General features: G+C 45.6%; 3 protein-coding genes across 3 annotated transcripts; 2 read left to right on the plus strand and 1 right to left on the minus strand.

Annotated features, from left to right (window-relative positions):
* The first annotated feature begins 5295 nt into the window (after positions 1-5295).
* Positions 5296-10607, plus strand: LOC123413528 (glycosyltransferase BC10-like). The gene is made up of 11 exons (XM_045106466.1): positions 5296-5492; positions 6293-6780; positions 7231-7329; positions 7973-8073; positions 8156-8227; positions 8418-8508; positions 8890-8970; positions 9477-9533; positions 9622-9744; positions 9855-9893; positions 10071-10607. The coding sequence occupies exons 2-11, from the start codon at positions 6436-6438 to the stop codon at positions 10197-10199; spliced, it is 1137 nt and encodes a 378-aa protein (XP_044962401.1). The 5' UTR covers positions 5296-5492; positions 6293-6435; the 3' UTR covers positions 10200-10607.
* Positions 10608-14230: 3623 nt separating this feature from the next.
* On the plus strand, positions 14231-17522 carry LOC123413527 (cryptochrome DASH, chloroplastic/mitochondrial). Its single transcript, XM_045106465.1, has 12 exons — positions 14231-14692; positions 14802-14941; positions 15081-15293; positions 15383-15523; positions 15646-15837; positions 15918-15964; positions 16071-16147; positions 16262-16337; positions 16421-16490; positions 16600-16723; positions 16833-16882; positions 17139-17522. The coding sequence occupies exons 1-12, from the start codon at positions 14248-14250 to the stop codon at positions 17340-17342; spliced, it is 1779 nt and encodes a 592-aa protein (XP_044962400.1). The 5' UTR covers positions 14231-14247; the 3' UTR covers positions 17343-17522.
* A 155-nt stretch (positions 17523-17677) lies between these two features.
* LOC123413531 lies at positions 17678-19978 on the minus strand. Its single transcript, XM_045106467.1, has 5 exons — positions 19796-19978; positions 18942-19024; positions 18703-18862; positions 18298-18358; positions 17678-18122 (listed from the first exon to the last, which is right to left on the minus strand). Exons 2-5 carry the CDS (start codon positions 18982-18984, stop codon positions 17943-17945), a joined length of 444 nt encoding a protein of 147 aa, XP_044962402.1. The 5' UTR covers positions 18985-19024; positions 19796-19978; the 3' UTR covers positions 17678-17942.
* Between the last annotated feature and the right edge of the window lie 52111 nt (positions 19979-72089).

Genomic DNA, 72089 nt, shown 5'->3' on the forward strand with positions numbered 1-72089 from the left:
TAAGGTAAACAATCCTTGCAACCATGGTCACAAGCAACGTTGTTTTCTCCCTGGTAGAAACAACACATGCCGTAGTCTCATGTTTCTGTCACTCAAGCTAGACATCAGGGGGCATGAACCCACAATCATGCATAACGCTCCCTCTTGGAGTTACAATCTACTACTCGGCTAAAGCAATAAAGAGCAACAGAGAACATGCATGAATCACTAATGGACATAATATAAAAGGATAATCAAATATATAACTCATAACAATCTGAACATAATCTCATAATCCATCGGATCCCAACAAACCGAGCATAGAGGAGGAAAATTACATAGATGCATTGATCATGCAGGGCAGCTCACAAGGGCTAATCATTGAAGCACAAGATTGGAGAGAAGACATCACATAGTTACTGGTCATGAACTCATGGTCCAAGGAGGAGTACTCACGGCACGTCCGGGAAGCGTCCATGGCGGTGGAGAAGCTCCCGGAGGTCAATCCTCCCTCCGGCAGGGTGCCGGGAAGAGGTCTCCTGACGCTCCTGATCTCGGAAGCTCTGCGGCGGTGGAACGATGGATAAATTCGCGATTCTGGATGTGATGGAAGGGTTTTCTCGCGGAGAAGTAAATATAGGCCAAAGGAGGGCGTCAGAAGAGGTGGGACCCACCCAGGCGGCCTGTGGGCGCGACCAGGGGCCAGGCCACGCCGGGAGGTTGCCTGGGCAGGCCCTGGCCCTTCTTTGGCCCATCTTCGGTGATCCGAAAGCTTCCGCTGCGCTGATTTTTATATATTTTTCTTGGGATTTTTGGGGCTTCGGAAAATTGGGTAAAAGCCGCTGCAAAAAAGACATCAGCAGACAAAAACTGGCACTGGATGCACTGAGTTAGTAGGTTTGTCCAAATATGTGTAAAAAGATATAAAAGTGCAGCAAAACATATAACAATGTCATCCAAAAGATCATGAAACAAGCAGAAATTATAGATACGTTTGGGACGTATCAACGACCTGATGGGACGGGGCAGTCCGTCTGGCTGGCGACCGGCCAGCCGGCCGGCCGTACCGCGCCTGACCGTTGGAGAGGTGCTGGTGGAAGGGGCCGGCTACCGCCAGCCGTCCATGCATATGACTCGATGGGGCCGGCTATCGCCAAACCGGTCGTACCAGATGGGTCGGCTATCGCCAGCCGGCCTGGGGGCCAGTAGGCCCCCCAATCGTCTTGGAGAAGGGTAATCTCCGCCTTTGGTATACCCCGGGGTAGTATCCCCGTCAGTAGCCCCCGAAACCATTGGGGTTCGGAGGTTGCAGGCGAGGGGGCCAGCGGTTTCATCCCCCCGACCTGAAGGAACTTCTCAAACTAGCCGGCCGCGCCGTGCAGGCGGCCTCTAACCTTCGTCCGGCCCGGGCAATGTTTGTCCGTGAGGTAGCCGGCCCAAGCCACAGCCGGCCGGGTTGCGGCCGACCCTGACGCCTCGGCTTCTGCGCCGGTCTGTCGGGTCACATGGTGGCCTGGAGCGAGCGGCAGTCCCGCCACTACCCGCACGACGGGACAGCGCCCCAGGCCCAGCCTAGCGTGCCTCGGCCGATGCGCGGATTTACTGCGGCCGTTTTCGTCCGTTGGGATCATGTGCGCATTTAATGCACGTAGATTGAGGGGGGGAGTGGAGGAGATCGTGGCGCAGTCGATTCACTCGCCCCTGGTCTTCCTCGAGCTTTAAAAGGGGGTGAGGGGGAGGCAGTTGCGGCCATTGCCTCGCCCGCTCCCCCATCTCCCTCGAGCTCTCCTCCTTGTTCCTCTTCGCGCCCGAAGCACTTCTCCGCCTCTGACCTCCCTCCGCGCGCCCGCAACTCTCTCCTTCCTCTGCTCCGTTGGCCCGTCACCGGCGCCGCTGGAGATGCCGGACCTACCGCCCGGCTCGTGGGAGCGCTCGCTCATTACCCCGAGCCACATCGAGTACCTCCGCCGGACGCGGAGGCTTCCCGCGGAGGACCTGGTCGCGCGACCGCGAGCGCGTGGTCTCCGGGGCACACTCCATCGTTGGCTTCGGGTTTCCGATGAGTGCCTTCTTCCGGAACTTCCTGACGTCCTATGGCCTCCAGATGCATCATCTGGGGGTTAACGCCATCCTGTACATCTCCTGCTACGTCGTGTTGTGCGAGGGATACTTGGGCTTTCACCCCTTTTCCTCCTTCTTTCGACAGTTCTTCTACTTCCGCTTCGAGAAGCACAAGAGCGACGGGTCGGCCTACTCCTGCGGCGGCGTGGTGGTTTACCGACGGAACGGTCCGCCATTCCCGAGGATAACCTTCAAGGACTCCTGCAAGGACTGGGAGCGGACATTTTCTTTTACCTACGTTGGTTGACCTCACCGGCCCCGCAGCCGCCACCGCCTAAGGCTGCCTCGTAGTTTTAGTTCTTTTATGTTTAATTAATGTAATGCGGACGCGTGGACTCTCGCCGGTCTTCGTGGCCGGCTTTTAATGTTTAATTATGCTTGTTTATTATTTTTATAAATACTTTATATATTTTTTGCACGTCGGCAAAAATGGATCGGGTCAGCGTTGAACGCATGCGCCGACCCAAACGGCGAAACGAACATTGATGTCTGCTGGGTCGATCCAAACGTACAAAAAAACGATAAAATGACCATCCATTTGGGTCGATTGGTTGGAGTTACTCTAATATTTTGATCTTTTCCGCAAAAGCTTAAAATACGTGCACAATTTTCCGATTGTTTTCCTGGCCGACGTGGCCTTCTCGTATCTCGGACTACGCGTTGCGGGGTAGGGCGTCTGGGGGGTAGCAGCTGAGCCGCGTGTCCGGCCGTCCGACCGTGCGAATATGCTCATGCATCTAGCCATCCCGCCACTTTTGTACCTTTGCAGCAGCATTCACCATGTAGAGTACGTCTAGTACTTTTGCTTTTGTACCAAAAAGGGCGTACCCAGCAAGCAAGGATGAGTGCCAAAGCAAAGTTTCCCGTCTTTTGATTGCATGCAAAGTTTTTATGGTACAAAACACAAACCTCAGTCTACCATCCTTTTAGATAACACAGAGAAGCAGTAGTAGTGGCAGCAATGCTACATCTACGTAAACTTACGTGAGCATTTTACGTAAAAGCTGATGTGTAGGTCATTAATTGGATCAACATTAGTGGTTGGGTCCCACCTTGGTTGAAATCATGGGGCTGATTTGTTAGAGATGAAAAGTTTACGTAGCCTTAAGTAAGACGTACGTAGGTTTAGCATTTTTGATAGTAGTGGTATGTTCTAAGAAGGGGACACCACCAAGTAGGATAAATAAAAGACGAGTGGTAAAGCAAAGTTTTATCTGTCTCTTTATTGCAGGCAAGGATATTAGGAGTACAAAATGTGGCGATAACGAGTTCTTTCATAGACAACATAATTGATGATCAACAACGCCATGCTATGCTGTAAAGGAAAAAAAACGTAAAATCATTGTTATTCACAATCTTTCTTGCAGTGAGTATCTACTCCCGTTGATGAACAATATCAATTCAATAAAGATAGCAAACGAAATTGAAAGTTTAAAACATTTTTTTACATGAAGGACGAACAAATTCTTTATGCGCCTGCTAAATTTCATGACCACCTGGCATTGGGAGTGTTGGGTTTAATCTCACATTGATTGTATTAGGAGACATAACATGATTTATAAAGACGCGGTGTCTCTTTCTATCAGACTAGTCATTTTAGGGGAAGAAGGCCAAGGCCTTTCATAAGTCGGTGATCCCCTCCTGCCAGGCTAGTCTTTTATGGGCATAGGGCTCGAAACTTCTCATAAGTCCGTGTTGCTTTCTTGTTGGGCCTTGAGAGTTATGGACAAAAAAATAATGCTTTGAGAAAATGTTTGAAATTTTCAGCTTTGAAGCACTAATTTTATTTTATATATCCCAAGCTCCCCTGCTGCCCTATGGTCATGAAACTTTGCAGGCACATAGATAATTTATTCATCTTTCATGTAAAAGAAGTTTCAGTTTTGTTTCGATTTTACTAGCTAATGAGCTCGAATCAACTACGACATGTTCTAAAGCCATATTTGGTGAGAACTAATGTTCTTGGCCTTTTTCTTTTCTTGCAAGAAACTATTGTTCTTAGTCTTTGTATCTATATATGCTCATGCTATTGGTACGACCGAGTACTTCAAGAAACCCCAACTCTATTTATTCTTAATGTCACAAGGTTAGCTGTTGAATTCCATTAATCAGAAGGGGCGGTACACGAGACCGTTGAAACCCAAATCTAGAAGCTTGAGGGCAAGGACAATCGTTGTGAGAAGGACATGTACAATGTCATGATATCAACTCTCTTACGAGAAGTGGAGTTCCAATGCTAAGCCTTGAACCACTAGATCATCTCCCTTTGCATAATCTGAATAGTAGCATCCTTTATGAACAAACATTTGCCCATAATTCACCACCGAACTTCTCTTTTTTGTTGTTTTCCCAACCTACATTTGCAAGCTTGGATTATTGCGCTATGGTAAGCAAACCTTGTGTTGATCTACATGTTTTTTAAAATACCGATAACAAATTTGTTGCGCTCTATGGCTTGTGAAACCATGTATTACATTTGTTCGAAAAGTTATATCCCAAGAGCCATTTTTTCGGGGGAGCTAACTAATAATCTTGCTCTTGGTATTTATCCAAGGGATATCGGTAGGACCAGATAACTTCAAATAGAAACATTTGTCTTCCCCCCCCCCTCTCAATGCCAATGGAGGGGCCGCCAAGTTCTATCAGTTATAAAGAGTTTCGATCGTAAGAGGAGAGATGCCGAATCCCGTTACCTCACAAGAGACGGTACAAAAGGACCGAAGAAACCTAAATTTAGAATCTCGAGTGCTTGCCCCCCTCCCCCCCCCCTACATCGCCTTTCATCGAAAATTCGAAACGAGCACGCGTGGAGCCTGATGCCACCTGGATCGATGAACGAAAACCGACAATGGGTGGGAGACCAACACGCCGGCCCAAATGATATTATGTCGGCCATCTCCCCTGCATAACATTTCTTTTAATTATAAAAAATAATCAGAAAATAAACTAATGAAATAGAACTAAATAAATACGAAGTAGATACGAGTAATAAAATTGCAGATGGACGCGCTGCGACGCAAGAAAACGGAAGCTGAGGGGCGGGGTCGCGAAAAACCACACGCCGGCCTCCAGGCGCAGAGAGAGACCATTGCGTCCATTTGGAAGCAAGCAAGGCAGGCAAGGAAAGGAAAGCCGGTGGAAAGCTCCGGGCAGTAGTAGTATTAACTCATCGCATCACATGTTTACAATTAGTGCCGCTTCCAGCTTACTATACTCGTACTACTTAATCCCCTGATTTATATATCTCTCTCCTCCCCCCCTCGCCTCCTCCTCATCTCCACGACTCCACCTCCACCCCTGCTGCCCGCCCCTCCCAGCCAGCCCACCCGATCCCATCGCCGCGCCGCCAGCCCCAGATCCGCCGCCCGCCCGCCGCCGAGCTCGTACACGCGGTAAGCTCCCCCTCTCCGTACCCGCCGGCCGGCCCGCCTCCCCTCCCCCCGCCGCGCGCCTGCTCTGCTCTGCTCCGCTCCGCGCATTGGGCTTGGTCGCCGGCCGTCCGGCCCCGCGCGTCTCGTTGCGCTTGGTTTCCCACCACGCTGCTGCCGCCGCCGTGCCCTCCAAGACTTTGACTTTTTGCGCGAGCTGCGCGGGGAGCGACTTCAGTTGGGTTCCGCGCCCGCGCGTTTCCGTTGGGCGGGCGCGCGGGGTGGCCGGCCGGGGGGGACCGGTTTGTTTTGGATCGAGCTCCAAATGCGGCGGCGGCGCGGCCAGCGGGGATCGGGCGGCGATTCGGTCAGAGTTTGACTTTTTCCCTCCCCAGCCGCCGCCGTGGTGGACTCGACCCGCGCTCCCTGCCTTTTTCCCCCTTCTCTCTCGCGTGTGGTGGAATTCGCCTGATTTGGACTGGTGGATCACCTACCCAACCCCGGGCCAATCGCGCGCCCGGCTCGGGAAGGCAGGCAGCGCCTTCCGCTTCCGGGAGCTCAGCGTAGCCTCTAGCGGAGCGGTGCTGTATTTCTTTTGCTTTCGCTGGGTCGTCTCACCACTTGCCATATCTGAATCACGTGTACGCGCGCGCGCGCATTGGAATTTGCGGTGCAGTGCTAGAGCAGCCGTCAGGTAGCCGGGGTGCTGCTGGCCTGCAGGACCCCGGTTCTGCCTAGATCGCCGTTGAGCTGGCTAGATTGTTACTACTTCATCACGATCTCTTGCGTCAGCGCTGTGCTTACCTTGTGTGTTGTAAATGCAGGGGAAGGGGTGACGAGACAGCTGCCTGTGGTGTAGCAGCGGCCTTCCCACCGAAAAATAACCCGAGCTTTCAGATGATCCAAAGATGGTGAGGAGCTGAGAGTACCTAGAGATTGGCAGTGGGGGCTGTGGGGCAGCAAGGACATGACTGTCATGCCACCTGCGCGCCATCGGCCCGCGGCCAAGAGACCCATGTGGATAATCGTGCTCTTGTGCCTCGTCTGCGTCGTGCTGATCGGGGCGTACGTGTACCCGCCGCGGCACTACTCGCAGTGCTACCTCTCCGCTTCCAGCGTTTGTACACCTTTCAAGGACTGGCTCCCGTCCATCGGCCGCCGGGAGCGGACCGATGACGAGGTCATCTCAGCCGCTGTTATCAGGGATATCCTTGGAATGCCCATGTCCACGTCCAAGAGTCCAAAGATTGCTTTTATGTTCTTGACGCCTGGCTCATTGCCCTTTGAGAAACTGTGGGAAAAGTTTTTGCAGGTTTGCCTGATTTCACCTCTTGTCCTTGTGCAATTTTAAGGAGTATAGTTCAATTAAGGTTTCTTTGGGTTTTCATTAACTGAGATGGTGCCAGGGTATCATCAAATATTTTCCAGTTATTATACAAATAGAACTATTTGGGTCGCTGAGAAACAATCTAGCACTTGACCATTATTTTCAGTAATAAATGCATACAGTTCAGATATGTTAGCTTCACGCCAGCATTCATTTTTGAACGGTTGGCATGAAGATATACTTTATCTGCATATATAAGTGAATTATAAGTGATCCTCTTGACCAAGTCAATAATGCTATCATGCTATCATGCACTTTTCACTATAATCTCGTACCTCCATGCTACTAACTGTATCTGCATGTCTACATGAAGTAATGTTGTCTATTGTTTATATAATTCATGTGAACCTAAAACAAAATCACTTTGATACACAGGGTCATGAGGGAAGATACTCCATCTATGTGCACGCGTCGCGTCAGAAGCCGGTGCATTCTAGTTCTCTCTTTGTTGGCAGAGATATTCATAGTGATGCGGTAACAATTCTCATTTGTCCTTCAGTTCTTCGTAAATTTGCATGTGTGTTTTACATAAACGATGTGCTTTCACTGAGGAGATTTCTCAAGTACAATTTCTCTGTTATATCTTTAAAGCTTATGTTCCGAAGAAAATTCTCCCTCTCAATGAATGAAGAATATGTTAGTGACTCAACTGATTGATATTGATGCCATCTGAAACTTTTGTTTTCATTAATGCGTTCACTCCATGGAAGGAGCAATGAGCAATGGTTAAACAGTGAGCTCATATTGATATAGTTGAGACTTGAGAACATAACTTGACCAAGATCGCTTGCATTAAAGAGTGCTAGTATCATATCATTCCCAATTTCCCATGGCATGCTATGCCAGAAATATGGGTTCTTTGGAGAAGTAGTGTGTTGCATTGCTTGTATCCTCAAGGCCAGTCTTAGTATCATGAGATATAGATCTTCTGACTTCTAAAGACCACTATTAGCAGTTTGGATTGAGATGCTGAAAAATCTTAGTCTACTAATTTTGCAAATTGAGGAGCTTTGTGCATTACATGTTGTTTAGGTTTATTTCTAACAATTATAACATAGGTTTGATGTTGCATGTTTGTGCTTGTCAAAATTGAGCAGAGTATGTATTTGCTTTGCAGGTTGTATGGGGAAAGATTTCAATGATAGATGCAGAGAAGAGGCTATTAGCAAATGCGCTGGAAGACGCTGATAATCAATTTTTTGTCTTGCTTTCTGATAGGTCTGAATTCTTGATTATGAATGATTTCCTTCTTTAGAGATTATTTCACCGTACTGAAATCAGTATTTACTATCTCTCGCAGCTGTGTTCCTCTTCATTCATTCGACTACGTCTTTAATTACCTGATGGGAACAAACATTAGTTTCATTGATTGGTAAGAGTACTGGAACTTGTATTTCATTACCATTTTGAAAAATAAGGGAAGTAAAGGGGAATTAGTGAAACAAGTGGCACTGGCCAATATCACAAGGACGTTGTTTATTAGTTTATACATTGTTCTATCACTTTTAGATGTCCATGTCCATGCATGTTGATTTTCGTCCGCATTTATTGCCATTTTGTAGTTTCCAGGATCCTGGTCCACATGGAAATGGAAGGTATTCTCTTGAGATGCTTCCTGAAATAGAGGAGAGAGACTTCAGAAAGGGTGCCCAGGTACATATTTTTGTGAAGTTGTTTCCTTATTGTTGTTGTTATTGCGATGGTATTAGTTTGCTATATTATATTCCATCCATTCCAAATTCATGCTTTAACCAACGATTAACTCGATAATATGTAGTTTATTGTACGAAACATAGACATCATCAGATCCGTATTCAAAAGCACTTTCATATGATTGTGATTTCATAACCACACCTTGTATTTTGAAATGGAGGCAGTATAGTACTTGTGGGTCCACCGTTTGTTATTTTAGTTGTATATTATTTGTTTTCAGTCTCTCCATGGTACAAAGCTGACTTGTTGAGAAATCGGTTATTGAGTATCAGAATCCAATCTCACATGCTCTCTCTTGTGTAATTGTTTCTCTTGTTATAGTGGTTTGCAATCACGCGAAGACATGCTTTACTGATTCTGGCGGACAACCTTTACTACAAGAAGTTCAAGCTATATTGCAAGGTGTGTTTCTTTTCTAGACTGCTATCTTTGGTTAATAGATTGGAGATATACCAGATATTTTAATAGGTAATACACATACAGTGTTAGATGTATTCAACTCTGCATATATGTTTTAATATAAAGGCCAGAGTTGTCACGAAACTGGAGTACAGAAATTCAGAATTCTGTAGTTACCTCTAATTGGCAAATAATGAACTGAAGAATAGTTTTGATAACCACTTCCATGAACATCAGAAAATCAATGTGCAAACTCTATTGCAAAGTTTTTTTTTCTTTCCTTAGCAACAGATAAAATCTTCTAATAAGCATAATCAGCAAGGGAACTTCATATGTTTCTTGTGTGGAATAAATTGTCTTGGATTCATTTAAGTTATGTGCTTGTTTGGTAGTAATCATTCCTGAAGTCTCAACCAATACTGGAGTTCTCCACTTTTCTAGTTTTCTCTGACATTTTTCTGTTAAGTCGCTTTTTGGGAAGTAATTTATCTATATCATGTGATTTGCAGCCAGCAGATGGGCGCAACTGTATTGCTGACGAGCATTATTTGCCAACCCTATTCAATGTCAGTATCTACAATCTATGGAAGTTGCATTTACATCTTTTTTCCTTGAGTTACTTGCTAACTAACAAGTCCTTCTACGAAACATCAGATGGTAGATCCAGGTGGAATAGCTAATTGGTCGGTTACACATGTGGATTGGTCCGAGGGGAAATGGCATCCAAGGTCATACGCAGCCGCTGATGTTAGCTATGATCTACTAAAGAATATAACAGTATGTTTTTGCCTTGCTTGACTTCTTTCCTGAGATGATCTTTACATGTTCTTCTATTTAGTGCATAACCCTTACATTGATGTATTCTAATGTACATTACCGTCACACAGGCCGTTGATGAGACCATCCATGTAACAAGTGATGACAAGGTATGGGCAATAATTTCGTCATCAATTTTTGACCGTCAAAGAACAATAAATAAATAAATAAATATTCTTTTCTTCTAGATCTTGCCCGATTACTTTTCCATTGATTACATATTAAAAATGGTTTGTATTGCAATACTTTCCTGATTATCTGATTTCCGATTTCTATCCTCTTTACAGAAAGTTGTGACACAGAAGCCATGTTTGTGGAACGGATCAAAGAGTCCATGCTATCTTTTTGCTAGGAAATTTTACCCCGAAACACTCGACAGCTTACTGAAGATATTCACCAGTTACACGTCTGTTTGACTTCAACATGATTCTTTGCACCTCAACACATGGTTCAAGTACATGAGCATGTCTCTTTTCTTCGTGTAAAAATTGTGAAGTCAATCGATACTTAGATCTGGGCCTCGAGCAACGGGTTGCTGCTGCAGCGACCGAGGCAAACCTGCAGTTTAGTCCATGGGTGGTGAGGATGCGGCGATATTGATAACGACGATGATACTGCCCCCGTTGTAATCTATTGTGCTTTTTGTATGTTTCCTTTAAGTCCTTCACCTCTCTCTCCCTCTCTAATCTCTGTCCTAGCCTCATTAGTTCCTGGCTCTTGGAGTTGGAGATCATATTTTTGTCAATATGCTGTTATTATATGATCCATTCTTTTGTAGACACAAAAAGGAAATGATTGAGAAGTACCACATATCTTTTATGGTCTCTTGTTGTTATTTGGTTACTTACTGTGCATCTATTTTTTTTTTTTTGTACATATATTCTGAGGAAGGTCAACTTTGTTAGGCAAAGATATTCGGAAAGGGGCTTGGGCTCCATGGAGCTTGAATTTTGAACAATTCAAAAATCATGTTTCTATGTTTCAAAAAAAATCTGAAAAATACACATGCAGAGATGTAATGTACAAGCGGACGCAAGATTGAATTTTAGAGAGGGCAAAGATGTGTTAAATGGAGAAATTTTTCTTTGCTAAGTGGGGGCAAACCACTATTTTGCTTGGCATATTACAAGGAGACTGAAAATTGAGTGGGGGCAGCTGCCCCCATGGCTTACACACTGAAATCGCCCCTGGTACAAAAAATATATATTTGTGCTGTTTAGCACGTGCACTGTTCGCTCTCAAAGTCCATGATTTTGTTCTTTTTATGCAGCTTGCAATTCAAGTTCTTTCATTGTGAAATTTTACACAAATACATTACATCCTTATATATGTGTATTTTTTTTTAGAATTTTTGGAAATAAAAAATCGAATCTTGAATTTTTAAAAATTTCAGGCTCCATGAAGCTCGTCCTCCAGAGCACCTTAACATATCAGCATGTGGGAATACCCATGGCTGAATGTGTAAGCAGACAAGTTTCCCTTTTCGCCCCATGCATAAGTCAATTAAACCCCGTTGAAGCATGTGAATTTTCCTCGGTGTGCAAACTGATGAAGATGGGCCTAATTTACATCGCCTATCAATTTGTTCCTACTTATCTTATACCCATTCTGTCTCAAAATAAGTGTCGTAATTTAATATAAATTTTGTATTAAAGCAGCGACACTTATTTGGGACCGAGGGAGTATATACTTAGGAAAAATAGAGTTCCCCGAGTGAGGCTTTTCAGTTCTTGGGCCCGGAAATTTTAAATTAAGAAATTGACCTTCTTTTAGTTTAAAAATTCTGAAAAAACACAAGTACTTATAGACTTATATTAGATGTGTGGAAATTTAATTATGAAATACATTTTTATATGAGTTGTATGAAAATTAATAGTGTATTTTTATAGTGAATAGTACATGTGCTATACATACATGATTTTTTTTTATTTTGTGTAGCTGACATAAAAATGTATTTCGCCATAAATTTCACAGACAAGTAGTACGCTTCCATAGGTATGTATGTGTTTGTTATAAATTTTACCTAAAATTTTGATTTTTGTTTTAAAAATTTGAGCTCCATTAGCAATTTACGACGTTCCCCTTCTTTCTTTGTCCATCCCTCCTCTACATACACCCCCGACCCCCACCCACTCCCACCTCTGTTTTCTTCCCACCATTTTTCCTTAAAATCCGCCTCAACTATCACATGTTCTACCGACTTATCAAATAAAATAACCAATAATCTCGCCTACTTAAACATGAATAGTGTTTTCTATATCACTCCTTCCTTGGCCATACATCCTTTAGGCTGCATTCGGTTGAAAGGGAATTGAAGCGGGTTTGACAGGGATTAAAGGGGATTAAATCCCGTATAAGTCAAACCCCCTCCAATCCCCTTGAAACAGGGCGCAATCGAATAAACATATCCATGATGATACAATTTTTGTCATGGAAGAGTGCATATCTATTGCAGAAGACCGACTACTGTCATCGACGTACATCCACGAGATTATGACTGCCTACTACCACAGTCTGATTTTTTGTCACCAAGTGGCGGACACCCCCTACACAAATGGGCCGGCCCATCATATATCGCATTGCTAGTATCGCAAGATCCCATTTCACATAACGCAATTTGTGGCTTCCCCTCAGAAAATAAAATGTAATTTGCGATTTTTTTTAAGTTTATTTTTTTAAAACAATTCGTGAACATATTTGAATTCGTGAAAATTTACAAATCCTTATTTTTTTCTGAAATTTGTGAAGTTTTTTAAATATGTGTACATCTTTAAAATTTCTGGACTTTTTTCAATTTCCCAATTTTTTTCAAATATGTAAACATTCTCAAATCCAATAAATTTCTGAATTTATGTGCATTTTTCAATTTTGTGTCTTTTTTTTTTGAAATCCATGAACTTTCTTTCAAGTTTGTGATTTTTTTTTCGTACCTATGAACCTTTACAAATTAATAAAATTTTATGTGAACATTTTTCAATTTCAATTTTTTTTGAACTGTCGAATTTTCCCCAAGTTATTGTTAACTTATTTTCAAAAATATTTATTTTAAAATTCAATGATTAACCAGTCAGTCGACCATTTGTCAACGAGTTGTGCTTCCTGGTGCACAAGGTGCCCAGGAGGAGCTCCTCGGAAAAGAAAACAACTTCTTTTGGGGTGGATTAGAAAATAATATTTTTTAGGTAAGGAAAAGAAAACAACCTTTTCTTTGAGAGGAGGAAAAGAAAATATATATTTCTGAGAATCGGAAAGAGAATATTTTTTTAAGATGATCATGCGAATGCAAAACTTTATTAAACCGTCATAATATTTAAAGGAACAAATGTAAGGTCCCTTGGGTGTCCTAACCAAATATGGCCCTATTTTTTAAGGAAGGAAAAGAAAATGACTGGTAGAACCCCCGGACATGGGCCTTGCCCAACAGGGTCCCGCGCCGGTGATAGATCTGTCGCGGAATCGGATTGGGCCCTATCTTTATCTTTATCTTTATCTATTTTTAATCTAATATAATCTAATCTGATTTAATCTAATTCTAATTTTAATCTCTAATACAGTATAATTCTAATTCTAATCTATCTCTAATCTACTTCTATTCTATCTCTCTCTACTACTAAAGCATTCATTGCTTCTGTCGGAACACCATCGCCGCTGTTTTATTAAAAAAAACTCTTGTTTTATGGTAATCAATTCATAAGCCAAATCGAACCGGTATGGAAGGAAAAAAATAGCCATGATCTCCCTCGACCTAACGGCGCTCCGCCCCGCCCACCCCTCTGTCTTATAATATTAAAATGTTTCTAATATTATAAAAACATTTATATTATGGGTCAGAGTGAGTAGATACGTTTCCACATGTTGTATTTGGGGGTCCACCTCCATAAAACCCTCTATGATCTGGCCCACATTAGGGCATGAATTATGGTGGCATCACCTGCGTATGCCTCACCTCTTCCATGTAGATAAATTTAAACGAAGCTATGGTGTGTCCCATAATCACCCAACGGAGGCTACTTTTTTGATGTCATTATCTTACACCATCATATCACGAAGCTCACACGGTACTTTTTCGTTTCACACATGCAAGCTCCAACCAGCAACTTGTGGTCCTGAATCCAGCAGAGCTAAGAAGCTCACACTGCGTCGCCCGAGTTACTGCCTCGTAGCTTTTGTCAGGAAGGAGCCGAGTTCTTCTGCAGGAGTCCGTTTCCGTCTTCAGACAACACGTTCGACGGAGGTGGCGTTTGACAAGATGATGTGGCACCTGGAACACCCGTCCAGCGTGGCCCGTTGGTCATGCCCTTATCCATCACCCATATCCCCAGGCTCACATCCACCCACGTAGCACCACTCAAACCTCCCCACGTGGCACCCCTCCCCGCTGTTCCCTCCACCTTCCACCCTCACCCCATCTTCCACATACCCCCCTCAACTCTCAAAAACCTCACCTCCCAGTACACACAAAAAATGCTTCACCACCACCTCCTCTCCTCCTCGGCCTCCGCCTTCCCTCCGGCCGCCCAGTCCCTCCTCCTCCTCCCGCGACCGGCTGCCAGCCTCCGCGCCCTCCTCGCCATGTCCTACGCCGCCTCTACCTCGACCTCCAGCTCGATCTCGAGCCCGTTCCGCCCCCCGCGCGCCGTGCTGGCGGCGGCGGTGCCGTCCCTCGGCGCCGAGGAGACCGCGGCGGCGGCCGAAGAGGCCTTCCGGAGGCACACATCGCCGGGGCTTAGGCGGGGCGGAGGCGCTGGGGGCGTCTCAGTCGTGTGGTTCAGGAGCGACCTCCGGGTGCTCGACAACGAGGCGCTGGCGCGCGCGTGGGCGGCCTCCGGCGCCGTCCTCCCCGTGTACTGCGTCGACCCCCGCGTCCTCGCCGGCGCCACCCACCGCTTCGGCTTCCCCAAGACCGGTGGTGAGAGGCACACCACAACAAATTTCCATGGCATCTGAGAATGGACGCTAAAGCTTGACTGAATGGACTGATCGTCTGATCCGACTGACTAACTGGTTGACTGTGGCAGCATTGAGGGCGCAGTTCCTGATAGAGTGCCTGGGAGACCTGAAGCAGAACCTGCAGAAGCGCGGCCTCGACCTGCTCATCCGGCACGGCAAGCCCGAGGACATCCTCCCTGCGATCGCCAAGGCCGTCAGCGCACACACAGTAAGCTAGCCCGTCTGCACAATGTCATTCATATCCACCGAGCTGGTTAATTACTTCAGCTTGATATGATCTTGACTCTTGAGGGTACCAGATTCAGGTTAATCCCCTCGGATTAAGACATCAATTGTTGTATCTCCAGGTCTATGCTCATAAGGAAACCTGCAGCGAGGAGCTCCTCGTCGAGCGCCTCGTGCGCAGAGGCTTGGAGAAGGTGATTATCCCTCAGGGAGGCGCATCTAATAAATCTCTGAGCCCAAAGCTTCAGCTCATCTGGGGAGCGACGATGTACCACATCGACGATCTCCCGTTCCCCGTGAGCAACCTGCCGGACGTGTACACGCAGTTCAGAAAGGTAGGAGCTCTCCATTCATCCTGGCTGCTCTACAGATTTTGGTAAGGCTGGTGGTGGCTGTTGTTCATGAAATGTGATGCTTCCGCCAGGCAGTCGAGTCGAAGTCCTCGGTCCGGAGCTGCGGCAAGCTGCCGCCTTCGCTTGGGCCGGCCCCGAGTTCCGGCCTGGACGAGATCGGAGGGTGGGGGTCGATACCGACTCTGGAGTCACTAGGTCTAAGTGTCACAAAGGCAGGTTCAGTTAACTGTATTCTACTGATCTTCAGTGCCCCTCTACTGTAGTAGCACCTTGGTGGACATGGTTCTGAAGTTTCTGTTACGGTTGGCACTGTTTAATTTGCCTCTCTATGTAGTCAGAGAAGGGAATGCGTTTTGTCGGAGGGGAGAGCGCGGCACTGGGAAGGGTTCATGAGTACTTCTGGAAGAACGATCAGTTGAAAGTCTACAAAGAGACGAGGAACGGCATGCTTGGGCCGGACTACTCCACCAAGTTCTCCCCCTGGCTTGCCTCCGGCAGCCTTTCGCCGCGCTATGTTTGCGAAGAGGTGGATATTATTTAGTGTTGTCTGCACACATTATCAGCTCTCTCTCTCTCTCATGTGCTAAATGTTCGGTCATTACGCAGGTAAGGAGATATGAGAAGCAGAGAGTAGCAAATGATTCCACATACTGGTTAGTCACTGTGCATCTCTGGCCTAATTTCATGTTGAAGTTTCTGTAAGGAATGCTCAAACTCAGACTGTCTGGTCTGCCGTTCCTGACATGGCAATGGTTTCAGGGTTTTGTTTGAGCTGATATGGAGGGACTACTTCAGATTCCTTTCAGAAAAATATGGCAACTCCATTTTCCACTTAGGTAAAGATACAATTGTTCTGATTTGTTGCAGAGATAATGTACAGCTGTTTCATCTGCAAACAAGGTTGCATTTGGACAGCAAAAGAGTATATAATCCTTCTGGGAATTCTGTAGGGGGTCCGAGAAAAGTGGCGTCCAAGTGGAGCCAAGATCAGGCGTTGTTCGAATCTTGGAAAGATGGCCGGACCGGGTACGGCATACTCCAAGTTGTTCCGTCTTTCTGCTGCTGGCCATACCCTACTGAGTTCTGCATCTGGTCATGGTGAATTTCAGGTACCCTCTTATTGATGCCAACATGAAGGAGCTCTTAGCTACTGGTTTCATGTCCAACCGTGGCCGGCAGGTAACTTTCGACACACTGCTCATCCGCGGCATGGCTAAATATGAGGGTTTAATGCAGAACATTTTCCCCCCATCTGCCAATCATTCAAATTCAACAATTTTATGTGCAGATTGTCTGCTCTTTTTTGGTCCGGGACATGGGTATCGATTGGCGAATGGGAGCTGAATGGTTTGAAACATGCCTACTGGATTACGACCCGGCTTCTAACTATGGCAATTGGACATATGGAGCAGGTATCAAACAGGGCTTAATATTAGATAGCATAGTACGTATGATTCAAGCACATAATATAAAATTTCTTAGATACTTGAACTGACTGAACTGCTGCTGGACCCTTGACAGGAGTTGGCAATGATCCACGAGAAGACCGATACTTTAGCATCCCCAAGCAAGTAAGCATCAAGACTAAATAACGGCAACATCCGAATAATTGTTTTTACCAGACTGAACTCCAGTCAATCATACTACCATAAACCACCATAGGAAACATATTGGCAAGTGCGCATGGTGACCTAAGAACAAACATGAAATTGTAGGTTTTACGCATCAATGAATTGCCCACTAACCCTAAGATGTTAACATCAGAGCAGGGTGTTTTTTCTTACTACTCATACCTTGGTCTGATCACGAGTGAACATTCCTCTGTAGGCCAAGACATATGATCCTGACGGTGAATATGTTGCATACTGGTTACCGGAGCTCCGGTCACTCGCAAAGGAAAGGAGGAACTTCCCAGGGGCCTCATACATCAAGCAGGTCGTCCCACTGAAGTTTGGTGGTGGGCATCAGAGAAAAGATCAGCAATTCAACAGGCAGACAAGGCCAAAGAACATTTACAGAAGACAAAAGTAATACAGTGTATGCGTTGATAATGTATGCCATCGATCAAGAGTCAATAGGAGATAGAGCAAATGTTACAGCAGCTGGTTAGAAAGCAAATGAGAGATGAAGTTCTGTAAAGTTTCTGTGAAATGTACTATGTATCAGTGACAAGGTGAGATCAGAAGTACTACATGGCAAATTTCAGGTCGACCATGAAGATCTCCTGCTATCTTTCAAAATTAAGGAGCCTGATCCTGATCATGCTGTACTTACCAACAACAATCAATTGGTTTCAGAAATAAACGGTGACGAAAAAGCAAGCTCAAAACAGCCAGTAACACATCTAGCACAGATTAACACTGCAATTAGAAACTAAAGAAATGCTTTCATTTCCATTAAACCTGAGCAAAAACCTCAATTCTCAACAACAGAGTTTGACAAATTTATTTGCCAAAGCTAGCCTCGCTGCCCACAAAACTGAACAAAAAGGATATATACACATAACTACCGATGACATGACACAAAAAACCTCGAAAACAGAAGCTTCCGAAGGTGACGACTCCTATGTACAATTTTGACTTGTTACAACTACAACTTCACAGCGAGGTCATGAAACTGATAAATGTAGCTTCAATCCTCTGTAGTAGACCCTCCCCTTGCGTTGTAACCAACACGGCAGCCCTTGGTTGGTATAGGAACGCCGAGTGACTGATCAACGCTTTGTACTTTCCAAGCACAGAACTGTCTGTCATTGACAAGCGGATTGCTTGCACGAACTGGCGGAGATCCCATGAAGTATGGAGGAGAAGCCTGCAGATTGTCATACCCGCTATTACTAAAGAGTGACTTGGTTCAATGGCAAGTGAAGGCTGGACTTTTTGTTAAAAAAAAGAGAAAATGAAAAGAAAATCCAATTCAAAAATGCAATAGCTTATGACTGGAAAGTGGAAGCAAATTTCAGAGAGAGTGAGAGAGAGACACTAACCTTGCTCACAATAAAATCGGAGAGATCTTGAGCAGCTTTAAAATCATACTCTCTGTATGGCCTGAATAATATAAAGAAAAAGGTCAGACTCAAAGAGATATCTGATCAACTTCATAGATGTTTAGAAGCCCAATTAATTATGAACTGACTGTACAATTCTTGCATAGTGTTTATCCATTTAAAGTAAAAAATGAGGAAAATCCTGACTGGGAAAACTCTAGATGATCCAAATGACTCCAGGCAACAATATGCATTCAAAATAGTTAAATTTGGCAATTTCTTAGAAACATGTAGTAGTTGAAGAGCTTGGGGGATTTATATAACTACTACTGATTAATACATACAAGATGCAGACTGTGAAGCGTAATAAATTCTAGTTGACCAGAGAGAATTGAAAAAAAATACCTGCTGCTTTTGCATGGAATTGGACATCTGATGGCTCCATCTCTGCTTTCTGTGTTTTGGTAGTCTTCCATCATTCTTTCTGTCCTCTGTTTCTTTAGCTCTTTCATTTCCTCCATGGTTCCATCACCACGGCGTTCGAAACCTCTTTGGAAGTTGTAACCTATGTACAAACAGCCAGTCAGTCACGGTTGGCCATGCACGCAAACTATAATATTATCAGAGTGAAACCTTGGGCTGACCTGCTGAAGGATTGACGACGCTCATCAGATTCTCCATACCCATGTCGCGAAAAAGGAAGGAAGATGCTTCACTCAACAAGGACCTGCACATTGGTTGAAGTATTCCCTCAATCATGAGTAAATCAATCTTGAAGAGAAAGCGTATATTTTTTTTCTCCCAGTTGCATGCTTGCCTTCAACAATGCGGGCCCAGAAAAGATCTCACGATTCATTCTACACACCACTAGAGGAAAAAGACGTAGTAATGAAATTCCATGAGCATGCTGTACGCAACGTTGCACGTTTTCTTAAATCCAAGATTGTGCTTCAGTTATTGCGCATAAAAATCAGCCCTGCTTCAGTTACTCTGCCTAACAATTAGTTCTGCTGAAGTGACCCAGCATAATAACCTCAGAATTATTTTTTTCAATCCAAGAAAGATCTCAGATTTTTCTTCTTCTTGATAAATATCTGGTCTCGCCACAATCCATGTTAACATGCCTCAGTGAGGCTCTGAATTTTAAGTATCTTAGCAATCACGCCAGAAACTCGATAAGACGAGGAGTTCTTGACTTAGAATCGCTAACGCTCGCAGTGGACCGTCCACGCAGCGCACCGGACTGGAACCCCTCGCTGCCAGCCTAGCCTAGCCGCCACCCCCATGGAAGCGAAGCAAGAACCTATGGCCGAACGGCTGAATCTCACGACGGCGGCGAGGCAGGCAACCGCGGTGCGAATGGCGCAGCGTCCGTGCTGGATTGGGCGCCATCTTTGCTTCCTCGAAAGAGAATCCGCTAGGCGGACCGGACCAGAGCAGAGCAGACCAGACCAACCGGGAGATGAAGGCGCGGGGAGGATAAGGAGCGAGAACTCACCTGGAGCGCGCAGACGGTGGCGCGAGGGAGCGGGTCAGGCGTCGGAGGGGGGCCGAGACGTGGAGAACCGGGAGCGTCTGGCTGGCGAGCGGAGCGGGGAGGAGGAGCCCGTGGGGTGGGGAAAGCGACGGCCGCCGGAGAGGGGAGGGGGGCTTCGGGTCTGGGTCTGGTTCCGTCGAGAGCAGCCGAGGTATTTATCTGTCCGAGGCGCACGGGGCGGATGGACGGCCGGGATGCGAGGGCGGGGGATATTTCTTTGCCGGGGAGGGAAGCCACGTCGGTTCCGTTGGGTTGCATCATGTGACGGTTGGGTTCGGGTCATGTGCCGCGCACGCGCCCCGAGGGAGGCGGCCGGTGCACGCGCCCTCCCGTGAGCTTTTCTTTTCCTTCCTTTTGTGTGTGATACACTGTACCTACCTTATACGTACGTGCAAGGAAGGCCCGTGAGCATGTGGACACATGCAACCGTTAACGACGCAACGCAAATGCGCCCGGCTAAATCACCACCGCACACGATAGTCGGGCTACCCGAATTTAACACGATTCCACCTACGTACTGCTCCGCGATGCCGGCTGGCATATGGATGGCTTCCTCCTCCTCTGCGGCGGCGCGCCATGTCGACGGCCGGGCGGGTCTCGGCCGCCCTCATCCCTACCTTCCAACGGCGAGCACATCGGCCTGTAGCACTTGTACTAATGTAGACTAGAGATCGAGAGGTTAACGGACCGCGATGCTTCGGCCCCGTTGATAAATGATGTTTTTACACTTATTCGTTCTTTGTTTAAATCGAGATATTTTATGGACCGAGATATTCACTTTGCTATGTGATACTAATGATTAATGAATGGAAATGATTTCATAAATTCCTTCTTTGACGTGCATGAAAAATGGGCTAAAAGGGAAAGTAATCACGGACATGTAAAGGAGTACAAGAGGAGACAGAGGAAATCAAGAAGAGGCACACTGGAAGCGACATATGAAAATACAGCGTTTTATGCGACCGCATCCGCTCGCATGAGTGGTCGTATGGCGTGGATTGCAAGGCTCCTCGGCCACCTGAACATCTTTTATAAAGGGGATCTGGTCGAAATGTGAACAGAACATTCGCGAGCGAAGCTAGAACAGAGCCATCTTCATCCCCTTTCATCAACCCTTGCCACTGTCATCTTCAGCTTCATAGCCACCATCAGTGGCGGACTCAGGATTGGCTGCCGCCCCATGCAAAAAAATAAGGGCTAAAACTACCTAAAAAATGCTTCAGTTTCAAGGCATACAAAAGTCAAGCTATGTTGCATAACTAATAGAAAACTTTGAAATCCATAGTTCATACTTGTCTTCCGTTGCCACCATCACCACCATAGTTCATACTTGTAATCGTGTGCAACCATTGTAATACATATTGTCAATAAATTGATGTTCAAGCTGTGTTCTTCAATGTTTTCATCATGCGATGTGATGTCCATGTGTGAGAAGTTCGGTAAGGTATGGGTTGAGGCATAGAACTTGCAACCCTCTGTATTTGTTGTGGGGATTAACATAAGAGCTTTGAATTAACGACACATATGTGTGAAATAAAATTGTTTTGTAGATGTCTTTTGTCTTGTCCGCGTTCTTCATCCCTGCAGGTACCCAGGATAATGGAGAGCGAGCCACGGAGAGGCTACGTGCTGAGAGACCGTGAAGTGTTATTCTGAATACAAGTGACCGAATGGTTTAGACGGTAACACAGATATAATCCATGGGCATTCATGATGTGTAGTCATTAAAAATCCAAAGCTTTTGTCTGATTATTATAATCTTAATTATCAAGGCAACCTTGTTGGGGAACGTTGCATGGGAAACAAAAAATTTCCTACACTCACCAAGATCAATCTAGGAAATACACATCTACGAGAGGAGAGATTGCATCTCCATACCCTTGTAGATTGTTTAGTGGAAGTATTAAGGAATGTGGTTAATGTAGTAGAACGTCTTCGCGATCCAATCACAATCCGCCCCGCGAACTCCCGATCAAGCGCCGAACGGACGACACCTCCGCGTTCAACACACGTACAACTCGATGATGTCTCTGCCTCCTCGATCCAACAAGCCAGGATATAGTGGTAGATGAGTACCCCGACATCACGATGACGTGACACTGGTGGTGGTGTGGCTGTCCTGGCAGGGCTTCACCGAGCACTACCAAAAAATCTAGAGGAGACGGTCTAGAGGGAGAGGGAGAGGTTGCCTCGTGGCTTAGGGTGATGCATCCCTCCCTCCCCTCACATATATATAGGAGGAGGGGTGATGGCCGGTTCGACCCAGGTTTCCCCCTAGGGGCGGCGGCCAAGGGGTGGGGCGGCAGCCTTAGGGTGCCTTGCCACCCAAGGTAAGAGTGGACGACCCCTTGTGGGCTTAGCCCTCCACCTCCTTGCCGCATGGGCCTTGGTGGGAGGGGTACACAGCCCACCAGGGGCTGGTGCGCCCTCTCACAACCCATGGCGCCCTCCGGAGCAGGTGTGGGCCCCGAGAACACTTCTGACACTCCCGTCACAAAAACGGCATGCTTCGGAACTTTTCCGAACCTCGAATACCAACTTCCTATATATCAATCTTTACCTCCAGAGCTCTTCGCCACGTCCGGGATCTCATCCGAGACTCCGAAAAACTTTTGGTTACCATCACAGATAACTTATTAAAACTAAACCATCACCGAACCTTAAGTTTACAGACCTTGTGGGTTCGAGAACTATGCAAACATGACCGAGATACTCCGTGGTCAATAACCAATAGCGGGACCTGGATGCCCATATTGGCTCCTACATATTCTACGAAGATCTTTATTGGTCGAACTGCGATGTCAAGGATTCAATCAACCCCGTATACAGTTCCCTTTGCCTTTCGGTATGTTACTTGCCCAAGATTCGATCGTCGGTATCTCCATACCTAGTTCAATATCGTTACCGGCAAGTCTCTTTACTCGTTACGTAATAGAGGATCCCGTGGCTAACTCTTTAGTCACATTCCTTGCAAGCTTGTTGTGATGTATTACCGAGTGGGCCCTGAGATACCCCTCCGTCACACGGAGTAACAAATTCTAGTCTTGATCCATGCCAACTCAACAGACACCCTCGAAGATACCTATAGAGTACCTTTATAGTCACCCAGCTACGTTGCAACGTTTGATACACACAAGGTACTCCTCCGATGTCAGTGAGTCACATGATCTCATGGTCATAGGAACAAATACTTGACATGCAGAAAATAATAACAATAAACTGACACGATCATATGCTACGTCCATAGTTTGGGTCTTGTCCATCACATCATTCTCCTAATGATGTGATCCCGTTATCAAATGACAACTCTATGGCCAGGAAACCTTGGCCATCTTTGATCAATGAGCTAGTCCATTAGAGGCTCACTAGGGACAATGTGTTGTCTATGTATCCACACATGTATTTGAGTTTCCAATCAATACAGTTCTAGCATGGATAATAAATGATTATCATGAACAGGGAAATATAATAATAACCACTTTATTATTGCCTCTAGAGCATATTTCCAACAAAGCACGCACGACGGATAGAGCCTTATATAGGACAACTGATTCTTAATGCAGGACATGTACCAACCAAGATGTTATTAGAACTCATCCTCCACTTCGGTTCGTTACAAACACATCTCGATGGGTGACTTCGAGCACATAAATTAAGATCATATCTAGTCTCAACCAATGTTGAGGATATCGCTTATCGTTAGCATCTCGGCCAACCGGGGATTAGATATTAATCAGAAATCGGTTGATTAATCGATTTTATCGGTCGACCATTGTTAGAGCATATTTCTCCATATGTGGTTTTGGTAATTGATTACAATCCCTATGGACTAATGGTTGCCTTAAGTTATATTCAAAGGATTTGCCCATAGGCACTCCTTGAAGTCCATCTGTTGGTTTCAAGGAGTTTATATGATGACCAAGGTGGTATTCAAGGTTTTATCCAAAGATTGTTCGTAAAGACACAAGGTTGATCAAGACTAAGACAAAGAGTAAATCAAGTTGATCAACACATAAAGCGTACAAGATGTACCGAGAGGGATCAAGTGATCCCTTAGTATGGTAAGGATTGTCCATTACGCTTCTGTGTACTAACCCATGGTCTTCCTAAGAGTTCTATGTGGGGTTAGGTGTGTTTCCTTGGGCTTGAGTCAAGAGGAATATCTCATACAACCCATGGAGGATGACGTCAAGTGGTTATCGTTATCAAGATTGTGGTGTGCAAGTTCAAGTGGAGCATCACGAAGATATCTTGCTTGAAGCTTGTTGTCCATTGTGGTGGCAATGGGCATGTGAAGATGTGCTGAAGAGTGGCTCACCCATAGTGAGTTGGGAGATAAATCAACTAGTCTTCATCAGGCCAGCACAATCAAGAAAGGTGGTCCATCTTGAGGAAGTTAAGATCGTCATCATCTAGCTCAAGTGGACTATGTGCAAGTTATAGGTTTTCTATTTTAGGATAGGTTCTCGTACTGTCAAGGGGGGCTCTCAAGTGAGTAGCTTGATCATATTGTTCGTTGAGGGCTCAAACCATTTGCATCCTTGCATCATATGTCTTAGTTCTTGTTTGGTGTTTCTCTTTGTGAGTTTTAGAGATGATGTCATCTTTATGACAAGCTCGAGTTCATCGAAAATGGAGCCCATATGCATCTTCTATGATGTTTCCGATGTTGGAGTTTTTGTCGGTTCTTCATTCATAGAGGTTTCACATCTCTATATCATAGTACTCATCGTGTGCCATCCAACAAGCTCGAGTTCATTGAAAATGGAGCCCATAGAAAGTTATGGCAGTTCTGGGCTCGTTCTCTGTTCCAAGCGGTACTACCAATGATACTTATCATCGGTAGTACCGCCCGGGCCGGCGGTAGTACCACTCCAAGGCAGTAGTGGTCCAGCTGGTACCGGTGGCTAGTACCGCTGCCCATAAGTTCGACACCTTTTTTGTTCGGACTTTGTGGTAGTGCTGGGCGGTAGTACCGCCCGTAAGGCGGTACTACCGCTTGTTACTACCGCTCCTGGCAGTACTATCGGCCTTGCCGCCTCTCCATTTGGCCTCCCTCTGCATGAGAGGTAGTATCGCTCACTCTCAAGCGGTACTACCTCTTATCATCAGTAGTACCACTCCCTAGAGCGGTAGTACCGCTCTGGCTCGGACAGAGGTGGTGGGTAACGGGCAGATTCCTTCCCCCTTAGAAAAGGGGGGTCTTCTTCCCCAATGGTTTTCTATCCTTTGAGATTGTGTTCTTCCCCCATTGTTGACCTTCTTCGAGCTTGCTAACTCTCAATCCCTCCAATGATTTTTGCTATAGTTCTTGAGGGAAAAGAGAGAGGAGATCTAGATCCACATTTCCACCAATCACTTTCTCCTCTATGTGAGGGGAACCCCTTGGATCTAGATCTTGGAGTTCTTCGTGTTCTTCTTCGTTCTTCCTCTCTTTTTCTTCCATAGCATTAGTTGTTGTTGAGGGATTTGGGAGTGAAGGACTTGGGCAATTCGTGTGCCCTTGCCATTGCATATGGTGCATAGTTTGAGTTCTCCACGGTGATACGTGGAAGTGAAAAGTTTGAGAATCTTATTACACTTTGGTACTTGGTACCCTAGAAATTGTTCTTCATGGATGCTTTGGCATCCTAGAAGCTTGGTGGTGCCTCGAAGCTCATTCATTGTGGTGTAAAGCTCCGGACAAGCTTCGGGGTCTCCAATTAAGTTGTGGAGATTGCCCCCGAGCATTTGAGGTTACCTTGAAGCCATATTACATTGTGGTGAAGCTTCGTGTTGTTGTTGGGGTCCTCCAATTAGGTTGTGGAGATTGCCTCAACCTTGTTTGTACGGGTTCGATGACCGCCCTCAAGGGTCCCTTAGTGGGATCACGACATCTTGCATTGTGCGAGGGCATGAGGAGATTATGGTGGCCTTAGTGACATCTTGGGGAGCATTGTGCCTCCACACCGCTCCAAACGGAGATTAGAATCCGCAAGGGTGTGAACTTCGGGATATATCGTCGTCTCCGTGTGCCTCGGTTACCTCTTACCCGAGCCTTTTACTTATGCACTTTACTTTATGATAGCCAAATTGTTTCTTGTTATATATCTTGCTATCACTTAGTTGTTTATCTTGCTTATCATAAGTTGTTGGTGCACATATGTGAGCCTAGTTGTTTTAGGTTTTGTGCTTGACAAATTAAACGTTAGTTTTATTCCGCATTTGTTCAAGCCTAAACCATAATTATTTTGAAGCGCCTATTCATCCCCCCTCTAGGCGACATCCTCGTCCTTTCAACAATTAATCGTCCATTATTTTTGCAAATCCGAGGTCCCCAACACTAAAATATGTTATATTCAACACCAAAAAATATTGGACAGAAGTGTCACCTTGATTCCTAGCCTTTGAATCCTCGTATAATGACAACAAATAGGGCAATAGTACATATTGCATAACAATGTCCACAAAACACAAATAAATATAGGTTTTGCAAATATAGTGCTAGGAATAGGCCCGATTTATCGGTAGATTCCTTATAATTCGCTTGTCACAATGATAAATCGGCCCAAAAGATAAAAGTGAAGATAAGGCATAATCTTATCGGTCACCCCATGAGTAGCGATAAATCGTTGAATCGGACGATTTTTTTGAACAATGGTCTCAACACAAATACATGGTTGTAAGCACTAATACCTCATACCCGTACCATTTTTGTATTATAAGTGTTTAATTGCCATTAGCTTGATTGATCTGGTCAAAAGCTGGAATATTAAGGGAATCCTCCTCTCGTGTGTTTGATAACACTGGGTCACCTCTTCGGGAAATAGGTGTGGGGTACTTTCTATTCGGTTACCGGATCACTAAAAAAGGAAGTATCAAGCCATTTTTCTAGCGTGGTTGTCGGAGAGGAGTTGAGTGTTCACTAGTAGGAGAAAGCCTAGTAGTAGCGCTGGAATTACCCATACCAGTAGCGCTGGTGGCAGCGCTACTGCTAAGGCACTACAACTACGTTGTAGAAGTAGCACTGGAAAACAAGTGCTACTAGTAAGTACGGTTAGCAGTAGTGCTACAAGACAACAAGTGTTGCTGCTAAACTAGCGGTGCTGCTAGGCACCTACCAGCGCTACTGCTAATATTCCTGCTTTCACAGGTTTCATTCCCCTCTACGTATTTGTGCATGCTCTATACAGTAGTATCATCATATCATAATAAACATACATTATTCTCATCATATCATACACATACAGTAGTCTCGTCATACCATCATCATCATCATTATCCAACATAAATATCATGACATCTCGAAAATAGCGATACACAAGTCATGTATCGAATAAATGCAACTGCATGGTCATGGCATACCCACAAGTTTCATCATCTCTATCTAAACCATGATGTAGAAGAGAAGAGTGATCAGTATGAGCAATATGGCGACTATGTAGTACTTCTTAAGGCACCAGTTTCGCTCCCTCTCTTGCTGTAGCATCCAACTCAAGTAACTATTTTCTGCTTCGGCTCTGCTGTCGAACCTTCTGTGGCTAGCGCCCGGGTACGTGTCCACCTGGGCCTGAGCGTCTCGCCAGTTGAAAGGATCGATATGGTTGACTAGAGGGGGGGGGGGTTGAACAGGCAACTAACAAATTTTAAGCTTTTCTTTAAACAAATTAGGTTTAGCAACAAATAGGTTGTCTAGATATACAACTAGGTGAGCAACCTATATGATGCTAACAACAACAATAATAAGCAAAGAGTAAATACAAGTAAAGGTAAGAAATAATCACAAGTGGAACTGACGAAGACGAGGATGTGTTCCCGAAGTTCCTTCCCTTTGAAGGGAAGTACGTCTCCGTTGGAGCGCTGTGGAGGCACAATGCTCCCCAAGATGCCACTAAGGCCACCGTATTCTCCTCAGGCCCTCACACAAATGCAAGGTGTCGTGATTCCACTAAGTGGTGCCATTGAAGGTGGCAATCAGACCTTTACAACAAGGTTGGGACTCTCTCCACAACTTAATTGGAGGCTCCCAACAAGACCACGGAGCTTCACCACAATGGAATGTGGCTCCAAGGTGACCTCTTTCGTCTAGGGTGCTCAAACGCCCAAGAGTAACAAAATCCACACAAGAACTTGGGGGAATCAATTTTCCTTTGGTGGAAGTGTAGATCTAGGTCTCCTCCTTCAATCCCTAGCAATACAAGAAGTTTGGGTGGCTAGGGAGAGAGATCGGGCAAGAAAGCTTCAATGCGTCAATGGTGGAGAGAGAGAGAGGTAAGAGATAAGGGTGAGGAAGAAGAAAACCCTCCTTATATAGACCCCCTAGATTTCTAACCGTTACAACAATTTTGCACTAGGCGATACAACCGATCGTCGGACCGGTACAACCGGTGTTCCCATATTAGCGGAACAACAGGTCACCCACTGCCCTACAACCGAGACAAAACAAAAAAGTTGGCCCAGAGGTGTCACTGCTACTTCTTGAGCTTGCGTTGTTTTCCCTTGAAGAGGAAAGGGTGATGCAACAAAGTAGATAAGTATTTCCCTCAGTTTGTTGAGAACCAAGGTATCGATCCAGTAGGAGGAACAAGCAAGGCCCCAATATTAGCACCTACGCAAACAATCAAACACTTGCACCCAACGCAATAAAGGTGTTGTCAATCCCTTCACGGTTATTTGCAAGGATGACATCTCATAGAGATAGAAATAAAAGATTGCGGAAACGAAAAGTAAAACAAAAGTAAATAAATGGCAGCAATATATTTTTGGTATTTTTGGTTTATAGATCTGAAAATATAATATGGAAAATAGACCCGGGGGCCATAGGTTTCACTAGAGGCTTCTCTCATGAAGGAAAATAATACGGTGGGTGACCAAATTACTGTCGAGCAATTGATAGAAAAGCGAATAACTATGAAGATATATAAGGCAATGATTATGCATATAGGCATCACGTCCGTGTCAAGTAGACCGAAACGATTATGCATCTACTACTATTACTCCACACATCAACCGACTCCTGCCTGCATCTAGAGTATTAAGTTCATGAAGAATAGAGCAACACATTAGGTAAGATGACATGATGTAGAGGGATAAACTCAAGCAATATGATGAAAACCCCATCTATTTATCCTCGATGGCAAAAATGCAATATGTGCCTTGCTACCCCTACTTTTTCACTGGGTGAGGACACCGCAAGATTGAACCCAAAACTAAGCACTTCTCCCATTGCAAGAATTACAAATCTAGTTGGCCAAACCAAACCAATAACTCAAAGAGACTTGCTAAGATATGAAATCATGCATATAAGAATTCAGAGAAGATTCAAATATTATTCATAGATAATCTGAACATAAACCCACAATTCATCGGATCTCGACAAACACACTGCAAAAGAGTATTGAAAAAGGCTACGAGATTCGATCTCACGGGAACAGAGGCTCCCGACGGCGGAAAAGTATTTTTCTGGCTCGTTTTGGTATTGGGGGAATATTTGGGAATTTATAGGCCAAGGATTAGGGTTAGGAGAGCTGTAGGGGCCCCACAAGCCAGGGGGCGCCCCCCTATGGCGCGCCCTACATGCTTGTCTCCTCCTGGCAGGTCTCCTGCCCCCTTCTCAAAGTCTGGCAGGTGCCTTCTGGTCCAAGAAAAATCATTCCGGAGATTTTATTCCATTTGGACTCCACTCAATATTCCTTATCTGCAATACTCAAAAACATGGAAAAAAAACAGAAACTGGCACTAGACTCTAGATTAATAGGCTACTCCCAAAAATAATATAAAATAGCATATTAATGCATATAAAACATCCAAAACAGATAATATAATAGCATGGAACAATCAAAAATTATAGATACATTGGAGACGTATCAGTCATCAGCCATGGCCGTTGGGCGTGGCAAAGTCCCATACACCGGTAGTACCGGCTATAATTAATATAGGGGTACAACCGGACCACCACCACCCAACAACCGTAATGAAACAGAACCGTGACCAATGGTGGACCGGTGCAGGCCCGGTACAACTGCCCAGCAGCTGAGCGGTACAACCGCCCATAGCAGCGGTACAGCCGGTGAGTTAGAAAATTAGGGGTTCCTCTCTCTCAATGATGCGATGGAACACGATGGGTGCAACAGTGTGTGAGAAGAATTGATTCACCCATGGACTTCCAATGTGTATTCCCTCTTAATAGTACGGGATCCCTATGACCAAAGAGAATAAACACGTAGGGAACACGCCTTCGATCTTTTACGTTTGGAGGGAATACATGACCCTCTTGTGTCTTAACAAATGATACCTACATACTTGACACCCGGTTAGATAACATAGTGAGTTTTCATCATCACCAAAACACTTAAACATGAGAATGCCCTTATAATCTCCTCCTTTTTGGTGGATGATGACAACAACACGATTTGCATCGATGATCTCTAAAGTAGAAGCGGAGCTCCCCCTCGCTGAGTGCCCCAGATGAGACACAACCAGGATTGGAGCTCCCCCTTGGTGTTAGAGACCATCCACAGGCTACATACAGAAATTTAACATTAAGGAGCATATGTACCAGATAACGAGTAGAGCTTGAAATGATACGGGAATTAATAAACATAGTCTCCATAAAAACGCAAAATAGTCTCCACATGATGGATTCAAGACCAACTAACAAGCAAATAAGAGTTCAACTTGAATAGCAACACGAAAGATACAACGAAATGACTGCAAAGCCCCCCATGCAAATCCCGTCATGATATCAGGACAACAAAAAGTAAAAGAGCGATGCTAGCGCCCCGGTGCATCAGTAAAACTCATCAAATCCGTCAGAGTCCTAGGAATCACCAGTAGGAGACTCATCATCATCATCACCATCACTATCGGACTCATCCGGAGCAACATTAGTAGAGGAGGTAGCAGGCTAACCTGAGACCTCATCATCTGTCGTGGTTTTGTCACGGCAGATGTCCTCGTGAGAGAACTTAGGTGTGAGGCCATCGCAACCATGTGGCGGCTTGAAGGGGTTGGTCGGAATCGAGAGACGCGAGTTTACCCAGGTTCGGCCCCTCCGATGGAGGTAAAAGCCTACGTCCTGCTTGTGCTTCATTGATGAAGATGATGATCTCAACTACAAGGATGCAGACTCGCCACCTCTAATCTCGTGGGTGTCTAATCTGTCTATCTCATGATTTGTTTTGTCTAGACCTAAGTTGTGAATCTTGTCCCTCTTGGGGCGCCTTACCCCTCCTTATATAGGTGGAAGGGGTAGGTTTACATGTAGAGTCCTACTAGGAGTAGGAATAGGACTAGTCTCTCTTGAATCCTAATCCGGGTCTTGTTTCCTTCTTGTGGGAGTCTTTCTTCTTGGGCCTTCTCTTGTGAGTCGGCCCTCCTGGCCTCTCTATGAGTCGCCTTATGCCAGGGTGCACGCTGGGACTTGGGCCTTTGTCATTTATCTAAGTCGCTTGTGGGGACAAGTATGAGTCGCCCGCCAGGTCACTGCTGAGTCGCCGATGAATCGCCAAGTCCTTTGGCGGGTCATACTCCCAGCTGGGTTACACTGCGGGGTATATCCCCGACATTAGCCCCCAAGGGTAGCTTGAATTTATTCATGGTAAGCTCCTGAAATAAGAATAATAAATAAGTTAAGGGACCACTTGCTCCTCTGGCCGGCTTGATTTACTGAAGTGGCTCCTTGAAAAATCCGGGTTTCTTCGAGCCGTCTTCTCAATCATCTTGTTGGTACGTGTCCTTTGTAATAAAATACATATGCCATTGAGTCGGCCTCCAATGCTTTGGCTTGATGAAAATTTGGGAAATAAGAAATCCACACAATGTTGAACTAGCTTCTCTTGCTTCGGCGGGTTATGATTGACAATGGCGGGTCATGATTGACAATGGCGGGTCATCATTATTAGTAGTGCCCCGTCAAACAACTGAACTCCAATTGACAAATCCGTGTGATGTTGAGCCGGTCTTTCGGTGCTTCAACTAGATAAAAATATGCTGAAACGGTCTCCCAATACTTCACCTCCATGACAGAATGAAATGTGCTCTTCAATTTTTTGATATATCCATATTACCTGTAGCCCCCAAGGGCCGGGTCATCAGTGTGTGATGGGCTGGATCTTCCTTGAATCCATACTTGAACAATGAGCGACCTGTAGCCCCCTAGGGGCGGCTTATCTTCTTGAAATAGCCGGGTCTGTTGATGATGTGATCATTTGAAAAGCGGATTGCATTAGCCCCCAAGTGTCATGGTGCATGCTTGCAGCGACATGGGACTTGCATACTTTGATGTAATCTTGATCTGAATAATGTAGCCCCCAAGTGTCGGGTCGCGTGCCTGTAGCGACTCGGGGCTATTCCTTCCATTGTAGAATAAAATCATATCCACTCTCTGAGCTGATGATGCCTTTGCGATAAAAGAAATCCTCGACCGTGGTTTGCAATGTAACTCGGAAAATATATCCTTTGAGAAATCCATATGTTTGATAAATCCATAAGTGTTGTAGTCTACTACAGAGCACAAGTTGAAGAAATCCAAGGGTCGGTCAATTAGATGACTCGGCATTATATGTGATGGGCGGCTCTTCGACAATAGTCAATTCTTCCGAGCTGGCTTTAAAAACCACAATCATTTAACACTAGTTATGATAAACCATGATAAAAATCCAGCCAAATTGGCTATTCAAAGATTTATTTGCACCTGCAAGAATTTATGCGTTGATCTGGTTTGAAGACCGGCATGATATGTATGTATGATGCATGATGCAATGCAAGATGATGCACGTATATGAAATGATAAGTATGGCATCAAGCTATTTTAAATAAGCCGGCTCAGTGAGTCACGGTGGCTAGCACCTCAGTGAGTAATGGGTGATAATAAATAGCAATCGGCCCAAGATATTTTGAGGCGAGTCAGCAAAAAGCCTGAAAAACCTTGTGGCAGTGCGAGGAAGGTAAAAAATAGCAATTTCGTCGGCTCATAAGGTCGCGACAGGATAGGGTGAGTCAAAAAGCTCAAGCGCCACCCAAGATAATGATTTCGTCGGTTCATAAGATCGCGACAGGATAGGGCAAGTCAGAAAGCTCAAGCGCCACCCAAGATAATGATTTCGTCGGCTCATACGGTCGCGACAGGATTGGGCGAGTCACAAAGCTCAAGCGCCACCCAAGATAATGATTTCGTCGGCTCATACGGTCGCGATAGGATAGGGCGAGTCAGAAAGCTCAAGCGCCACCCAAGATAATGATTTCGTCGGCTCATACGGTCGCGACAGGATAGGGCGAGTCAGAAAGCTCTAGCGCCACCCAAGATAATGATTTCGTCGGCTCATAAGGTCGCGACAGGATAGGGCGAGCCAGAAAGCTCAAGCGCCACCCAAGGTAATGATTTCGTCGGCTCATACGGTATCGACGGGATAGGGCGAGTCAGAAAGCTCAAGCGCCACCCAAGATAATGATTTCGTTGGCTCATACGGCCGCGACAGGATAGGGCGAGTCAAAAAGCTCAAGCGCCACCCAAGATAATGATTTCGTCGGCTCATACGGTCGCGACAGGATAGGGCGAGTCAGAAAGCTCAAGCGCCACCCAAGATAATGATTTCGTCGGCTCATACGGTCGCGATAGGATGGGGCGAGTCAGAAAGCTCAAGCGCCACCCAAGATAATGATTTCGTCGGCTCATACGGCCGCAACAGGGTAGGGCGAGTCAGAAAGCTCAAGCGCCACCAAAGATAATGATTTCGTCGGCTCATACGGTCGCGACAGGATAGGACCAGTCAGAAAGCTCAAGCGCCACCCAAGATAATGATTTCGTCGTCTCATACGGTCGCGACAGGATAGGGCGAGTCAGAAAGCTCAAGCGCCACCCAAGGTAATGATTTCGTCGGCTCATAAGGTCGCGATAGGATAGGGCGAGTCAGAAAGCTCAAGCGCCACCCAAAGGAAACTTTTTGTATCAAAAGCTCAAGTATTTAGACCGGCTTAATTTTTTTGTAATGACCCGGGGTTCTTGAATTATTCATCCCAGTTGAGCCTGCCGAGCCATGTCCATGTAGCCCCCGAGTCTTAAGTCGACTCAAGGAGGCGGCTTGAGAGTCTCCATACTTGATTGTGGCATAAACCGGCAGAGAAAAGATACTGGTACTCGCTCCATCTCCGAGATATAAAGCCACTGCACTGACAAGTTGATGTTGTCCGGACCGTGAGGGTGGCGACTTGCGACCTTATGTTAGGCGGCTCGTACAGGCGAACATTGTACCGGCAGGTTCATGTAATCCGGGCCGTGAGGGTGGCGTCTTGCATCCTTTGTTGGGCGGCTCGTATAAGCGAGTACTGCACCGGCGGATTGATATAATCCAGACCGTGAGGACGGCGACTTGCGTCCTTCTGTTGGACGGCTCATATAGGCGAGCACTGCACCGGCGGGTTGATGTTGAGCATGAGAGTTGTCCGGTGATTTGGCATGGACTCGAGAATTGGCCATGGCGTTGTAAGCCCTCTTGGTTGCACGGTCGTGAGAATTGACCGCGTCATTTGTATGCCAATACAGACGGTGAGTCGCCCGTGTCATTGTAGACCGGCACGGACGGTAAATCGGCCACGATGTTTGTGCGCATAGTGAGCCGCCCGTGATATTGATTTGACACGAGCTTCGTTCTTGTAATATGACACCGCTTTCGTAATGAGTAATTCTCCTGGATTTTTTATCGAATGAACACCGACGCTGGTATTGGATAACGCTGGACATAGTCGAACAACCGCCTAAGATGTATTCCTAATTGTAGCAGTTGTATCAACGTGATCTTCCCTTTTTTTAAGTGACGACTGCATACTGTCGTCATAATAAGGTAGCGGCCGGTTGATTTTTCCTCCGCACGCGGGTACTGCCTCTGGCTTCAGATTTTCGATATATCCTGATGACATGATCGATTCTTGGTCCTGTCCTGCTTGGACATTGTATCACGTGGTGATGGACTGGGCGATCCATCAAATGTTGATTTTCGTGTCACCACTTGCAGTGCCAATTAGCAATAATTGCCTTGGGGTTTGACAGCTGATGAGTGGCATGCAATGTCTTCATACCTTGACCTCGACGTACATATGCATGCACGGCATGCCCGTACGCGTCATCCGTGAATAGAACTAGCTTATGTACAGCCTTCAAGTTTCTCCACGTAGGGCCCTCTTCTTCTTGTTTTCTATTTCTTTTAGAATTTCCCATGAGCTAGGTGACTTCGTACGGAGTTCTCTCCTATCTTTGCTTTGACTGTTGTTGTGCTGCATGCAACCTATGTATCTGCAACTCTCTGGCAGCCTGGCTGATGCCACCTTTTTTCCCTTGGTACGATCTGATTCAACACAACTTTCTGCTGTTGTTGCGTCCGTGTGTTGGGTGACACGCATAGGCGGGCACTCCACCGACGAGTTAAGTTAAGTGCAAGAACCGTCTGGGGAAACTGATGCAAAAATCGGTCACGGTGTTGTAAGCTATCTTAATTGCGCGGACGTGATAGTTGGCCGCGACATTGTAAGCCGCTCTATCTCCAAGATGTAAAGCCACTGATGTGTTGAATGGGAGAGTTGTCTGACGATTTGGCACGGACCCGAGAATCGGTTGCCATTGCAATCGTCTTGGTTTGCGCGGACGTGAGAGTTGGCCGCATCATTGTAAACCGGCGACGATGGCGAGTTGATCACTTGGATTGGTGTAGCGTGGATGGATGCCAGCGCGTGATTAACATGAGCTCCATATCCGTAATATTAAATTGCATTTATAGTGAGCATTTGTCCTGCACAGAAAAATAACACGGACGAAGTAATTGTTTTCAAAAGAATTCATGTGTCTCGATAAAACAAACAGATAAATATCACCTGATGTTTTATCGGATGAAGTGAACGATGTGCAAACTGATTTTCGTCCACGGGCAATGACCTTAGACCGATGCAGTGGCCCAAGGCGCTTAATAAGCTAGCGTAACGGCGACTCATACACGGCGCGTCACGGCATCCTGCTTGCAGGAGTGTCGCGACCTGGCCCGGGGCGAAACCTGCCGGAGTGCGATGGCGATGGGGTGAGGCGGGCGCAGGCCGGCTCAGTGGCACAGCCAGGCGAGGTACTCGGCTGGCCAGCTCAATGGTGGCGGCGGAGCGAAGGGACGGCGGCTCAGCGATGGAGCAGCGTGGGCGTGCGAGACGAGGCCGCAGAGGTTGAGGCGCGGCGGCGAAGCAAGTTACGGCGGTGCTACCAGTGGCGGAGAGCCGACTCGCCGTGGGTTGGTTGTGGAGAGCACCGGCTCATGATGAGGCTGGGCGAGGAGGTTCGTCGGAGAGGCAAGGCCGGCTCGGATGCACGTCCCCGAAAACAGGCGAGGCAAAGAGAAACCGACTCGGTGTGGACGGTGAGTCCGATTCGTGGTAAGGCCGCACGAAGGCAGGCGAAGCAAGGCAGAGCGACCGCGACATCAGTAGTTGCAGAGGCGCGGCAGCAGAAGCGAGGCCGACTCGGAGTGGGTATAGCAAGGCAAAAACAAACGGCGGCTCGGACGCGAGACCATGGCGCAAGCTGGCGCGGCAGGTTGAAGTGCACCTGTTAGAGCGGACGCGCGCACGGCGGGGCGAAGCCGGCCTAGACGACGTCAGCCACTGCGAAGGCGGGCGCGGCGGCTGAGAGGCCGCAACGGCACAAAGGGCTATCTCGGATGGGTCACGGCGACGAAGTGAATCACGTCGTGCAGCTAATGAGAAGATTGATCAAGTCAACATGCAGCCAGCGGATGATTCTTTGTCTCTGCTCTTTTTTGGTCCCGTATGATGTTTAGCACTCGTACAAGATGATGGCTCATGCTGAATCTAATCTGAATTGGGACAGGGAATCTGATTGATTATCCTCAGTATTTATTTGCCACTCCAGGCACTCGACCAAAAGGGCACCTGCCTCGTGTTATGATTGTAGCACCAAATTCTTTCTTAACATGTCGTCCATGGCGGGGCATATAAGATGTCGCCGGCATATTTTTTCCATTCTTTGTGACCTTTAAATTGTGGTGTCTGATTGGAAGCGGAGCTCCGATCTGCAACAGAGATCTGTTTTTCTTCGTATTTGATGGATTGCTCAATGTCGCGCACACGCAACGGCGCCGAACTCCTTTTCTGATTTTGATCTTTAGACTGATAAAAATAATCGTCAACAAATATACTGTTGTAGAGGCTCTTCCTTATCCGGTCAATGGTGAACTTCTTTGATCCGTGAGAATCTCCCTCCAAGAACACAATACCACCGTACGATCTACCCCACGATGGGCGCCAACTGTCGTGGTTTTGTCACGGCAGATGTCCTCGTGAGAGAACTTAGGTGTGAGGCCATCGCAACCATGTGGCGGCTTGAAGGGGTTGGTCGGAATCGAGAGACGCGAGTTTACCCAGGTTCGGCCCCTCCGATGGAGGTAAAAGCCTACGTCCTGCTTGTGCTTCATTGATGAAGATGATGATCTCGATTACAAGGATGCAGACTCGCCACCTCTAATCTCGTGGGTGTCTAATTGGTCTATCTCATGATTTGTCTTGTCTAGACCTAAGTTGTGAATCTTGTCCCTCTTGGGGCGCCTTACCCCTCCTTATATAGGTGGAAGGGGTAGGTTTACATGTAGAGTCCTACTAGGAGTAGGAATAGGACTAGTCTCTCTTGAATCCTAATCCGGGTCTTGTTTTCTTCTTGTGGGAGTCTTTCTTCTTGGGCCTTCTCTTGTGAGTCGGCCCTCCTGGCCTCTCTATGAGTCGCCTTATGCCAGGGTGCACGCTGGGCCTTGGGCCTTTGTCATTTATCTAAGTCGCCTGTGGGGACAAGTATGAGTCGCCCGCCAGGTCACTGCTGAGTCGCCGATGAATCGCCAAGTCCTTTGGCGGGTCATACTCCCAGTCGGGTTACACTGCGGGGTATATCCCCGACATCATCTTTCTAAGATCTATGACCATAGATCCACTTCTCCTCAAGAGGGATGGACTTCTCGAAACCACTAGCAGCCTCAAGCTTTAGAGACCTCATAATCTGAATCTGTCGGCGGCGAGCAAGCTTCTCGTTGACATGGGCTTCATAGAGATACTACTGAACATGAGCTTGTAGGCAGAAGGTCTTCTTCAACTTATCTGAGAACTTGGAGACCCAAGAGGGGTTGGTAGCCATAGGAAGCTCAAAGTCACTATCACTGGAAGTAGCAAAGACACCCTGAGGTGCCTCATCGGGGAAGCGAGGAGCAGCATGCTTCTTCTTTCGGAGTTGCTTGACCTCATGCTCAATGAGATTCTCAGGAGAAGACAGAGGCCGCAAGGCCGTCGAACTGCCCACTTAGAGTTGATGAAGCACATAATGAACAAAGCATGCTTGGGGACCAGTTTGTAGAAAATTGTGGAGTAGAGCTCCTCCCATAACCATTTGGAAGCATCAAATGTGGCCCCAGTGCCAACTATCTCCTTCATAGCAACAAGCAGCTCAACAAAGTAACCATGAATCTCATCTTGATTGCCCACCTTGGGTAGTAGAACATTCCGGAAAAGACGATGCATACTATCATATACCGGCAACAGGTCCTTAGAGGAGCCAACAATCCCACGCCCGGGAATGTACAAGGGAGCAAGATTCACCTTATCCATCGGATGGGGCCGATCATGAGGATGAATGCCGCCCTGCCCAGCAAGACCAGTATCATCATACCCAAGAGCATTGCAGAAGGCACGCCACATGACCTCGAAAAGCTCATCACGACACATGAAGGTAAGGGTGCGAGGGTCATCAGTGCCAAAGTGAACCGTGGCATAGAACTGGTGAATAAGCTGCACATCAAAGGGACAATTGAGTGTCATGAGCTTCAGTAGGTCAAATTCGTCTCACACAGTATAAGCTTCTCCAAAGTAGTCCATGTTATTCTTCTAGTGCTCAATGTCAATAGTCCACTGCTTGGCAAACTTGTTTTTGTGATTGTCATAGAGCTCATGCACAATGCGCATCTGGAGCGCATTTCGGAACTGGGGGGTGGTCCAAGAGGGAACAATGGGAACCACATATGGATTTTGAAAGCAAACATGCTCCCAATCAACTTGCTTCCATTTGTGCACTGGCTTGGCAGATTTGTGCTTTGCGGCCAAGGCTTTGGCACGGCGAGAGGGATTGGTAGGGATCACCACTTCCCCGTGCTCAGAGTCATCCACGAGCCTACACCTACGAGCACGCTTCTTGGTGTTCTTCCGAGGAGCAGAGCGAGAACCAAATCCTTCTGCAGACTCCACCTAAATTTGTGTCTACATCTAAACGGAATATAACGATGAGAGTAGTGGGATGTGCCAGATTTCAATGTACATTGCTCAAATCAATGATATTTAGCTCATGCCTTAACTTGTGAAATCTTGCTTCATTCAAAGGCTTCGTGAAGATATCTGCAAGTTGTTCATTGGTGTTGAGGTAAATGAGGCCAATCTCCCCATGCTTGATATGCTCCTAGATGAAGTGGCGACGAATACTGATGTGTTTCGTCTTGCACTGTTGAAATGGGTTGTTGGAGATTGAGATGGCACTAATATTATCACAATAAATATGCACTTTGTCACGGGAGACACCGTAATCCTTTAAAGTTTGCCTCGTCCAAAGCAACTGAGCACAGAAACTTGCAACAACCACATATTCAGGCTCGATGGACGAGAGAGAAACACAATTTTGTTTCTTGGAAGACCAAGTTACCAGAGAGCGGCCAAGGAATTGGAAACCTCCGGAAGTTGACTTCCTATCCACACGGTCTCCCGCCCAATCCGAGTCCGAATATCCCGCGAGATCAAATGATGCCCCTTTGAGATACATTAAACCAAAGTTTGGGGTATGAGCCAAATATCGAAAGATTCGCTTGACCGCCACATAGTGCCTTTCCTTAGGTGCGGATTGAAATCGTGGACAAATTCCCACAGTCAACATAATATCTAGTCTATATGCACAAAGGTAAAGCAGAGATCCGATCATAGAGTGGTATACCTTTTGATCCACAGCTTTACCACTGGGATCGAGATCAAGATGGCAGTTGAGAGGCATTGGAGTGTTGGCCTTGGCAGGTTTGAGCTTATCCATCATGAACCTTTTGAGCATGTCTTGAGTGTAGTTTGCTTGATTTATGAAGGTTCCTTGACTTCCTTGCTTGACTTAGAATCCAAGGAAAAACGTCAACTCTCCTATCATAGACATCTCAAACTCTTTAGTCATTAGAGCAGCAAATTCTTCATTAAAAGCTTTGTTAGGAGAACCAAAGATAATATCATCAGCATATAGTTGTCATATGAACAAGTTCCCCTTGACCTTCTTAGTAAAAAGAGTGGGGTCAATTTTCCCAACTTTGAATCCACGGTCATGTAACATCTCGATAAGGTGCTCATACCATGCACGTGGGGCTTGTTTAAGGCCATAGAGTGCCTTATCGAGAACATACACATGATTAGGGAACTAGAGATCCTCGAACCTCGGGGGTTGTTTGACATAAACTAGCTCCTTAAGAGGACCATTAAGAAATGCACTCTTCACATCCATTTGATATAATTTGAAGTTATGATGAGAAGAAAATGCAAGCAACATGCGAATAGATTCAAGGTGAGCGACAGGAGCAAAGGTTTCACCATAGTCGATGCCATCGACTTGGGAGTAGCCTTGTGCTACCAATCTTGCCTTGTTCCGAGTGACGACACCGTTCACATCTTGCTTGTTCTTAAAGATCCACTTTGTCCCTATGACATTGTGGTTCTTCTTTGGTCTTGGCACCAGTCGCCACATGTTGTTGCTGTTGGAATTATGCCCTAGAGGCAATAATAAATATAGTCATTATTATAATTCCTGTATCAAGATAATTGTTTATTATCCATGCTATAATTGTATTGAATGAAGACTCATTTACATGTGTGGATACATAGACAAAACACTGTCCCTAGTAAGCCTCTAGTTGGCTAGCCAGTTGATCAAAGATAGTCAGTGTCTTCTGATTATGAACAAGGTGTTGTTGCTTGATAACTGGATCACGTCATTAGGAGAATCACGTGATGGACTAGACCCAAACTAATAGACGTAGCATGTTGATCGTGTCATTTTGTTGCTACTGTTTTCTGCGTGTCAAGTATTTATTCCTATGACCATGAGATCATATAACTCACTGACACCGGAGGAATACTTTGTGTGTATCAAACGTCGCAACGTAACTGGGTGACTATAAAGATGCTCTACAAGTATCTCCGAAGGTGTTAGTTGAGTTAGTATGGATCAAGACTGGGATTTGTCACTCCCTGTGACGGAGAGGTATCTCGGGGCCCACTCGGTAATACAACATCACACACAAGCCTTGCAAGCAATGTAACTTAGTGTAAGTTGCGGGATCTTGTATTACGGAACGAGTAAAGAGACTTGCCGGTAAACGAGATTGAAATAGGTATGCGGATACTGACGATCGAATCTCGGGCAAGTAACATACCGAAGGACAAAGGGAATGACATACGGGATTATATGAATCCTTGGCACTGAGGTTCAAACGATAAGATCTTCGTAGAATATGTAGGATCCAATATGGGCATCCAGGTCCCGCTATTGGATATTGACCGAGGAGTCTCTCGGGTCATGTCTACATAGTTCTCGAACCCGCAGGGTCTGCACACTTAAGGTTCGACGTTGTTTTATGCGTATTTGAGTTATAAGGTTGGTTACCGAATGTTGTTCGGAGTCCCAGATGAGATCACGGACGTCACGAGGGTTTCCGGAATGGTCCGGAAGCGAAGATTGATATATATGATGACCTCATTTGATTACCGGAAGGTTTTCGGAGTTACCGGGAATGTACCGGGAATGACAAATGGGTTCCGGGAGTTCACCGGGAGGGGGCAACCCACCCCGGGGAAGCCCATAGGCCATAAGGGTGGCGCATCATCCCTTAGTGGGCTGGTGGGACAGCCCAAAAGGGCCCTATGCGCCATAGAGATAAAAAATCAAAGAGAATAAAAGGGAGGTGGGAAGGAAGGGAAGGACTCCCACCCACCAAACCAAGTCCAACTCGGTTTGGGGGGAGGGAGCCTTCCCCCCTTGGCTCGGCCGACCCCCTTGGGGCTCCTTGAGCCCCAAGGCAAGGTCCCCTCCCTCCCACCTATATATACGGAGGTTTTAGGGATGATTTGAGACGACTTTTCCACGGCAGCCCGACCACATACCTCCATGGTTTTTCCTCTAGATCGCGTTTCTGCGGAGCTCGGGCGGAGCCCTGCCGAGACAAGGTCATCACCAACCTCCGGAGCGCCGTCACGCTGCCGGAGAACTCTTCTACCTCTCCGTCTCTCTTGCTGGATCAAGAAGGCCGAGATCATCGTCGAGCTGTACGTGTGCTGAACGCGGAGGTGCCGTTCGTTCGGTACTAGATCGTGGGACTGATCGCGGGATTGTTCGCGGGGCGGATCGAGGGACGTGAGGACGTTCCACTACATCAACCGCGTTCACTAACGCTTCTGCTGTACGATCTACAAGGGTACGTAGATCACTCATCCCCTCTCGTAGATTGACATCACCATGATAGGTCTTCGTGCGCGTAGGAAAATTTTTGTTTCCCGTGCGACGTTCCCCAACAGTGGCATCATGAGCTAGGTTCATGCGTAGATGTCTTCTCGAGTAGAACACAAAAGTTTTTGTGGGCGGTGATGTGCGTTTTGCTGCCCTCCTTAGTCTTTTCTTGATTTCGCGGTATTGTTGGATTGAAGCGGCTTGGACCGACATTACTCGTACGCTTACGAGAGACTGGTTTCATCGTTACGAGTAACCCCCTTTGCTCAAAGATGACTGGCAAGTGACGGTTTCTCCAACTTTAGTTGAATCGGATTTGACCAAGGAGGTCCTTGGATGAGGTTAAATAGCAACTCATATATCTCCGTTGTGGTGTTTGCGTAAGTAAGATGCGATCCTACTAGATACCCATGGTCACCACGTAAAACATGCAACAACAAAATTAGAGGATGTCTAACTTGTTTTTGCAGGGTATGCTTGTGATGTGATATGGCCAATGATGTGATGTGATATATTGGATGTATGAGATGATCATGTTGTAATAGAAATATCGACTTGCACGTCGATGGTACGGCAACCGGCAGGAGCCATAGGGTTGTCTTTATACTAACGTGTGTGCTTGCAGATGCATTTACTATTTTCCTAGGATGTAGCTTTAGTAGTAATAGCATGAGTAGCACGACAACCCCGATGGCAACACGTTGATGGAGATCATGGCGTGGCGCCGGTGACAAGAAGCTCGTGCCGGTGCTTCGGTGATGGAGATCAAGAAGCACGTGATGATGGCCATATCATGTCACTTATGAATTGCATGTGATGTTAATCCTTTTATGCACCTTATTTTTCTTAGAACGACGGTAGCATTATGAGGTGATCTCTCACTAAAATTTCAAGACGAAATTGTGTTCTCCCCTACTGTGCACCGTTGCTACAGTTCGTCATTTCGAGACACCACGTGATGATCGGGTGTGATAGACTCAACGTTCACATACAACAGGTGCAAAACAGTTGCGCACGCGGAACACTCGGGTTAAGCTTGACGAGCCTAGCATGTGCAGACATGGCCTCAGAACACATGAGACCGAAAGATCGATCATGAATCATATAGATGATATGATTAGCATAGGGATGCTTACCACTGAAACTATACTCAACTCACGTGATGATCGGGCTTGAGCTAGTGTAAGTGGATCATGAACCACTCAAATGACTAGAGTGATGTACTTTTTGAGTGGGAGTTTAGCGAATAATTTGATTAAATTAAACTCTAATTATCTTGATTATAGTCTAAGTCCACTTTGAATGTATTTGTGTTGTAGATCATGGCTCACGCTACAGTCATCCTGAATTTTAATACGTTCCTAGAGAAAGCTAAGTTGAAAGATGATGGAAGCAACTTTGTAGACTGGGCTTGTAATCTTAAGCTAATCTTACAAGCTGGGAAGAAGGATTATGTCCTTAATGCTGCGCTAGGAGATGAACCACCCGCTATGGCTGATCAGGATGTTAAGAACGCTTGGTTAACACGTAAGGAGGACTACTCAATAGTTCAATGTGCAGTCTTGTATGGCTTAGAACCAGGACTTCAACGTCGCTTTGAGCGTCATGGAGCATTTGAGATGTTCCAGGAGTTGAAGTTTATCTTTCAGAAGAACGCCCGGATCGAGAGGTATGAGACCTCCGATAAATTCTATGCTTGCAAGATGGAGGAAAACTCGTCTGTCAGTGAACATGTGCTCAAAATGTCTGGGTACTCAAACCGTCTAGCTGAGCTGGGGATTGAACTCCCGCAAGAGGCTATCACTGACAGAATCCTTCAATCACTGCCGCCAAGCTATAAAGGCTTTGTGTTGAACTACAACATGCAAGGGATGAACAAGTCTCCCGGCGAGTTGTTTGCGACGCTGAAAGTCGCAGAGTCTGAACTCCGTAAAGAGCATCAAGTGTTGATGGTGAATAAGACCACTGGTTTCAAGAGAAACGGCAAAGGCAAGAAGGGTAACTCAAAGAAGAGCGGCAAGCCTATTGCCAATCCGACAAAGAAACCCAAAGCTGGACCTAAGCCTGAAACAGAGTGTTACTATTGCAAGGGTATGGGTCACTGGAAGCGCAATTGCCCCAAGTATCTGGCAGATAAGAAGGTGGCCAAAGAAAAATCAGGTATATTTGATATACATGTTATTGATGTGTACTTAACCGGCTCTTGTAGTAGTGCCTGGGTATTCGATACCGGTTTTGTTGTTCATATTTGCAACTCGAAACAGGAACTGCGGAATAGACGAAGGCTGGCGAAAGATGAAGTGACGATGCACGTAGGAAATGGTTCCAAGGTTGATGCAATCGCCGTCGGCACAGTTTCACTTCAGTTACCATCAGGATTAGTGATGAACTTAAATCATTGTTATTTAGTGCCTGCGTTGAGCATGAACATTATATCTGGATCTTGTTTATTGCGAGACGGTTACTCTTTTAAGTCAGATAATAATGGTTGTTCTATTTCTATGAGTAACATCTTTTATTGTCATGCACCTAATGTGAGAGGATTGTTCATATTGAATCTTGATAGCGATACGCATATACATAACATTGAGACCAAAAGAGTTAGAGTTAACAATGATAGCGCCATATTTTTGTGGCACTGCCGCTTAGGTCATATTGGTGTAAAGCGCATGAAGAAACTCCATGCTGTTGGACTTTTGGAGTCACTTGACACGTGCGAACCATGCCTCATGGGAAAGATGACTAAGACTCCGTTCTCCGGAACAATGGAGCGTGCAAGTGACTTGTTGGAAATCATACATACCGATGTGTGTGGTCCGATGAGTGTGGAGGCACGCGGCGGATATCGTTATTTTCTCACCTTCACTGACGATTTGAGTAGATATGGTTATGTCTAATTGATGAAGCACAAGTCTGAAAAATTTGAAAAGTTCAAGCAATTTCAGAGTGAAGTTGAAAATCATCGTAACAAGAAGATCAAGTTCCTACGGTCTGATCGTGGGGGTGAATATCTGAGTTTCGAGTTTGGTGCTCACTTAAGACAATGTGGAATTGTTTCACAGTTAACACCGCCTGGAACACCACAGCGTAATGGTGTGTCCGAACGTCGTAATCGTACTTTATTAGAGATGGTGCGATCTATGATGTCTCTTACCGATTTGCCGTTATCGTTTTGGGGTTATGCATTAGAAACAGCTGCATTCACTTTAAATAGGGCACCATCAAAATCCGTTGAGACGACACCATACAAATTGTGGTATGGCAAAAGGCCAAAGTTGTCGTTTCTTAAAGTTTGGGGATGTGATGCTTATGTCAAAATGCTTCAGCCTGAAAAGCTGGAACCCAAAGCGGAAAAGTGCGTCTTCATAGGTTACCCAAAAGAGACAGTTGGGTACACCTTCTATCTCAAATCCGAGGGCAAAGTGTTTGTTGCTAAAAACGGAGCTTTTCTCGAGAAGGAGTTTCTCTGGAGAGAATTGAGTGGGAGGAAGATAGAACTTGACGAGGTTGTCGAACCTCTCATCCCTCTGGATGGTGGCGCAGGGCAAGGGGAAACCTCTGTCGTTGCGACGCCGGTTGAGGAGGAAGTTAATGATGATGATCATGAAACTCCAGTTCAAGTTTCTGTCGAACCACGCAGGTCGACGAGACCACGTGCTGCTCTAGAGTGGTACGGTAATCCCGTCTTATCAATCATGTTGATAGACAACAACGAACCTGCAAATTATGAAGAAGCAATGGTGGGGCCAGATTCCAACAAATGGCTAGAAGCCATGAAGTCCGAGATAGGATCCATGTATGAGAACAAAGTGTGGACTTTGGAGGTACTACCTGAGGGCCGCAAGGCTATTCAGAACAAATGGATCTTTAAGAGGAAGACGGACGCTGACGGCAATGTGACCGTTTATAAAGCTCGACTTGTGGCAAAGGGTTTTTCACAAGTTCAAGGAGTTGACTACGATGAGACATTCTCACCCGTAGCGATGCTTAAGTCCGTCAGAATCATGTTAGCAATAGCTGCATTTTTCGATTATGAAATCTGGCAGATGGATGTCAAAACGGCGTTCCTTAACGGTTTCCTTAAGGAAGAGTTGTATATGATACAACCCGAAGGTTTTGTCGATCCTAAGAATGCTAACAAGGTGTGCAAGCTCCAGCGATCCATTTATGGACTGGTGCAAGCATCTCGGAGTTGGAACAAACGCTTTGATGAGGTGATCAAAGCATTTGGGTTTATACAAGTGGTTGGAGAATCTTGTATTTACAAGAAAGTGAGTGGGAGCTCTGTGGCGTTTCTAATATTATATGTGGATGACATATTGCTAATTGGAAACAACGTGGAGTTTTTAGAGAGCATAAAGGATTACTTGAATAAGAGTTTCTCTATGAAGGACCTAGGAGATGCTGCTTACATTCTAGGCATTAAGATCTATAGGGATAGATCAAAACGCCTGATAGGACTTTCACAAAGCACATACCTTGATAAAGTTTTGAAGAGGTTCAAAATGGAACAGTCCAAGAAAGGGTTCTTGCCAGTTTTACAAGGTACGAGATTGAGTAAGACTTAGTGCCCAGCAACTGATGAAGATAGAGAGCAGATGCGCTCCGTCCCCTATGCTTCAGCCATAGGTTCTATCATGTATGCAATGCTGTGCACTAGACCGGATGTTAGCCTGACCATAAGTATGGCAGGTAGGTTCCAGAGTAATCCAGGAGTGGATCACTGGACAGCGGTCAAGAATATCCTGAAGTACCTGAAAAGGACTAAGGAGATGTTTCTCGTGTATGGAGGTGACGAAGAGCTCGCCGTAAAAGGTTACGTCGATGCAAGCTTTGACACAGATCCGGACGACTCTAAGTCGCAAACCGGATACGTATTTATTCTTAATGGGGGTGCGGTAAGCTGGTGCAGTTCCAAGCAAAGCGTCGTAGCAGATTCTACATGTGAAGCGGAGTACATGGCTGCCTCGGAGGCGGCTAAGGAGGGTGTCTGGATGAAGCAGTTCATGACAGATCTTGGAGTGGTGCCAAGCGCACTGAATCCAATAACCTTGTTCTGTGACAACACGGGTGCCATTGCCTTAGCAAAGGAACCACGGTTTCACAAGAAGTCCAGACACATCAAACGATGCTTCAACCTCTTCCGCGACTACGTCGAAGGGGAGGACGTAAATATATGCAAAGTGCACACGGATCTGAATGTAGCAGACCCACTGACTAAACCTCTTCCACGGCCAAAGCATGATCAACACCAGAACTGTATGGGTGTTAGATTTATTACAATGTAATTCGCATGATGATGTGAGGGCTAGATTATTGACTCTAGTGCAAGTGGGAGACTGTTGGAATTATGCCCTAGAGGCAATAATAAATATAGTTATAATTATAATTCCTGTATCAAGATAATTGTTTATTATCCATGCTATAATTGTATTGAATGAAGACTCATTTACATGTGTGGATACATAGACAAAACACTGTCCCTAGTAAGCCTCTAGTTGGCTAGCCAGTTGATCAAAGATAGTCAGTGTCTTCTGATTATGAACAAGGTGTTGTTGCTTGATAACTGGATCACGTCATTAGGAGAATCACGTGATGGACTAGACCCAAACTAATAGACGTAGCATGTTGATCGTGTCATTTTGTTGCTACTGTTTTCTGCGTGTCAAGAATTTATTCCTATGACCATGAGATCATATAACTCACTGACACTGGAGGAATACTTTGTGTGTATCAAACGTCACAACGTAACTGGGTGACTATAAAGATGCTCTACAAGTATCTCCGAAGGTGTTAGTTGAGTTAGTATGGATCAAGACTGGGATTTGTCACTCCGTGTGACGGAGAGGTATCTCGGGGCCCACTCGGTAATACAACATCACACACAAGCCTTGCAAGCAATGTAACTTAGTGTAAGTTGCGGGATCTTGTATTACGGAACGAGTAAAGAGACTTGCCGGTAAACGAGATTGAAATAGGTATGCGGATACTGACGATCGAATCTCGGGCAAGTAACATACCGAAGGACAAAGGGAATGACATACGGGATTATATGAATCCATGCCATTGAGGTTCGAACGATAAGATCTTCGTAGAATATGTAGGATCCAATATGGGCATCCAGGTCCCGCTATTGGATATTGACCGAGGAGTCTCTCGGGTCATGTCTACATAGTTCTCGAACCCGCAGGGTGTGCACACTTAAGGTTCGACGTTGTTTTATGCGTATTTGACTTATATGGTTGGTTACCGAATGTTGTTTGGAGTCCCGGATGAGATCACAGACGTCACGAGGGTTTCCGGAATGGTCCGGAAGCGAAGATTGATATATAGGATGACCTCATTTGATTACCGGAAGGTTTTCGGAGTTACCGGGAATGTACCGGGAATGACGAATGGGTTCCGGGAGTTCACCGGGAGGGAGCAACCCACCCCGGGGAAGCCCATAGGCCATAAGGGTGGCGCATCAGCCCTTAGTGGGCTGGTGGGACAGCCCAAAAGGGCCCTATGCGCCATAGAGATAAAAAATCAAAGAGAAAGAAAAAAAAGGGAGGTGGGAAGGAAGGGAAGGACTCCCACCCACCAAACCAAGTCCAACTCGGTTTGGGGGGGGGAGCCTTCCCCCCTTGGCTCGGCCGACCCCCTTGGGGCTCCTTGAGCCCCAAGGCAAGGTCCCCTCCCTCCCACCTATATATACGGAGGTTTTAGGGCTGATTTGAGACGACTTTTCCACGGCAGCCCGACCACATATCTCCACGGTTTTTCCTCTAGATCGCGTTTCTGCGGAGCTCGGGCGGAGCCCTGCTGAGACAAGGTTATCACCAACCTCCGGAGCACCGTCACGCTGCCGGAGAACTCTTCTACCTCTCCGTCTCTCTTGCTGGATCAAGAAGGCCGAGATCATCGTCGAGCTGTACGTGTGCTGAACGCGGAGGTGCCGTCCGTTCGGTACTAGATCGTGGGACTGATCGCGGGATTGTTCGCGGGGCAGATCGAGGGACGTGAGGACGTTCCACTACATCAACCGCGTTCACTAACGCTTCTGCTGTATGATCTACAAGGGTACGTAGATCACTCATCCCCTCTCGTAGATGGACATCACCATGATAGGTCTTCGTGTGCGTAGGAAATTTTTTGTTTCCCATGCGACGTTCCCCAACAGTTGCGCTCGAAGTTGTTGAGTTCTTCATGCATGGCTTCAACCCAGTCCATGTCTTCGAGAGCCTCTTGTACCTTTAGTGGTTCAATGCAAGGAACAAACGCATGATGGGCACTAAAGTTTGATAATTGACGACGAGTGGTTACCCCTCTCTGTAAGTTGTCGTAGACATTCTCTAGCACATGAGAAATATTTTTGAGCGTTTTGGCATTCTTGGCAGCGCATCTTTCTTGAATCTCCTTAGGGGTAAGCTGAGAAGCCTGTATGCGACCTTTGTCGCCTTTTTGAGTTTGCCCTTGGTCTTGAGCTTGATTTTTCTCATGTGCTTGCTCTTGATCTTGAACTTGGTCTTGATCTTGAGCATTCTCACAGGGGTGAGCAGGATCAAGGACATCATTTGCTGAAGGACCATCTTGAGGTTGATCTTCTCCTTGATCGGGATTACAGGGATGCGGGCCTTCAAAGGGTTCTTCGGAAGCATGTGGGTCTTGCGTCGGTGATGGTTCCAGATGAGTGCAAAATTGTCCTTCTCCTCCGGTCATAAGGGGTTCCTCAATGGGCAGGAAGTATCCAACACCCATTCTTCTTATGGCTTGGGGAGGAATTTCATCATGTGCATCACAAAGACAACTTTGCTCCACTTGGGAGCCATTATTCTTGTCAAACTTCACATTACACGTCTCCTCAATGAGTCCAGAGGACTTGTTGAGGACACGGTAAGTGCGAGAGTTTGAAGCATAACCAACAAATATGCCCTCTTGAGCTCTAGGTTCCAATTTGGACAAATGATCACCTTTCATAAGAATGAAACACTTACAGTCAAACACCCGAAAGTACTTGAGGTCGGGCTCATTGCCGGTAAGCATTTCATATGGAGTCTTGTTCAAGCTTTGCGAAGGTAGAGCCGATTTGATGCATGACATGCGGTGTTGATGGTTTCGGCCCAAAAGTTACATGGATATTTAAACTCCGCCATCATGGTTCTGTCCCCATCCATCTATGTCCGGTTCTTCATTTCCGCCACACCATTTTTTTGAGGAGTGTAAGGAGCAGAGTATTAATTCTTGATTCCTTCATCACTCAGAAATTCATTGTTGGGGAACGTCGCATGGGAAACAAAAAATTTCCTACGCGCACGAAAACCTATCATGGTGATGTTCATCTACGAGAGGGGATTTCCGATCTACGTACCCTTGTAGATCGCACAGCAGAAGCGTTAGTGAACGCGGTTGATGTAGTGGAACGTCCTCACGTCCCTCGATCCGTCCCGTGAACCGTCCCGCGATCCGTCCCACGATCTAGTGCCGAACGGACGGCACCTCCGCGTTTAGCACACGTACAGCTCGACGATGATCTCGGCCTTCTTGATCCAGCAAGAGAGACGGAGAGGTAGATGAGTTCTTCGGCAGCGTGACGGCGCTCCGGAGGTTGGTGGTGATCTGATCTCGGCAGGGCTCCGCCCGAGCTCCGCAGAAACGCGATCTAGAGGAAAAACCGTGGAGGTATGTGGTCGGGCTGCCGTGGCAAAAGTTGTCTCAAATCAGCCCTAATACCTGTGTATATATAGGTGGGAGGGGAGGGGCCTTGCCTTGAGGCTCAAGGAGCCCCAAGGGGGTCGGCCGAGCCAAGGGGGGAAGTCCTCCCCTTCCAAACCGAATCCAACTAGGTTTGGAAGGTGGAGTCCTTCTCTCCTTCCCCACCTCCCCTTTTTTTTCTCTTTGATTTCTTATCCTTTGGCGCATAGGGCCTTCTTGGGCTGTCCCACCAGCCCACCAAGGGATGGTGCTCCACCCTCAAGGCCTATGGGCTTCCCCGGGGTGGGTTGCCCCCCCGTGAACACCCGGAACCCATTCGTCATTCCCGGTACATTCCCGGTAACTCCGAAAACCTTCCGGTAATCAAATGAGGTCATCCTATATATCAATCTTCGTTTCCGGACCATTCCGGAAACCCTTGTGACGTCTGTGATCTCATCCGGGACTCCGAACAACATTCGGTAACCAACCATATAACTCAAATACGCATAAAACAACGTCGAACCTTAAGTGTGCAGACCCTGCGGGTTCGAGAACTATGCAGACATGACCCGAGTGACTCCTCGGTCAATATCCAATAGCGGGACCTGGATGCCCATATTGGATCCCACATATTCTACGAAGATCTTATCGTTTGAACCTCAGTGCCAAGGATTCATATAATCCCGTATGTCATTCCCTTTGTCCTTCGGTATGTTACTTGCCCGAGATTCGATCGTCAGTATCCGCATACCTATTTCAATCTCGTTTACCGGCAAGTCTCTTTACTCGTTCCGTAATACAAGATCCCGCAACTTACACTAAGTCACATTGCTTGCAAGGCTTGTGTGTGATGTTGTATTACCGAGTGGGCCCCGAGATACCTCTCCGTCACACGGAGTGACAAATCCCAGTCTCGATCCATACTAACTCAACGAACACCTTCGGATATACCTGTAGAGCATCTTTATAGTCACCCAGTTACGTTGCGACGTTTGATACACATAAAGCATTCATCTGGTGTCAGTGAGTTATATGATCTCATGGTCGTAGGAACAAATACTTGACACGCAGAAAACAGTAGCAACAAAATGACACGATCAACATGCTACGTCTATTAGTTTGGGTCTAGCCCATCACGTGATTCTCCTAATGACGTGATCCAGTTATCAAGCAACAACACCTTGTACATAATCAAAAGACCCTGACTATCTTTGATCAACTGGCTAGCCAACTAGAGGCTTGCTAGGAACAGTGTTTTGTCTATGTTTCCACACACGTATATAAGTCTTCATTCAATACAATTATAGCATGGATAATAAACAATTATCTTGATACAGGAATTATAATAATAACTATATTTATTATTGCCTCTAGGGCATAATTCCAACATTCATTTGGGGTGTAGTTCTTGAAGTTGGTGCCATTGTCACTTTTGATCATCAATATCTTTGCATTGTGTTGGCGTTGCGCTTCATTAGCAAAGTCGATGACGGTTTGTTGAGTCTCACTCTTTCTCTTGAAAAAGTATACCCAGGTATATCTTGAGTGATCGTCCACTATCACCAAGCAATATTTCTTCCCCCAAGGCTATAATAGGATGGAGGACCGAAGAGATCCATGTGGAGGAGCACTGATGACCCACAAGTATAGGGGATCAATCGTAGTCCTTTCAATAAGTAAGAGTATCGAACCCAACAAGGAGCAGAAGGCTCTGATAGATGGATTTCAGCAAGGTAATAACTGCAAGCACTGAAAGTAGCGGTAACAAGTGATTGTGTAGCAAGGTGAAACGTAGCAAGCAAAGAGTAACAAGTAACAAGTAGTAGAAACGATGCAGCAAGTGGACCAATCCCTTTTGCAGCAAGGGACAAGCCTGAACAAAGTCTTATAGGAGGAAAAACGCTCCCGAGGACACACGGGAATTTCTGTCATGCTAGTTTCATCATGTTCATATGATTCGCGTTCGTTACTTTGATAGTTTGATATGTGGGTGGACCGGCGCTTGGGTACTGCCCTTACTTGGACAAGCATCCCACTTATGATTAACCTCTCTCGCAAGCATCCACAACTACAAAAGAAGAATTAAGACAAAGTCTAACCATAGCATTAAACTAGTGGATCCAAATCAGCCCCTCACGAAGCAGCGCATAAACTGGGGTTTAAGCTTCTGTCACTCCAGCAACCCATCATCTACTTACTACTTCCCAATGCCTTCCTCTAGGCCCAAATATGGTGAAGTGTTATGTAGTCGACGTTCACATAACACCACTAGAGGAAAAACAACATACATCATATCAAAATACCGAACGAATATCAAATTCACATGACTATTATCAGCATGACTTATCCCATGTCCTCAGGAACAAAAGTAACTACTCACAAGACACAATCATAATCATGACCAGAGGTGTAATGAATAGCATCAAGGATATGAACATAAACTCTTCCACCAAGTAATCCAACAAGCATCAACTACAAAGAGTAATCAACACTACTAGCAACCTTACAAGTACCAATCTGAGTTGCGAGACGAAGATTGGTTACAAGAGATGAACTAGGGATTGGAGAGGAGACGGTGCTGATGAAGATGTTGATGAAGATGCCTCCCCTCCGACGAGAGGTGTGTTGGTGATGACGATGGCGACGATTCCCTTCTCCAGGAGGGAAATTTCCCCGGCATGATCGTCCTGCCGGAGCTCTAGATTGGATCTGCTCAAGTTCCGCCCCATGGCGGAGGCGAAACCACGAAAAAGCTCTTGTATGATTTTTTCCAGGTCAGGACGCATCATATAGAAAAAGAGGGGGGCTAGTGGGCCTTTAGGCAGCCCACAAGCTTGCCCACCGCCACCAGGGGGGTGGTGGCGGAGTGGGGGCTTGTGGGGCCCTGGTGGCCCCCCTCCGGTAGTTCTTTTGCCCAATATTTTTAATATATTCCATAAAAAATCCACGTAAATTTTCAGGGCATTTGGAGATGTGTAGAATAGTGGACTAGGATTTGCTCCTTTTCGAGTCCAGAATTCCAGCTGCCTAAATTCTCCCTCTACAAATAATCCTTGCAAAATAAGAGAGAAAATGCATAAATATGGTACCACAAGTAATATAACAGCCCAAAAAGCAATAAATATCAACATGAAAGCATGATGCAAAATGGACGTATCAACTCCCCCAAGCTTAGACCTCGCTTGTCCTCAAGCGAAAACCAAGTTCCATAAACATGTCCACATGTTTGGGGACGAAGGTGTCGATAAAACATAATACGGACATGAGGGCATCATGATCACACATAGAACTACAATATATCATAAAGATTCTTATGGGAAAGTAACAATTCCTTCACAAAGCAAAGCATGAAGCAAAAACCTTACCAAGAAGTAATCAACAATAGTCCATAGTCATTGAAGCAATTGCAATTTATCACAACATCAGAAAGAGTCAAATAAGAGCTTGTAAGGCAAACCCACATACTCAATCATCTCTTTTGTTTTCCACAATTGTTACAACTCACGTGGTACTCATGGTGTCAAAGTTTCAGCTCGACACAGAGGAAGATAGGGGCTTATAGTTTTGCCTCCCAATGGTTTACCTCAAGGGTAAAGTCAACAATAATAAAGCATGAATACTCAACTCCAAGTTGATATATGAATATAGATCTTTCCCAAGCATGTGACGGTAGCCAAGACAAAGGCAAAAGGGGAATTGGCGATGATCACCATGACTCTTACAAGGGTAAAAAGTAAAGGTACAAGATAGGCCCTTCGCAGAGGGAAGCAGAGGTTGTCATGCGCTTTCGAGGTTTGGATGCATGTCCTCTTAGTACGGAGGAACGGCACTTTATATTGCCTCCTGTGATAAAGAACTTTATTATGCAGTCTGTCGCTTTTATGTCTTCCTCATCACAGGTTCGTACAAAGCTTATTTTCCACACACTAATAGATCATACATATTAGAGAGCAATTTTTATTGCTTGCACCGATGACAACTTACTTGAAGGATCTTATTCAATCCATAGGTAGGTATGGTGGACTCTCATGGCAAAACTGGGTTGGAGGTTTATGGATGCACAAGTAGTATCTCTACTTGGTGCGGGAGTTTTGGCTAATATGAGGTGGAAGCAATCGTCACATGCTAAGGGATCTCTAATCATATAACATTGTTTGGAACCAAGCAAACACAATTCATTATGTTGTCTTCCTTGTCCAACATCTACTCCTAGGCATGTAATACTTTGGTGAGTGCTCTTAATTGCAACAATGACTAAGGTCTATGTTGATTTATTCTCAACAAGTTTCAATCATCATACTTGTCATATGTGAAGTTATCACTTTCCATAAGATCGTCTCATGATCTTTCATGCTATCGTTCTTTTCATACTTTTGATCATGGCACAAAGCAAAGCCCTTGACTAAGACACTCTTTATTATATAGCTTGTAAGCTCGAATACATCGGGGGATAGACAAAAGCAAAAGACTCAAACTAAAAACTAAAGACTTATTCCTCTAAGAGAAGAAATAAAAACTGAAAAGGAAAGAACTAAAACAAAGGTAAAAGCAAAAAATATAAAGGTGATACGATACCACGGCAACTCCCCCAAGCTTGGCAGAAGCCAAGGGGATTGCCCATACCAATGCTTAGTTGTCTTCCTTTGGTGGTGATGGTGGTGTTGTTGGAGCAGTCTTGAGCTTGTCTAATTTCCACTTGAGCAAAAAGTTCTGCTCCCTTAGATCGTCATTTTCTTCCTCAAGTTTCAACACTCTATGGCAAAGTTCCTGCTTACTTTCCTACAAGAAACGAGAAGGGATAAACAAGGTCTTAGGCTTCTTTCTATGATCAGGTAGGCTTGACTTCTTGAACTCCACATGGGTGTTTGCAGGTTGAGGTAGAGGTGCCTCCTCTTCATCGGAACTCGTTTGCTCCTTCCCCTTGGGCTCATAGTCCTCTTCCTCATCAGTGGTCCAGCCATATGGTTCCAAGTCCCCATAGACCTTGGGGTTAGCAAGGTAGTCAGCCACATAGCTCTCTCCCTCTGAATCTTGAGAAGACATCTTGATCTAGATCTGCGGCAGAATAAGCTCGAAACGAAAACAGAGGAAAACTACGCGATACGGAGATCAAAACCTTCGGGCGACTATATATTGATTTTTTACTTGGGCCAGAAGGAGTCCTCCGCAAGAAAACGGAGTCCGGGAGGCACACGAGGTGCCCACAAGCTTGCCCACCGCCACCAGGGGGGTGGTGGTGTTGGGGAACGTCGCACGGGAAACAAAATTTTTCCTACGCGCACGAAGACCTATCATGGTGATGTCCATCTACGAGAGGGGATGAGTGATCTACGTACCCTTGTAGATCGTACAACAGAAGCGTTAGTGAACGCGGTTGATGTAGTGGAACGTCCTCACGTCCCTCGATCCGCCCCGCGAACAATCCCGCGATTAGTCCCACGATCTAGTACCGAACGGACGGCACCTCCGCGTTCAGCACACGTACAGCTCGACGATGATCTCGGCCTTCTTGATCCAGCAAGAGAGACGGAGAGGTAGAAGAGTTCTCCGGCAGCGTGACGGCGCTCCGGAGGTTGGTGATGACCTTGTCTCAGCAGGGCTCCGCCCGAGCTCCGCAGAAACGCGATCTAGAGGAAAAACCGTGGAGGTATGTGGTCGGGCTGCCGTGGAAAAGTCGTCTCAAATCAGCCCTAAAACCTCCGTATATATAGGTGGGAGGGAGGGGGCCTTGCCTTGGGGCTCAAGGAGCCCCAAGGGGGTCGGCCGAGTCCAAGGGGGAGGAATCTCCCCCCCCAAACCGAGTTGGACTAGGTTTGGTGGGAGGGAGTCCCCCTTCCTTCCCACCTCCTCCTTTTTTTTTCTTTCTCTCTTGATTTTCTTCTCCTTGGCGCATAGGGCACTTGTGGGCTGTCCCACCAGCCCACTAAGGGCTGGTTTGCCTTCCCCAAGGCCTATGGGCTTCCCCGGGGTGGGTTCCCCCCCCGGTGAACTCCCGGAACCCATTCGTCATTCCCGGTACATTCCCGGTAACTCCGAAAACCTTCCGGTAATCAAATGAGGTCATCCTATATATCAATCTTCGTTTCCGGACTATTCCGGAAACCCTCGTGACGTCCGTGATCTCATCCGGGACTCCGAACAACATTCGGTAACCAACCATATAACTCAAATACGCATAAAACAACGTCGAACCTTAAGTGTGCAGACCCTGCGGGTTCGAGAACTATGTAGACATGACCCGAGAGACTCCTCGGTCAATATCCAATAGCGGGACCTGGATGCCCATATTGGATCCTACATATTCTACGAAGATCTTATCGTTTGAACCTCAGTGCCAAGGATTCGTATAATCCCGTATGTCATTCCCTTTGTCCTTTGGTATGTTACTTGCCCGAGATTCGATCGTCAGTATCCGCATACCTATTTCAATCTCGTTTACCGGCAAGTCTCTTTACTCGTTCCGTAATACAAGATCCCGCAACTTACACTAAGTTACATTGCTTGCAAGGCTTGTGTGTGATGTTGTATTACCGAGTGGGCCCCGAGATACCTCTCCGTCACACGGAGTGACAAATCCCAGTCTTGATCCATACTAACTCAACTAACACCTTCGGAGATACCTGTAGAGCATCTTTATAGTCACCCAGTTACGTTGCGACGTTTGATACACACAAAGCATTCCTCCGGTGTCAGTGAGTCATATGATCTCATGGTCATAGGAATAAATACTTGACACGCGAAAAACAGTAGCAACAAAATGACACGATCAACATGCTACGTCTATTAGTTTGGGTCTAGTCCATCACGTGATTCTCCCAATGACGTGATCCAGCTATCAAGCAACAACACCTTGTTCATAATCAGAAGACACTGACTATTATTGATCAACTGGCTAGCCAACTAGAGGCATACTAGGGACGGTGTTTTGTCTATGTATCCACACATGTAAATGAGTCTTCATTCAATATAATTATAGCATGAATAATAAACGATTATCTTGATACAGGAATTATAATAATAATTACATTTATCATTGCCTCTAGGGCATAATTCCAACAGTCTCCCACTTGCACTAGAGTCAATAATCCAGCCCTCACATCACCATGTGAATTACATTGTAATAAATCTAACACCCATACAGTTCTGGTGTTGATCATGTTTTGGCCGTGGAAGAGGTTTAGTCAGCGGGTCTGCTACATTCAGATCCGTGTGCACTTTGCATATATTTACGTCCTCTTCCTCGACGTAGTCGCGGATGAGGTTGAAGCGTCGTTTCATGTGTCTGGTCTTCTTGTGAAACCGTGGTTCCTTTGCTAAGGCAATGGCACCAGTGTTGTCACAGAACAAGGTTATTGGATTCAGTGCGCTTGGCACCACTCCAAGATCCGTCATGAACTGCTTCATCCAGACACCTTCCTTAGCCGCCTCCGAGGCAGCCATGTACTCCGCTTCGCATGTAGAATCTGCTACGACGCTTTTCTTGGAACTGCACCAGCTTACTGCACCCCCATTAAGAATAAATACGTATCCGGTTTGCGACTTAGAGTCGTTCGGATCTGTGTCAAAGCTTGCATCGACGTAACCTTTTACGGCGAGCTCTTCGTCACCTCCATATACGAGAAACATCTCCTTAGTCCTTTTCAGGTACTTCAGGATATTCTTGACCGCTGTCCAGTGATCCACTCCTGGATTACTCTGGAACCTACCTGCCATACTTATGGCCAGGCTAACATCCGGTCTAGTGCACATCATTGCATACATGATAGAACCTATGGCTGAAGCATAGGGGACGGAGCGCATATGCTCTCTATCTTCATCAGTTGCTGGGCACTGAGTCTTACTCAATTTCGTACCTTGTAGAACTGGCAAGAACCCTTTCTTGGACTGTTCCATTTTGAACCTCTTCAAAACTTTATCAAGGTATGTGCTTTGTGAAAGTCCTATCAGGCGTTTTGATCTATCCCTATAGATCTTAATGCCTAGAATGTAAGCAACTTCTCCTAGGTCCTTCATAGAGAAACTTTTATTCAAGTAATCTTTTATGCTCTCTAAGAACTCCACGTTGTTTCCAATCAGCAATATGTCATCCACATATAATATTAGAAACGCCACAGAGCTCCCACTCACTTTCTTGTAAATACAAGATTCTCCAACCACTTGTATAAACCCAAATGCTTTGATCACCTCATCAAAGCGTTTGTTCCAACTCCGAGATGCTTGCACCAGTCCATAAATGGATCGCTGGAGCTTGCACACCTTGTTAGCATTCTTAGGATCGACAAAACCTTCGGGTTGTATCATATACAACTCTTCCTTAAGGAAACCGTTAAGGAACGCCGTTTTGACATCCATCTGCCAGATTTCATAATCGAAAAATGCAGCTATTGCTAACATGATTCTGACGGACTTAAGCATCGCTACAGGTGAGGAAGTCTCATCGTAGTCAACTCCTGGAACTTGTGAAAAACCCTTTGCCACAAGTCGAGCTTTATAAACGGTCACATTGCCGTCAGCGTCCGTTTTCTTCTTAAAGATCCATTTGTTCTGAATAGCCTTGCGACCCTCAGGTAGTATCTCCAAAGTCCACACTTTGTTCTCATACATGGATCCTATCTCGGATTTCATGGCTTCTAGCCATTTGTTGGAATCCGGCCCCACCATTGCTTCTTCATAATTTGCAGGTTCATTGTTGTCTAACAACATGATTGACAAGACGGGATTACCGTACCACTCTGGAGCAGCACGTGATCTCGTCGACCTGCGTGGTTCAACAGAAACTTGAACTGGAGTTTCATGATCATCATCATTAACTTCCTCCTCAACTGGCGTCGCAACGACAGAGGTTTCCCCTTGCCCTGCGCCACCATCCAGAGGGATGAGAGGTTCGACAACCTCGTCAAGTTCTATCTTCCTCCCACTCAATTCTCTCGAGAGAAACTCCTTCTCGAGAAAAGCTCCGTTTTTAGCAACAAACACTTTGCCCTCGGATTTGAGATAGAAGGTGTACCCAACTGTCTCTTTTGGGTAACCTATGAAGACACACTTTTCCGCTTTGGGTTCCAGCTTTTCAGGCTGAAGCTTTTTGACATAAGCATCACATCCCCAAACTTTAAGAAACGACAACTTTGGTCTCTTGCCATACCACAGTTCGTATGGTGTCGTCTCAACGGATTTTGATGGTGCCCTATTTAAAGTGAATGCAGCTGTTTCTAATGCATAACCCCAAAACGATAACGGTAAATCAGTAAGAGACATCATAGATCGTACCATCTCTAATACAGTACGATTACGACGTTCGGACACACCATTACGCTGTGGTGTTCCAGGCGGTGTCAACTGCGAAACAATTCCACATTGTCTTAAGTGATCACCAAACTCGAAACTCAGATATTCACCCCCACGATCAGACCGTAGGAACTTGATCTTCTTGTTACGATGATTTTCCACTTCACTCTGAAATTGCTTGAACTTTTCAAATGTTTCAGACTTGTGCTTCATCAAGTAGACATAACCATATCCACTCAAATCGTCAGTGAAGGTGAGGAAATAACGATATCCGCCGCGTGCCTCCACGCTCATCGGACCACACACGTCGGTATGTATGATTTCCAATAAGTCACTTGCACGCTCCATTGTTCCGGAGAACGGAGTCTTAGTCATCTTGCCCATTAGGCATGGTTTGCACGTGTCAAGTGAATTAAAGTCAAGTGACTCCAAAAGTCCATCAGCATGGAGTTTCTTCATGCGCTTTACACCAATATGACCCAAGCGGCAGTGCCACAAAAATATGGCGCTATCATTGTTTACTCTAACTCTTTTGGTCGCAATGTTATGTATATGCGTATCGCTATCAAGATTCAATATGAACAATCCTCTCACATTCGGTGCATGACCATAAAAGATGTTACTCATAGAAATAGAACAACCATTATTCTCTGACTTAAAAGAGTAACCGTCTCGCAATAAACAAGATCCAGATATAATGTTCATGCTCAACGCAGGCACTAAATAACAATGATTTAAGTTCATCACTAATCCCGACGGTAGCTGAAGTGACACTGTGCCAACGGCGATTGCATCAACCTTGGAACCATTTCCTACGCGCATCGTCACTTCATCTTTCGCCAGCCTTCGTCTATTCCGCAGTTCCAGTTTCGAGTTGCAAATATGAGCAACAGAACCGGTATCAAATACCCGGGCACTACTACGAGAGCCGGTTAAGTACACATCAATAACATGTATATCAAATATACCTGATTTTTCTTTGCCCGCCTTCTTATCTGCCAGATACTTGGGGCAATTGCGCTTCCAGTGACCCATACCCTTGCAATAGTAACACTCCGTTTCAGGCTTAGGTCCAGCTTTGGGTTTCTTCGGCGGATTGGCAACAGGCTTGCCGCTCTTCTTCGAATTGCCCTTCTTGCCTTTGCCGTTTCTCTTGAAACTAGTGGTCTTATTCACCATCAACACTTGATGCTCTTTACGGAGTTCAGACTCTGCGACTTTCAGCATCGCAAACAACTCGCCGGGAGACTTGTTCATCCCTTGCATGTTGTAGTTCAACACTAAGCCTTTATAGCTTGGCGGCAGTGATTGAAGGATTCTGTCAGTGATAGCCTCTTGCGGGAGTTCAATCCCCAGCTCAGCTAGACGGTTTGAGTACCCAGACATTTTGAGCACATGTTCACTGACAGATGAGTTTTCCTCCATCTTGCAAGCATAGAATTTATCGGAGGTCTCATACCTCTCGATTCGGGCGTTCTTCTGAAAGATAAACTTCAACTCCTGGAACATCTCAAATGCTCCATGACGCTCAAAGCGACGTTGAAGTCCCGGTTCTAAGCCATACAAGACTGCACATTGAACTATTGAGTAGTCCTCCTTACGTGCTAACCAAGCGTTCTTAACATCCTGATCAGCCGTAGCGGGTGGTTCATCTCCTAGCGCAGCATTAAGGACATAATCCTTCTTCCCAGCTTGTAAGATTAGCTTAAGATTACGAGCCCAGTCTACAAAGTTGCTTCCATCATCTTTCAACTTAGCTTTCTCTAGGAACGTATTAAAATTCAGGATGACTGTCGCGTGAGCCATGATCTACAACACAAATATATTCAAAGTGGACTTTAGACTATGTTCAAGATAATTAGAGTTCAACTTAATCAAATTATATGCTAAACTCCCACTCAAAAAGTACATCTCTCTAGTCATTTGAGTGGTTCATGATCCACTTACACTATCCCAAGTCCGATCATCACGTGAGTTGAATATAGTTTCAGTGGTAAGCATCCCTATGCTAATCATATCAACTATATGATTCATGATCGACCTTTCGATCTCATGTGTTCCGAGGCCATGTCTGCACATGCTAGGCTCGTCAAGCTTAACCCGAGTGTTCCGCGTGCGCAACTGTTTTGCACCCGTTGTATGTGAACGTTGAGTCTATCACACCCGATCATCACGTGGTGTCTCGAAACGACGAACTGTAGCAACGGTGCACAGTCGGGGAAAACACAATTTCGTCTTGAAATTTTAGTGAGAGATCACCTTATAATGCTACCATCGTTCTAAGCAAAATAAGGTGCATAAAAGGATTAACATCACATGCAATTCATAAGTGACATGATATGGCCATCATCACGTGCTTCTTGATCTCCATCACCAAAGCACCGGCACGATCTTCTTGTCACCGGCGCCACACCATGATCATCCATCAACGTGTTGCCATCAGGGTTGTCGTGCTACTCATGCTATTACTACTAAAGCTACATCCTAGCAAAATAGTAAACGCATCTGCAAGCACAAACGTTAGTATAAAGACAACCCTATGGCTCCTGCCGGTTGCCGTACCATCGACGTGCAAGTCGATATTTCTATTACAACATGATCATCTCATACATCCAATATATCACATCACATCGTTGGCCATATCACATCACAAGCATACCCTGCAAAAACAAGTTAGACGTCCTCTAATTTTGTTGTTGCATGTTTTACGTGGTGACCATGGGTATCTGGTAGGATCGCATCTTACTTACGCAAACACCACAACGGAGATATATGAGTTGCTATTTAACCTCATCCAAGGACCTCCTTGGTCAAATCCGATTCAACTAAAGTTGGAGAAACCGTCACTTGCCAGTCATCTTTGAGCAAAGGGGGTTACTCGTAACGATGAAACCAGTCTCTCGTAAGCGTACGAGTAATGTCGGTCCAAGCCGCTTCAATCCAACAATACCGCGAAATCAAGAAAAGACTAAGGAGGGCAGCAAAACGCACATCACCGCCCACAAAAACTTTTGTGTTCTACTCGAGAAGACATCTACGCATGAACCTAGCTCATGATGCCACTGTTGGGGAACGTCGCACGGGAAACAAAAATTTTCCTACGCGCACGAAGACCTATCATGGTGATGTCAATCTACGAGAGGGGATGAGTGATCTACGTACCCTTGTAGATCGTACAGCAGAAGCGTTAGTGAACGCGGTTGATGTAGTGGAACGTCCTCACGTCCCTCGATCCGCCCCGCGAACAATCCCGCGATCAGTCCCACGATCTAGTACCGAACGAACGGCACCTCCGCGTTCAGCACACGTACAGCTCGACGATGATCTCGGCCTTCTTGATCCAGCAAGAGAGACGGAGAGGTAGAAGAGTTCTCCGGCAGCGTGACGGCACTCCGGAGGTTGGTGATGACCTTGTCTCAGCAGGGCTCCGCCCGATCTCCGCAGAAACGCGATCTAGAGGAAAAACCGTGGAGGTATGTGGTCGGGCTGCCGTGGAAAAGTCGTCCCAAATCAGCCCTAAAACCTCCGTATATATAGGTGGGAGGGAGGGGGCCTTGCCTTGGGGCTCAAGGAGCCCCAAGGGGGTCGGCCGAGTCCAAGGGGGAGGAATCTCCCCCCCAAACCGAGTTGGACTAGGTTTGGTGGGAGGGAGTCCCCCTTCCTTCCCACCTCCTCCTTTTTTTTTTCTTTCTCTCTTGATTTTCTTCTCCTTGGTGCATAGGGCACTTGTGGGCTGTCCCACCAGCCCACTAAGGGCTGGTGTGCCTCCCCCAAGGCCTATGGGCTTCCCCGGGGTGGGTTGCCCCCCCCGGTGAACTCCCGGAACCCATTCGTCATTCCCGGTACATTCCCGGTAACTCCGAAAACCTTCCGGTAATCAAATGAGGTCATCCTATATATCAATCTTCGTTTCCGGACTATTCCGGAAACCCTCGTGACGTCCGTGATCTCATCCGGGACTCCGAACAACATTCGGTAACCAACCATATAACTCAAATACGCATAAAACAACGTCGAACCTTAAGTGTGCAGACCCTGCGGGTTCGAGAACTATGTAGACATGATCCGAGAGACTCCTCGGTCAATATCCAATAGCGGGACCTGGATGCCCATATTGGATCCTACATATTCTACGAAGATCTTATCGTTTGAACCTCAGTGCCAAGGATTCGTATAATCCCGTATGTCATTCCCTTTGTACTTTGGTATGTTACTTGCCCGAGATTCGATCGTCAGTATCCGCATACCTATTTCAATCTCGTTTACCGGCAAGTCTCTTTACTCGTTCCGTAATACAAGATCCCGCAACTTACACTAAGTTACATTGCTTGCAAGGCTTGTGTGTGATGTTGTATTACCGAGTGGGCCCCGAGATACCTCTCCGTCACACGGAGTGACAAATCCCAGTCTTGATCCATACTAACTCAACTAACACCTTCGGAGATACCTGTAGAGCATCTTTATAGTCACCCAGTTATGTTGCGATGTTTGATACACATAAAGCATTCCTCCGGTGTCAGTGAGTCATATGATCTCATGGTCATAGGAATAAATACTTGACACGCGAAAAACAGTAGCAACAAAATGACACGATCAACATGCTACGTCTATTAGTTTGGGTCTAGTCCATCACGTGATTCTCCCAATGACGTGATCCGGCTATCAAGCAACAACACCTTGTTCATAATCAGAAGACACTGACTATTATTGATCAACTGGCTAGCCAACTAGAGGCATACTAGGGACGGTGTTTTGTCTATGTATCCACACATGTAAATGAGTCTTCATTCAATACAATTATAGCATGGATAATAAACGATTATCTTGATACAGGAATTATAATAATAATTACATTTATCATTGCCTCTAGGGCATAATTCCAACAGGTGGCGGTGTGGGTCCTTGTGGCTTCCTCGTTTGCTCTCCGGACTGCTTTTTATTTTTCTAATTTTCCAAAAATTCCAAAACGGAAGAAATTTCCTATTGGAAAAGTATCGGAGTCCAATTTCTTGCCGAAACAGATACATCTTTGTTTTCAAGGTCTGAAATAGGCTGATAAACATCCCTTATGTACTCCTCTGGAGTTATGACATTGATGATATTGGTCTCAACATTTATGGGAGTACCAGAGATGTAATGTTTGATTCTTTGCCCATTAACCACTCTAGGAAAATTTCCTTCCGTGTTATTGATTTTGATGGCACCGGAACAATATACTTCCTCGACAACATAGGTACCTTCCCATTTAGAGAGAAGCTTGCCTGCAAAGAATCTCAAACGAGAATTGTATAGCAAGACATAATCACCTACATTGAACTCTCATTTTTGTATTCGTTTGTCGTGCCATCTCTTAACCTTTTCCTTGAACAACCTGGCATTCTCGTACGCCTGGGATCTCCATTCATCCAACGAGCTGATATCAAACAACCACTTCTCACCGGCAAGTTTGAAATCAAAATTGAGCTCTTTGATTGCCCAATAAGCTTTGTGTTCCAACTCAAGAGGTAAATGACAGGCCTTACCGTAAACCATTTTATACGGTGACATGCCCATGGGATTTTTATAAGCAGTTCTATAAGCCCATAGTGCATTGTCAAGTTTGCTAGACCAGTTCTTTCGAGATCTATTGATGGTCTTTTGTAGGATCAACTTGATATCCCTATTAGTCAACTCAACTTGACCACTAGACTGAGCATGATAAGGAGATGCAACTCTATGGTTGACATCATACTTAGCCAGCATCTTGCGGAAAACACCATGAATGAAGTGTGAACCGCCATCAGTCATCAAGTATCTAGGGACTCCAAATCTTGGGAATATGACTTCTTTAAGCATCTTAATAGAGGTGTGGTGATCAACATTTTTAGTGGGGATACCTTCTACCCACTTAGTAACGTAATCCACAACAACTAAGATGTGAGTGTACCCATTGGAACTCGGGAAGGGTCCAATATAATCAAAGCCCCAGACATCAAATGGTTCAATGACAAGTGAATAATTCATAGGTATCTCTTGACGCTTACTCATGTTCCCTATCCTTTGGCATTCGTCACAAGACAAGACAAACTTATGAGCATCCTTGAAGAGAGCGGGCCAATAGAAACCTGATTGCAATACCTTATGGGCAGTTCTATCTCCAGCATGGTGTCCTCCGTAGGCTTCAGAATGACACTTTTGCAGGATCTGTCCCTGTTCATGTTCAGGCACACAACGTCTAATGACACCATCTACTCCTTCCTTATAAAGGTGAGGATCATCCCAAAAGTAGTGTCTCAAATCAAAGAAGAATTTCTTCTTTTGTTGATAGGTGAAACTGGGTGGTATGTATTTGGCTACGATATAGTTTGCATAATCGCCATACCACGGTGCACTAAGTGAAGTGCGAATGACATTTAATTGCTCATCAGGAAAGCTGTCATCAATTGGTAGTGGGTCATCAAGGACATTCTCTAGCCTAGACAAGTTATCTGCTACAGGGTTATCAGCACCCTTTCGGTCAACGACGTGCAAATCAAATTCCTGTAGCAGGAGAACCCATCTGATCAGCCGAGGCTTAGCGTCCTTCTTCTGCATAAGGTACTTAATAGCAGCATGATCAGAATGAATAGTGACTTTGGAGTCAACTATGTAAGATCTGATTTTTTCACATGCAAACACGACTGCTAAAAATTCCTTCTCCGTAGTGGCATAGTTTCTTTGGGCACTGTCTAGAGTTTTACTAGTGTAGTGAATGAAATTCAACTTCTGAGGCAATCATCAAAGGAAGACCCGTAAACGGAGAAGTCATCCATGAAAACCTCGACAATCTTTTCACAAAAGTCAGAGAATATAGCCATCATACACCTTTGGAAGGTGGCATGTGCATTACATAAGCCAAAAGGCATACGTCTATAGGCAAAGGTACCAAAAAGGCAGGTGAAAGTGGTTTTCTCTTGATTAGATTGTGCAACAGGTATTTGCGTGAAACCTGAATAACTGTCTAGAAAGCAGAAGTGTGTGTGCTTTGATAGCCTTTCTAGCATTTGGTCGATGAACGGCAAAGGATAATGATCTTTCCTGGTTGCCTTGGTCAGTTTCCGGAAGTCTATCACCATTCTATAGCCGGTAATAATATTTGTGGGATTAGTTCATCCTTATCATTAGGAACAACGGTGATACCTCCCTTCTTAGGTACGCAATGTACTGGACTTACCCAATCACTATGAGCGATAGGATAAATGATTCCTGCTTCCACAAGCTTTAATATTTGTTTTCTAACGACCTCTTTCATCTTAGGATTTAATCTCCTTTGATGATGAGCAACTGGTTTAAAGTCAGGATCGGTTTTAATCTTGTGTTGACATAGAGTAGGACTAATACCCTTAAGATCATCAAGAGTATATCCAATAGCCGCGCGGTGCTTCCTCGGAGTTTTTAGCAACTTCTTCTCTTCGCGCTCTGAGAGGAGAGCACTAATAATGACAGGATATATCTCCTTCTCATCAAGATAGGCATACTTAAGAGTATCAGGCAACTATTTAAGCTCGAACACAGGATCACCCTTTGGTGGGGGAGGATCCCCAAGCAGTTCAACAGGCAGATTATTCTTGAGAATAGGATGTTGTTCTAAGACAATTCTATCTATCTCATCTCTCTCCTCCATATGCATATCATTTTCATGCTCAAGCAGATATTGCTCTAAAGGATCTGTAGGAGGTACGGCAATAGAGTCAAGAGCAATGATTTCATCTCTACCAGACGACTCTCTTTCATGGGGTTGTCTTCCAAACTTGGAGAAGTTAAATTCATGAGACACACCCTCGAAACTTACTGTGACAGTCTGCTTAATGCAATCAATGTGAGCATTAACAGTGTTGAGAAAGGGTCTACCAAATATGATGGGACAATAGCTATCTTGTGCAGTACCAAGGATGAGGAAATCAGTAGGATACTTCGTCTTACCACACAGGACTTCCACGTCTCTCACAATTCCCAAAGGGCAGATAGTGTCTCTATTAGCTAGCGTGATAGTGACATCAATGTGTTCTATCTCAGCATGTGCAATCTCATCTTTGATTTCATCATAGAGAGAACGGGGTATTGCACTAACACTAGCTCCCATATCACATAAACCATGGTAGCAGTGATCTCCTATCTTAACAGAAACAACGGGCAGGCCAACTATAGGTCCGTGCTTGTCTTTCGCGTGAGGTTTAGCAATTCTAGCAGAGTCCTCACAGAATTTAATAACATGCCCGTCTATGTCTTCGGCTAAGAGATCTTTGATAATAGCAACACTAGGTTCAACTCTAATTTCCTCATGGGGTGCAAGTGGTCTAATGTAACCCCTACGTATCACAGTTGGAGCTTTAGAATAATCCTTCATTCTAGCAGGGTATGGTGGTTTCTCAGTGTAAGCACAAGGAACAACAGGATCACTAAAAGCTACGATTTTCTCCTCAACTAGATTGGTTTTGGCTATGTTGCTTTGTACAGGAGGATGATATTTAAACCACTTCTCTTTGGGAAGATCAACATGAGCAGCAAAAGATTCACAAAGAGAAGCTACTATCTCAGAGTCAAGTCCATACTTAGCGCTAAAATCTCTAGAAGTGTTTGTCTCAACAAAATATTTAACGCAATCAAACTGGAAATTCATACCTGAGTCCTTACCTTCCTCCAGCTCCCAATCTTCAGAGTTGCGTTTGATTCTCTCCAATAAATTCCACTTGTGATCAATATCCTTCTTCATAAAAGAACCGGCACAAGAATTGTCAAGCATGGTACGATCTTCATGAGAAAGCCGAGCATAAAAGTTTTGAGTGATGATTTCTCTCGAGAGCTCATGATTGGGGCATGAATATAGCATTGATTTAAGCCTCCCCTAAGCTTGAGATATGCTTTCCCTGTCACGAGGCCAAAATTTATAAATAAAGTTCCGATCACGATGTACTAAATGCATAGGATAGAACTTTTGATGAAATTCCAATTTCAACCGATTGTAGCCCCATGATCCAGCATCATCACATAGCCTATGCCATGTCAACGCCTTATACTTCAAAGATAAAGGAAATACTTTCTTCTTTACCTCATCCTTGGGCAAACCTGCAAGCTTAAATAAACCACAAACTTCATCTACATAGATTAGATGAAAGTCTGGATGTGAAGATCCATCTCCTGTAAAAGGATTAGCCAGCCGTTTCTCAAGCATACCTAAAGGAATTTCATAAAAGATATTTTCAGTAGGTACCTCAGGTTGAGGAGAAACTCCTCGTGCTTCCGTTCGTGGTGAAGATACCCCGAACAAACTCCTCAAAGGAAGAGTTTCCATAGTGACAAGTGACAATAAATTTCAGCACAGTATAAAAATGTTTCCTTACCAATTTCCACTTACCAAAGGTGCTTCACTCCCCAGCAACGGCGCCAGAAAAGAGTCTTGATGACCCACAAGTATAGGAGATCCATCGTAGTCCTTTTGATAAGTAAGAGTGTCGAACCCAACGAGGAGCAGAAGGCTCTGATAGATGGATTTCTGCAAGGTAATAACTGCAAGCACTGAAAGTAGCGGTAACAAGTGATTGTGTAGCGAGGTGAAACGTAGCAAGCAAAGAGTAACAACTAACAAGTAGTAGCAATGGTGCAGCAAGTGGCCCAATCCCTTTTGTAGCAAGGGGCAAGCCTGAAGAAAGTCTTATAGGAGGAAAAACGCCCCCGAGGACACACGGGAATTTCTGTCATGCTAGTTTCATCATGTTCATATGATTCGCGTTTGTTACTTTGATAGTTTGATATGTGGGTGGACCGACGCTTGGGTACTGCCCTTACTTGGACAAGCATCCCACTTATGATTAACCTCTCTCACAAGCATCCACAACTACAAAAGAAGAATTAAGACAAAGTCTAACCATAGCATTAAACTAGTGGATCCAAATCAGCCCCTCACGAAGCAGCGCATAAACCGGGGTTTAAGCTTCTGTCACTCCAGCAACCCATCATCTACTTACTACTTCCCAATGCCTTCCTCTAGGCCCAAATATGGTGAAGTGTTATGTAGTCGACGTTCACATAACACCACTAGAGGAAAAACAACATACATCATATCAAAATACCGAACGAATATCAAATTCACATGACTATTATTAGCATGACTTATCCCATGTCCTCAGGAACAAAAGTAACTACTCACAAGACATAATCATAATCGTTACCAGAGGTGTAATGAATAGCATCAAGGATCTGAACATAAACTCTTCCACCAAATAATCCAACAAGCATCAACTACAAAGAGTAATCAACACTACTAGCAACCTTAGAAGTACCAATCTGAGTTGCGAGACGAAGATTGGTTACAAGAGATGAACTAGGGATTGGAGAGGAGATGGTGCTAATGAAGATGTTGATGAAGATGCCTCCCCTCCGACGAGAGGAGTGTGGGTGATGACGATGGCGACGATTCCCCCCTCCGGGAGGGGAATTTCCCCGGCAGGATCGTCCTGCCAGAGCTCTAGATTGGATCTGCTCAAGTTCCGCCCCGTGGCGGAGGAGAAACCACGAAAAAGCTCTCGTATGATTTTTTCCAGGTCAGGACACATCATATAGCAAAAGAGGGGGGCTAGTGGGCCTTCAGGCAGCCCAGAAGCTTGCGCACCTCCACCAGGGGGGTGGTGGCGGAGTGGGGGCTTGTGGGGCCCTGGTGGCCCCCCTCCGGTAGTTCTTTCACCCAGTATTTTTAATATATTCCAGAAAAAATCCACGTAAATTTTCAGGGCATTTGGAGATGTGTAGAATAGTGGACTAGGATTTGCTCCTTTTCTAGTCCAGAATTCCAGCTGCCTGAATTCTCCCTCTTCAAATAATCCTTGCAAAATAAGAGAGAAAAGGCATAAATATGGTACCACAAGTAATATAAAAGCCCAAAAAGCAATAAATATCAACATGAAAGCATGATGCAAAATGGACGTGTCAAGCACCAAGGTCCTTTTTGAGTAGATGATAGTCGTGGGGCGGTGAGCTATCTCATGAATCTTCCCTTCAATACATGCACTACAAGCTCGATCTCTCGCAAAACTCACATTTGTTTATCCAAGAACATGATCCCCTTTGAGGATACTTTGCAAAGATCTCATATTGACATGGGCTAGCCGATGATGCCAAAGCCATCCCACATCAACTTTAGCCATTAGGCAAGTCGCGGCCCGTGTGGGTTGCTCCAAAAAGTTAACCACATAGAGACCGTTCTCGACATGCCCAACAAAGGCTACTTTAAGAGTTTTGATCCACAAAAGGGCCACCGAGTCAATGCCAAAGAAAGTACTATATCCCATGAGTGCAAGTTGATGAACAGAAAGTAAATTGTATGCAAGGGTCTCAACAAGCATAACCTTTTAAATGGTAAGTTCCGGAGAAATTACCACCTTGCCGAGACCAATACCTTTGAAATCGCGTCATCACCAAAGGAGACTTGGGTGGCAATGGATGGGTCTGGATGAACGTCCACCACCAAGTCCTTGCTCCTGGTTATATGATTTGTTGCTCCACTATCAAGCAACCAAGACACCCTACCGGAAACAAACTCCCGCGAAAGATCAATGCTTGGATTTAGGTACCCATTCTTTAATTGGTCCTCTTATGTTAGTAAAGAGGGTCTTAGGAACCCAAATAGACCATGCAATGTACTCATCATAAGATCCAACAAACTTGGCAAAAACATTTCCATCTTTCGCATGACACAACACATAGGAGGGGTTAAAGTCGCCGGCTGTGTTGGGTAGAGAGGTATTGCCCTTC

The sequence above is a fragment of the Hordeum vulgare genome, chromosome 7H (genome assembly GCF_904849725.1).
Source record: "Hordeum vulgare subsp. vulgare chromosome 7H, MorexV3_pseudomolecules_assembly, whole genome shotgun sequence".
In the NCBI taxonomy this organism is placed as follows: domain Eukaryota; kingdom Viridiplantae; phylum Streptophyta; class Magnoliopsida; order Poales; family Poaceae; genus Hordeum; species Hordeum vulgare.

Bases quoted from the DNA above. Each gene is read 5' to 3' on its own strand.
- LOC123413527 (XM_045106465.1), top strand. From the start codon at position 14,248: ATGCTTCACCACCACCTCCTCTCCTCCTCGGCCTCCGCCTTCCCTCCG. The intron at 14,942-15,080 runs GTAAGCTAGCCC...TTGTATCTCCAG, and splicing joins AGGCCGTCAGCGCACACACA to GTCTATGCTCATAAGGAAAC. The intron at 15,965-16,070 runs GTTAGTCACTGT...CAATGGTTTCAG, and splicing joins GCAAATGATTCCACATACTG to GGTTTTGTTTGAGCTGATAT.
- LOC123413528 (XM_045106466.1), top strand. From the start codon at position 6,436: ATGACTGTCATGCCACCTGCGCGCCATCGGCCCGCGGCCAAGAGACCC. The intron at 7,330-7,972 runs GTAACAATTCTC...TTTGCTTTGCAG, and splicing joins GAGATATTCATAGTGATGCG to GTTGTATGGGGAAAGATTTC. The intron at 8,971-9,476 runs GTGTGTTTCTTT...TGTGATTTGCAG, and splicing joins AGTTCAAGCTATATTGCAAG to CCAGCAGATGGGCGCAACTG.
- LOC123413531 (XM_045106467.1), bottom strand. From the start codon at position 18,984: ATGGGTATGGAGAATCTGATGAGCGTCGTCAATCCTTCAGCAG. The intron at 18,359-18,702 runs GTATTTTTTTTC...TATATTATTCAG, and splicing joins ATTCCATGCAAAAGCAGCAG to GCCATACAGAGAGTATGATT. The intron at 18,123-18,297 runs GTTAGTGTCTCT...GACAATCTGCAG, and splicing joins CCGATTTTATTGTGAGCAAG to GCTTCTCCTCCATACTTCAT.